The sequence below is a fragment of the Heterodontus francisci genome, chromosome 49, assembly GCF_036365525.1.
Source record: "Heterodontus francisci isolate sHetFra1 chromosome 49, sHetFra1.hap1, whole genome shotgun sequence".
Classification (NCBI taxonomy): Eukaryota; Metazoa; Chordata; class Chondrichthyes; order Heterodontiformes; family Heterodontidae; genus Heterodontus; species Heterodontus francisci.
In genome coordinates this window covers 4,494,921-4,567,009 of record NC_090419.1, presented here as the reverse complement: position 1 = coordinate 4,567,009, position 72,089 = coordinate 4,494,921, and the positions used below count along the sequence as shown (strand labels likewise).

General features: G+C 44.9%; 1 pseudogene; it reads left to right on the top strand.

The window, feature by feature from the left end:
- The first annotated feature begins 19,732 nt into the window (after positions 1–19,732).
- Positions 19,733–54,459, top strand: LOC137358405 (probable G-protein coupled receptor 139; annotated as a pseudogene).
- Positions 54,460–72,089: the final 17,630 nt, after the last annotated feature.

Here is a 72,089-nt window from a genome sequence, read left to right as displayed (position 1 = left end):
TTATACATAGAAAGGGAGCTCCCTCTGTTTTATACAGCTGCCGTGGTGGGATTTGAACCCCTGTCCCCAGGCCATCTGGTTGGGCCTCTTGATTACGTGACCAGTGATATTATCACTACCCAACTGCCTCCCAAATGGATGCGTACAGTGTCTGTCCCGTAATATCACTCACAGTAGGTTCTGGGCTGTAACCCTGAACATGGTCCCGAATCAGAGACTCAAATTTCACATTTTAACTGGGAAAAGGCAGGAACAGAGTGATACGGGATTGCTTTTGTCCCTGGGTTCAGTGTCCACCGCAGACAGATCAGTTACACAACAGAGAAAAGCCAGGAGTGAACAAGGTCAATACAATAATATGGAAAATGTAAATGACGCCTCTCACAATTGAAGCATCCGTCCAGTATGAGGACAGATTTCAGGTTTATTCCCGAGAGAGGTCTTACTCAGAAAATATCATTGATATTGAAATGATTGTGTTTTATCCACCACATTATTTACATCAGAGTCAAAGCTGCTGATGTAATGTGTTTGTTCAGGTGAGTGTAACTAATAGCAATGATCAGGGGTATAACCGTGTCTGTGGAGACTTATCCCCTGCATAAATCAGGACCCATTGGAATGGATCAGCTCAGAGTGCCTACTGGAGCTGTGGATTCCAGGCTAATAGAAATCTCTGCTTCTCACAGAAATGGGATATCCAGTAATCTATCAGATAGAAGACATTTACTATCCTGTACTTGCAGCAATTGGAGTTGCTGGTAAGCCAATATCTCAGCTGTTAATGGTGTAAATCAATGTTAACTGTGCTGCTGTACTCGGTATTATTTCCCTCTGTGTGTGTTACACAGCCGCCTGTTCTTTTCCAGCAATTTACTGATGGAATCTCCTCATTGTCTACTGTTTCATTCTTGTAGGAGTTGTGTTATGTATTTAATGGTATTGTTTTAAGTAACTGTGGCATTATTACTAGATTATTCTATGTATTGAATGTATTGGAATGAGATGTTTCAGTTAGGATCAATAATCAGACCATTAGGACTTTTTAATATTTTCGTGATGTGGATCTAACCAATCCTGGAATATTTTTATGATTTTTTTTCAGTGATTGATAATGAGACATCTCACGGTCTCAGTGTTACAAGGGGACAGAACAATGTCCTCCCTCCCCAATAACATGGCCCAGTTTAACTGTGATTTCAATGTATTTATTGATTATCACTGTTATCAAATATTGTTTCATTCTGTGTGTGTCTGACGCTGCTTCAGAGGTCTGGCTACTGAACTGAGTTTGCTGCTGACACTTTCACTTCTCCTTCTCTGCTTCACTGTGAAACTTCACTGTCACTGGACTACATTGTAAAATAGAAAGTATTGATGTCATATTTTACTGGTTTTCACTTTATCAGTTGGTATCAAGAGTCTTTCCATTTATCAGCTGCAGCGCTGATGTTGGTGTTTTATTAATGAAACAATCCCACATTATAACAGATTACTTTATAATTCCAGGAGAAGGAATTTCAATGATTGAGAGGTTTGTCTGGAAGTAGCTTTCGATCCTGTTTACTCCATGTATTGTCGATGAAGCGAAGAATGTAGGTGAACAGGTGGAGACTTGAGTGTTCTGTAGATACATTAAATTATTCACAGAGGTTTCACCATTGAATAAACTGGCTCTGAGCATAGAATCATTGAACCTTGGGCTGGTGAACAGAACACAGACGCAGAATGTTAGGAATAAATCATATGTGAAAAGCAGCATTAAGTAACAATTTACTGGGTTTGAGTACTCCAGAGAGATAGGGAAGGAGAAAAGGAGCAGCGAGAATGAAACCGAGGGAAAGAGATCAGCAGAAGTAAAGAGAAAGAGAAAGAAGCAGCAGTGTAAATAATTCACTATCATAAAGTGCTGGAATGTCCAGAACAATTAGTGAGAGAAACTGGGAGTTGAAGTTGTCTGTTGTCAGATTGTGTTCATTTTCCTGTTGAACTTGATCCTCTGTGTTCATTTCTGTCAGGTCCTCATTTTGTTTTGTGGAATGTTCCTATTCCTTACTTAGTGGCTGAATAAATAGAATAGAATCAGTTCAACACTGATGGTAAATCATTATTTAAATACTGCACTTTAAAATCTCTGTGACTGCTGAATTCAATAATGAGCGAGGCTAATATCAGAAATATATTTAAATTTATATTTAATTGCCTGTACAAACGAAATTTATTGACTATATTGTATTAACAATGAACTGTTCTCCAACACCAATAACCACAGGGATTATTGTTTGAATATATGAATTGAGTTGTATTACTGGGATGTATAGATTAGATTTCCTCTAACACTCTGCTGCAGTCTCTCTCTGTGAATCTCAGCCTCTCCTCTCACTGTATTGAATCCTCAGTCTCCTCATCCATTGCTTCAGTTTATCCACTTTGCCAAACCATCTGCTCCAGTCTCCCCTCCTGCTTCAACATGTCCTTTTACTTCTCTCCCTCCCAATCTCACTCACTGGCTCCACCTCCAGCTGCCTTGTCCAACCTGATAGGAATACAGGAACATAGGAGCAGGAGGTGGCCATTCAGCCCTTCTCGCCTGCTCCACCATTCTAGATCATGGCTGTTAATCAGACTCAGCGCTGCAGTTTTCAGCCTTTTCTCATGTGGGAACAGTCCCTGTCTGTTCCCTGAACCCAGAGCAACAAACCAGCTACACATCCCGCTCTCCCCAACCCTTCCCAACCAGCAGTCTGGAGACACATTCCCAATTAACCCATTGGATTCCATCTCTGTAACTCTCCTTCTCATTCCCCCACTGGCACTGCATCCTCACTCAGTACTTCCAGTAGATCCAGTGCTGACTTTATTCACTTTCTGCATCAATTTCCCAATTCATTATTAATAATTGTGTTTTCAAACATTTCACTGTGACAAAACACTGCCCAGGTCAATGAATCAGTTTTCACTGCTCGATGCAGCAAGAAAGCTGGAAATTTCAGCCCAGATCCTGTTAAACTGTTGCTTTGTCTCCAGGTCTGATCAGTAATTTCTCTGCTTCCTTTTCTCTCTCTCTTCCAGTTAACTTGGTGGCGATTGTGATCCTGTCCCGAGGAAAGTGCGGTCTCTCCAAATGTATCAGTGTCTACCTGGTGGGAATGGCAGTGTCTGATCTCCTGGTCGTTATCACTGCTCCCATATTGAGCTGGATTGTTTTAATTTATTTCCCATATTCATTCCTGAGAATTACTCCTGTGTGTTCTCTCATTGGCGTTCTGTATTCTGCATCCACAGTTGTTTCTGTCTGGCTCACAGTCACTTTCACCTTTGATCGATTTGTGGCCATTTGTTGTGAGAAGCTGAAAACAAAATATTGCAGCGAGAAAAGGGCGGCTGTGGATGTGGGAACAGTGAGTGTGCTGGGCTGTTTAGAGTCTCTCCCCTGGTACTTTACACTGAAACAACAGTACATTATTGATAATGTTCCCATGGGTTGTGGTTATAAACTGAACTTCTTTAATTCCCCCAAATGGGGGGCATTTGAATTGTTTCATCTCATTTTAACCCCTTGTGTCCCGGTCTTTCTGATTTTGCTACTCAATGTTCTGACTGTCAGACGGATTTTAGTCTCCAGTAAAGTCCGCAGGGGATTCCGGCGCCACAGCAATGCAGAGATTCACAAGGACCCAGAGATGGAGAATCGCAGGAAATCAATTATTTTACTCTTCAGTATATCCGGCAGTTTTATCCTGTTATGGGTGACCCGGGTTGTGTTTATCATTTACAGGAGAATTGCAGATAATTATTATTATTCCTCCTACACTGACCCTCTCTATATCACAGAACAAACATCAAAGATGCTGCAGCTTCTCAGTTCCTGCACCAACACATGTATTTACATTGTGACCCAGACTAAATTCAGTCAGGAGCTGAAGAAGGGGGTGAAATACCCTCTCAATCTCATTGTTAAATTAGTGAAATCATAGAAAGAGCTGAAGGGTTTCAAACACTGGAACTAAATCCCATTCCCCTCCTCCCCCCCCCCCCCCAGACCCCCAGCTCCACCTCCCACCCTCCACCCACCTTTGTGATTATTTGACCGGCGCCATCTTTAGTCCTGGCAGCTGCCTGAGCGTGGGCAGACCCTGACGTTTAACTGGAATAGTGTACGTTTGCGCATGTGCCAGTACAGCGCCACCTGGTGTTTGCTATGTCAACAAACGCCACCAGTGGACAAAGCTGCAAATCGCAGTGATTGTGAGGTGGTGAGAGGGGGGCAGTAACTGCAGTGAGGAAGGGGCACCAGCAGATGGAAGTGGTGAGAGTGGGACAGTAACTGCAGTGAGGCAGGGACACCAGCAGATGGAAGTGGTGAGCGGGGGCAGCAACTGCATTGAGGCAGGGGCACCAGCAGATGGAGATGGTGAGAGGGGGACAATACCTGCAGTGAGATAGGGACACCAGCAGATGGAGATGGTGAGAGGGGACAGGAACTGCAGTGAGACAGGGACACCAGCAGATGGAGATGGTGAGTGGAGACAGTAACTGCAGTGAAACAGGGACACCAGCAGATGGAGGTGGTGAGAGAGGGACAGTCACTGCAGTGAGACAGGGACACCAGCATATCGAGATGGTGAGAGTGGGACAGTAACTGCAGGAAGACAGGGACACCAGCAGATGGAGATGGTGAGAGGGGAGACAGTAACTGCAGTGAGACGGGGACACCAGCATATCGAGATGGTGAGAGAGGGACATTAACTGCAGTGAGACGGGGACACCAGCAGATGGAGATGCTGAGCCATTACTGATGGGAGATTCTCTTGCTGAATTTGAAAGTTTCCACAAGTCTGAAGAATTTACTTTATTGTAAACTTGAGACGCTGAATAAAATAATTTAATGCAACTGTTGTAAAATGGCTATTTTTCTACTATGTGAACACTTGTAATTAGAATTAGAATTAGAATTAGAATATTACAGCGCAGTACAGGCCCTTCGGCCCTCGATGTTGCGCCGATCATCTGACCTACACTATTCCATTTACATCCATATGTCTATCTAATGACCACTTAAATGCCCTTAAAGTTGGCGAGTCTACTACTGTTGCAGGCAGGGCGTTCCACGCCCCTACTACTCTCTGCGTAAAGAAACTACCTCTGACATCTGTCCTATATCTTTCACATGAAACTCGTTCCTGTTTGGAAAGTTATATTGAGTGATTAAAGGTAATGTATAAATAAAACAACAGGATCAAATAAAACTCAGTCATTTATAAATAAAAACTCTCAATATAAGTTGTGTTGAGTTCTTGATCACCTACGTTATGACATCTCACTCTCTCACACACTTCTCTTTCTATGCTGGTATCTTCTCTACTATAACTAAGAGTAGTTGAAATTTTACTCCAATTGTTTTCTGATAATTAATATTTAATCTGATTTCAGAAACCTGTCAGACATTAAATTCCAGACCAGAACAACTCCCTGCCTATTTGTTTCACCCCTCTGCTAGTGTAAACAGTCTCTCCTCATGTCTCCAAAACGAAGGAAAGATTTTATATGCAATTAATTTCTGCAGGACAGCAGCTGCAGAGGAGCTGGAACCTCCTGAATTTGGACAAGCGATGAACAAAAATCTCTCTGAATCCCCCAGGAGAACACAGGATAGAAACAGTCTGGAAGCAAATGGAAGCAAGTGACACTTTATTGCAGCAGTAAAAACTCTTTGTCAGAATGTAGAGGTCTTTATTGCTGAACTTTATATAAACTGGAGGTGAAAATTGGAAGATCTTTAACACCATTTGTGATAAATGGCCATTTCCCAGCTTTGTAAACCCTTGTAACATTAAACTGGCAAATGCTAAGAAGGTTTCTTTCGATTGATTACAGGCTAATACATAAATACAGCAGCATCAAATACAGTGCAAAGAATCATTGACTAATATAACTGTAAATATGGGTAAGAATTGTTGTGTGAAATGTCACTGGTTATAAAAGTTCTCTTGGTTGCATCATTAACCTGGCTCTAGTTTCAGTCTTTGTCACACAGTGGAATTGAAAATCTGAATAAAAACTGCTTATTTATACTGCAGTTAAACCGGCCTCTCCAGCAAAAACTCTTTGTCACAATTTCAAGGTAACTGCAATGAGTCATTTTCTGAACTTTCTGTAAACTGGAGATGAATAGTGAAAGACATTTAATACAATGAGTGTTAAATGGTCATTATCCAAACCGACCCCTCCAGGTTTTCAATTACAGCAGCTTTTCTGCTCTGTTAATGAGGATTTTGTGGGAGGGAGAGAGAGAGACAGACAGACAGGTTTCTGTCTGGAATGGTCCATTTGGGATATGGCTGGAATATCCTCTTCCCCCATTCCCTGTTTACACAGAGACTCACCATGGACTGTCCCATACCTGGGAGGAAGTGTCCAGATGGAGGAAGCTGAGAGCTGGTTGGATTAGCTGAATTTGGGGTGGACTGTCTGTTTTGAGTGACAGGTTCTGGGATATATTAGGACAACATCAGCCTCTATTCATTCTTTCCTTGCGACTGGTTTGTGAAAGTGAGTTTCTGTGTCTCAGTTTCTGTGTCTCTGTGCCCAGGTGAATTGGAACTGATTACAGTTTGTGTGAGAGAGAGAGTCCAGTCTGAATCCCCCACTCTCTCTGTCCCAGTCCTGACGCTTATCTCCAAATCCCACTCCAGTGTCCCTGTCCAGGATCTTTTCCCCATGGATGAGCTGATGGAGGGAAGGTGTTAGAGTCCAACGATGGAACGCAGACAGTGTGGGATGGTGAGTATCACATCTTTACTGTCGCACTCTGCCTTTCTCCCTCCTTCTGACTCAGTCTCTCTCACTCAGTCTCTCTCACTGAATCTCTCTCACTGAATCTCTCACTGAATCTCTCTCTCACTGAATCTCTCTCTCACTGAATCTCTCTCTCACTGAATCTCTCTCACTGAATCTCTCACTGAATCTCTCTCTCACTCAATCTCTCTCTCACTCAATCTCTCTCTCACTCAATCTCTCTCTCACTGAATCTCTCTCTCAATCAATCTCTCTCTCACTGAATCTCTCTCTCACTGAATCTCTCTCTCACTCAATCTCTCTCTCACTCAATCTCTCTCTCACTGAATCTCTCTCACTCTCTCTCTCTCTCACTGAATCTCTCTCTCACTCAATCTCTCTCTCTCACTCAATCTCTCTCTCACTCAATCTCTCTCTCACTCAGTCTCTCTCACTCAGTCTCTCTCGTGCTGAATCTCTCTCTCACTCAAACTCTCTCTCAATCAATCTCTCTCTCTCACTGAATCTCTCTCTCACTCAATCTCTCTCTCACTCAATCTCTCTCTCACTGAATCTCTCTCTCACTCAATCACTCTCTCACTGAATCTCTCCCTCACTTTATCCCTCTCTCACTGAATCTCTCTCACTGAATCTCTCTCTCACTGAATCTCTCTCTCACTCAATCTCTCTCTCACTCAGTCTCTCTCACTCCATCTCTCTCGTGCTGAATCTCTCTCTCACTCAATCTTTCTCTCAATCAATCTCTCTCTCACTGAATCTCTCTCTCACTGAATCTCTCTCTCACTGAATCTCTTTCTCACTCAATCTATCTCTCACTCAATCTCTCTCTCACTGAATCTCTCTCTCACTGAATCTCTCTCACTCAATCTCTCTCTCACTCAATCTCTCTCTCACTCCATCTCTCTCTCACTCAATCTCTCTCTCTCTCAATCTCTCACTGAATCTCTCTCTCACTCAATCTCTCACTCAATCTCTCTCTCACTCAGTCTCTCTCACTCCATCTCTCTCGCGCTGAATCTCTCCCTCACTGAATCTCTCTCTCAATCAAACTCTCTCAATCAATCACTCTCTCACTCAATCTCTCTCTCACTGAATCTCTCTCTCACTGAATCTCTCTCACTGAATCTCTCTCTCACTCAATCTCTCCATTTCGGAATCTGGTCCATTTGGGATACGGCTGGAATATCCCTCTCTCCCCCACTCCCTGCTTACACAGAGACTCACCTTGGACTGTCCCATACCTGGGAGGCAGTGTCCAGATAGAGGAAGCTGAGAGCTGATTGCGTGAGCTGTATTTTGGGTGGACTGTCTGTTTTGAGTGACAGGTTCTGGGATATATTAGGACAACATCAGCCTCCATTCTTTCTTTCCATGTGGCAGGTTTGTGAAGGTGAGTTTCTGTGTCCAGGTGAATTGCAAGCTGATTACAGTGTGTGTGTGTGTGAGAGAGAGTCCAGTCTGAATCCCCCACTCTCTGTCCCAGTCCTGACCCTTTCTCCAATTCCCACCCCAATCTCCCTCTCCAGGATCTTTTGCCCATGGACGAGCTGATGGAGGGAACGTGTTAGAGTCCAACGATGGAGGCAGACCGTGTGGGATGGTGAGTATCACATCTTTATTGTCTCTCTCTGCCTTTCTCCCTCCTGCTGACTCAATCTCAATCTCTCTGTGTGTTTTTCTCTCTCTCTCTGTCTGTTTTTTTCTCTCTTTTTCTCTTTTTTTTCTCCCTCTTTTTCTCTGTTTTTTTCTCACTGTTTTTTCTCTCTCTTTTTCTCTTTTTTTCTTTTCCTCTGATTTTTTCTCTCTCCCTTTATCTCTGTTTTTTCTCTCTCCCTTTTTCTCTGTTTTTCTTTCTCTCTCTTTGTGTATTTTTTTCTCTCTCTCTCTCTGTTTTTCTCTCTCTCTCTTTTTCTTTGTTTATTTCTCTCTATTTTTCTTTGTTTTTTCTCTCTCTTCTTCTTTTTTTCTCTCTCTCTCTCTCTCTCTGTTTTTCTCTCTCTCTTTTTCTGTTATTTTCTTTTTCTCTGTTTTTCTCTCTCTTTTTCTCTGTTTTTCTCTCACTCTCTCTTTGTGTGTTTTTCTCTCTCTCTCTTTGTGTGTTTTTCTCTCTCTCTCTTTGTGTGTTTTTCTCTCTTTCTCTCTCTTTGTGTTTTTCTCTCTCTTTTTGTGTGTTTTTCTCTCTTTTTCTCTTTTTTTCTTCTCTCTCTCTTTTTCTCTTTTTTCTTCTCTCTTTGTTTTTTCTCTCTATCTCTGTTTTTTCTCTCTCTCTCTGTTTTCTCTCTCTCTCTCTCTCTGTTTTTTCTCTCTCTCTCTGTTTTCTCTCTCTCTCTCTCACTGCTTTTTCCTCTCTCTCTCTCTGCTCTTTCCTCTCTCTCTCTGTTTTTCCTCTCTCTCTCTCTGTTTTTTCCTCTCTCTCTCTCTGTTTTTTCCTCTCTCTCTCTCTCTGTTTTTTCCTCTCTCTCTTTTTCTGTTTTTTTCTTTTTCTCTGTTTTTCTCTCTCTTCCTTTTTCTCTGTTTCTCTCTCTCTTTTTCTCTGTTTTTCTCTCTCTCCCTCTTTTTCTCAGTTTCCCCCCCCTCTAAATTCCACCCCCCCCCCCCCCCGGGAACAGACTCCCCCCTCTAAATACCCCCCGATAACAAACTCCCCCCACCCCCCACTCTAAGTACCCCCCCCCCGGGAACAGACCCCCATCTAAAAATACCCCGGGAACAGACCTCCCCCCACCCCCCCACCCTCTAAATACCCCCCGGGAACAGACCTCCCCCCTCTAAATGTCCCCCGGGAACAGACCTTCCCCCTCTAAAAATACCCCAGGAACAGACCTCCCCCTCTAAATACCCCCCAGGAACAGATTCCCCCTCTAAATACCCCCCGGGAACAGACCTCCCCCTCTAAATACCCCCCAGGAACAGACCTCCCCCTCTAAATACCCCCCCGGGAACAGACCTCCCCCTCTAAATACCCCCTGGGAACAGTCTCCCATCTAAATACCCCACCCCATTCAGCCCTTTGATCCTGTCCCACCCCATGTTAGATCATGACTGATCTGTCCCTTCCCCCATTGGGCCACAAGGAGACAGGCAGAGACAGTCGGGGAGCAGATACACACAGAGGCAAAGAAACACTGGGCTGGACTCGGACTTGGTGCCAATGGTGCAAACCAGGGTGGAGGGGAGGAGGGTGGTTGTGAATCAGCTGTCCGTTCAGCATCTCGCCCCTGTTTTTATCTCAATGAGAGCAAAACTGGGCAGAGATGGAAAGCAGGATCCCGGTTCACAATCGCCCTGTAAAAACACCAAGGCAGCGAATTCAAATCCACCCCCAGACAGAGGCACATAGACACAGAAAACAGATTAGGACAGAACAGAGAGAGAGAGAGAAATAAATGGAAAGGGAGATGGAGAATGAGATGCAGGGAGTCCAAAATCAGTCAGAGAGAAACTGAGAACAGAGGGTCAGAAATACTGAGAAGGGCAGAGAGAGAGAGAGATACAAAGAGATGTAGATATTGAGAAAGATCCCAGACAAAGAGAGATGCAGAGACAGAAAGAAGTGGAGGGGCAGAGATACAAAGTAAGATGCGTTTACAGAATAGAGAGGGGTGTCCCAGGACAGCGGGGGAGAAAATGCAGTGATAATCTTGCAGGAAATGAGGAGCAGAGATGGAAAGATTCAGGGATTTGGAAGTGAGTGAGTGAGTGAGAGAAGAAATTGACTGAGAGAGAGACAGATAAAGACGCAGAGAGTCGCAGAAAGAGAGTGACAATGGAAACCTGTGTGACTCTAGAGAGAGGCAGAGATAGAAAGGATGTTGAGAGATACAGAGATAGGGATTTAAAGATGTGAAGAAAGAGAACTAGGAACAAGGAGGAAGGTGCAGGGAAGAAGTTGCAGCAAGAGATGGAGAGAGGGAAATCTACAGGATTACATTGACTGTTCTGGAGCAGCGCTTCCCAAACTATTCCCTTCGGAGCACCCTCCAGCCCCCTCCCTTGTGGTAAAAATCCACAGACCCCCGAAAAGTTTCAATCTCAGTCTCTCCCTCTTGCAGCAGTCACAGCGCATGCAGCCTCCAGCCTCTGCACACAACAACAGTCAGTTGCACCTCGTTGTTGCACGCAGCACCTCCAATTAGCCAGCAGCCAACCACAGTGCTGTACCTGTCCTGGGAGTTGAGTTTAGCTCAGTTTAGAGATACAGCACTGAAACAGGCCCTTCGGCCCACCGAGTCTGTGCCGACCATCAACCACCCATTTATACTAATCCTACACTAATTCCATATTCCTACCACATCCCTACCTGTCCCTATATTTCCCGACCACCTACCCATACTAGGGGCAATTTATAATGGCCAATTAACCTATCAACCTGCAAATCTTTGGCATGTGGGAGGAAACCGGATCACCTAGACGAAACCCATGCAGACACAAGGAGAACTTGCAAACTCCACACAGGCAGTACCCAGAATTGAACCCGGCTCACTGGAGCTGTGAGGCTGCAGTGCTAACCACTGCGCCACTGTGCCGCCCTGTTTGATGGGACATTGTCGAGTGAGCTTTGCTCAGTATCTAACCCCGTGCTTTAGCTTTCCTGGGTGTGTTTCATGGGGACAGTGTGGAGGGTGGTTTACTCTGTACCAATCACGTGCTGTAACTGCCCTGGGAACAGATTTAACTAAGATGGTTGCAATTCCCCATGCGTAGAATTTCTGGGCATTAAACTCTGTGACAGTGGTTTGTCTTGGCCAGTTCTGTTATTATAAAACACTTTCTGTTTCCGTCTGTCGCTTTGGTCTTTTTCCTTGGGTATTTTCTTCATTTTTCAGTGCTTATTTGCTTCCATATAATGAAGGGAGCAGTCACTACCATTTGTCATCATGACCTCCCTTAACTGGCCCAATGCACTGACTCCATCCCACTCTCCGGCCAGTGTCTGAGACTGAACCAGCCTGTTCAAAACCTAGGCTTCCTATTGGGCTCTGAGCTCATCTTCCAACGCCATCACCCAGACTGCCTCCCTCGGAGTCTTTGTCCATCTCTGTCTCTGCCTCAGCTCCTCTGCTGCTAATTCTCTCATTCATTCCATTGTTAGCTCCACACTCGACTAATACAACCTACTTATCTATTGCCTCCCAGCTTGTCCCCTCCATAATCTTCAGCTAATCTAAAACTCTGCTGCTCACATCCTACATCACAGTAAGTCCTGTTCACCCTTCAGCCCTGTTCCTCCTGAGCTTTTTTGGCTTCTGGTCTGGTAATTCCTCAATTTTAAAATTCTTATCCTCGTGTTCAGGCCCAACTCATTAAACATTTTCCAGTGACGAAACTGCGTCCTCAAAATGGCAATTGTTAAGTTGTTTATGTTTATTATTTTACCCTAAGTACTTTTAACCCCAGCGTGGCATTTTGTTTCCATACAAATGGCACAAAGGGAACAGAAGACATAGGGGAGGAGGTAGAAATCAGCTTGGACTCTGATGCAAAACACCATCACCAATACATAAAACATAGAACATTACAGTGCAGTACAGGCCCTTCAGCCCTCGATGTTGCGCCGACCTGTGAAACCATCTGACCTACACTATTCCATTTTCATCCATATATCTATCCAATTACCACTTAAATGCCCTTAAAGTTGGCGAGTCCACTACTGTTGCAGGCAGGGCATTCCACGCCCCTACTACTCTCTGTGGAAAGAAACTATCTCTGACATCTGTCCTATATCTATCACCCCTCAACTTAAAGCTATGTCCCCTCGTGTTTGCCATCACCATCCGAGGAAAAGGGCTCTCACTATCCACACTGTCCAACCCTCTGACTATCTTTTCTGTCTCTATTAAGTCACCTCTTCTCCTCCTTCTCTCTAACGAAAACAACCTCAAGTCCCTCAGCCTATACCAGGCAACATCCTAGTAAGACTCCTCTGCACCTTTTCGAAAGCATCCACATCCTTCCTATAATGCGGTGACCAGAACTACACGCAATACTCCAGGTGCGGCTGCACCAGAGTTCTGTACAGCTGCAGCATGACCTCGTGGCTCCTAAACTCGATCCCCCTACTAATAAAAGCTAACACACCATATGCCTTCTTAACAGCTCTATTAACCTGGGTGGCAACTTTCAGGGATTTATGTACCTGGACACCAAGATCTCTCTGCTCATCTACACTACCAAGAATCTTCCCATTAGCCCAGTATTCTGCAATCCTGTTACTCCTTCCGAAGTGAATCACCTCACACTTTTCCGCATTAAACTCCATTTGCCATCGATCAGCCCAGCTCTGCAGCCTATCTATGTCCCTTTGTAACCTACAACATCCTTCGGCACTATCCACAACTCCACCGACCTTCGTGTCATCTGCAAATTTACTAACCCACCCTTCTACACCCTCATCCAGGTCATTTATAAAAATGACAAACAGCAGTGGCCCCAAAATAGATCCTTGCGGTACACCACTAGAAACTATACTCCAGGATGAACATTTACCATCAACCACCACCCTCTGTCTTCTTTCAGCTAGCCAATTTCTGATCCAAAGCACTAATTCACCTTCAATCACATACTTCTGTATTTTCTGCAATAGCCTACCGTGGGGAACTTTATCAAACGCCTTACTGAAGTCCATATAGACCACATCCACGGCTTTTCCCTCATCCACCTGTTTGGTCACCTTCTCAAAAAACTCAATAAGGTTTGTGAGGCACGACCTACCCTTCACAAAACCGTGCTGACTATCTCCACTGAACTTATTCTTTTCAAGATGATTATAAATCCTGTCTCTTATAACCTTTTCCAACATTTTACCCACAACCGAAGTAAGGCTCACAGGTCTATAATTACCAGGGCTGTCTCTACTCCCCTTCTTGAACAAGGGGACAACATTTGCTATCCTCCAGTCTTCCGGCACTATCCCTGTCGACAATGACGACATAAAAATCAAGGACAAAGGCTCTGCAATCTCCTCCCTGGCTTCCCAGAGAATCCTAGGATAAATCCCATCTGGCCCAGGGGACGTATCTATTTTCACACTTTCCAAAATTGCTCACACCTCCTCCTTGTGTACCTCAATCCCATCGAGCCTAGTAGTCTGTATCTCAGTATTCTCCTCGACAACATTTTCTTTCTCCACTGTAAATACTGACGAAAAATATTCATTTAATGCTTGCCCTATCTCCTCCGATTCCACACACAACTTCCCACTACTATCCTTGATTGGCCCTAACCTATCTCTAGTCATTCTTTTATTCCTGATATACCGATAGAAAGCCTTAGGGTTTTCTTTGATCCTATCCGCCAATGACTTCTCGTGTCCTCTCCTTGCTCTTCTTATCTCTCCCTTTAGATCCTTCCTGGCTAGCTTGTAACTCTCAAGCGCCCTAACTGAGCCTTCACGTCTCATCCTAACATAAGCCTTCTTCTTCCTCTTGACAAGCTCTTCAACTTCTTTAGTAAACCACGGCTCCCTCGCTCGACAACTTCCTCCCTGCCTTAAGTACATACTTTACAAGGACACGCAGTAGCTGCTCCTTGAATAAGCTCCACATTTCGATTGTGCCCATCCCCTGCAGTTTCCTTCCCCATCCTACGCATCCTAAATCTTGCCTAATCGCATCATAATTTCCTTTCCCCCAGCTATAATTCTTGCCCTGCTGTATATGCCTGTCCCTGCCCATCGCTAAGGTAAACCTAACCGAATTGTGATCACTATCACCAAAGTGCTCACCAACTTCTAAATCTAACACCTGGCCGGGTTCATTACCCAGTACCAAATCCAATGTGGCATCGCCCCTGGTTGGCCTGTCTACATACTGTGTCAGAAAACCCTCCTGCACACACTGGACAAAAACAGACCCATCTACAGTACTCGAACTATAGTATTTCCAGTCAATATTTGGAAAGTTAAAGTCCCCCATAACCACTACCCTGTTACTCTCGCTCCTGTCAAGAATCATCTTTGTTATCCTTTCCTCTACATCTCTGGAACTATTTGGAGGTCTATAGAAAACTCCCAACAGGGTGACCTCTCCTCTGCTGTTTCTAATCTCGGCCCAGACTACCTCAGTAGACGAGTCCTCAAACGTCCTTTCTGCCGCTGTAATACTTTCCTTGATTAACAATGCCACACCCCCCCCTTCTTTTACCATCTTCTCTGTTCTTAGTGAAACATTTAAATCCCGGAACCCGCAACATCCATTCCTGTCCCTGCTCTACCCATGTCTCTAAAATGGCCACAACATCGAGATCCCAGGTACCAACCCATGCTGCAAGCTCACCCACCTTATTCCGGATGCTCCTGGCGTTGAAGTAGACATATTTTAAACCAAGCTCTTGCTTGCATCTAGATGTGGAAATATATCACCGTTCCTTCATGGTCACTGGGCCAAAAGTCAGAAATACTATCTGTATAGTATTGTGGGAGCATCTTCACTAAACGACTGCAGTGGTTCACGTTGAAGGCCCAACATTTCATCATGGAAACCAGGGATAGAAAAGTTATGCCAGTCTTGTCAGTGTCACCCATATCCTGAGAACAAATATATATGGAACAGAATGTAAATAAAATCATTGAGTTTGTATTTGACTGATTGAAACCAGGCTTGGACTGTGATAAGAGCAGGACATCTTCTTCTTTGGCCTCCTTGTCTCGAAAGACAATGTGTAAGCGCCTGGAGGCAGTCAGTAGTTTGTGGAACAGCGCCTGGAGTGGCTATACAGGCCAAACGTAGAGTGACAGGCTCTTCTACAGGTGTTGCAGATAAAATTGGTTGACGGGGCTGTTGAGCAGTTGGCTCTCTCCTTGCGCTTCTGTCTTTTTTCCTGCCAACAGCTAAGTCTGTTCGACTCGCCGCACTTTAGTCCCGCCTTTCTGACGATCACTGGCAACTGACTCCCACGACTTGTTATCAATGTCGCAGGACTTCATGTCACGTTTGCAGGCGTCTTTAAAGCGGAGGCATGGACGGTTGGTGGGTCGATAACAGTGACGAGCTCGCTGTACAATGTGTCCTTGGGGCTCCTGCCATCTTCCATCCAGCTCACATGGCCAAAACATCTCAAACGTCGTTGGCTCAGTCGGGTGTATATGCTGGGGTTGTTGGCCCCCTCAAGGACTTCTGCGTTGGCGATACGGTCATGCCACCTGATGCCAAGGATTCTCCGAGGCAGCGAAGATGGAATGAATTGAGACGTCGCTCTTGGGTGACATACGTTGTCCAGACCTCGCTGTCATAGGGCAAGGTACTGAGGACACAGGCTTGATACAAACAGACTTTTGTATTCCATGTCAAAGTGCGCCATTTTCTCTCTTGGCTAGTCTGGATGCAGCAGTGGACGCCTTTTCCATGTGCATGTTGATTTCTGCATCAAGAGACAGGTTACTGGTGATAGCTGAGCCTATGTAGGTGAACTCTTGAACCACTTCCAGAGCGTGGTAGCCGATATTGATGGATGGAGCATTTCTGACGTCCTGTGCCATGATGTTTGTTTTCTTCAGGCTGATGATTGGGGCAAATTCGTTGCAGGCAGCCGCAATTCTATCGATGAGTCTGCCAAACTCCGACAACGTACTCTGATAAACATTCCGTCAACTTAGTTGGCCTCAATGGCCCTTTGTGTTTGATGTTCTGCTGTTACCTTTATTCGAGTGCAAGTAACAATGAGCCACTGGCTCAAAAACTGCCGGACACCAATTGTAAACATGAAATAATGAATCAATGGCTTGTTTTGCTACCGAATCGGAGAATCACGCAGCATGGAAACAATTCATTTAGTCTATCGTGCCTTTTCCATTTTTTAAAGAGCTTTATCTTTTGTCCTTATTGCCTATTCTTTTCCCATACGTCTGCAAATCATCTCTCGACCTCCGCCAGTATTCATCCAGTTCCCTTTTGAAACTTACTTGTGAATTGATTTATTCATGTCTTCAGACGGTGCATTCCAGATTGTAATAACTCACTGTATATATAAAAAGTTATCTTTTTATTCCCTCTTGTTCTTTTGCCAAGTATTTGAAATCCTGTTTCCGACCCTGGTTCCAGTGGAAATAGTTTATCCTTACTCTGTTAAAATTCCACATCATTTTGAACGCGGATATTAAATGTCCCCTTGACAGTATTTGCTCTAAGGAGTGCAATCCCAGCTTCTTCAATCTTCCACATAGCTGAAATCACCCAGCCATACCATTATTCCAGTAAATTTCCCCTGTACCCTCTCCAAGGCTTTGACATCCTTTCTAACATGTAATGTCCAGAATAACTCACAACTGTTCAGCTGAGACCTAATCAATACTTCATCAAGTTGTCGCGTAGTTTTCTTGAGTTTTCATTCACTGCCTCTATGTATAAAACCAAATATCCTATATGCATTTTAACAAGCTTAGCAACGTGTCTTCTCACATTCAAAGACTTGTGTACATGTGCCTGCACCTCTGTTAACATTGTATCATTTAATTCTGTTGCCTCTCCTCATTCTTCCTGCCAAGTGTATCCTTCACACTTCTTCGCAGATGGGATCAACAAAAACCCTAAAGCTTTCTATAGGTATATCAGGAATAAAAGAATGACTAGAGTTAGATTAGGGCCAATCAAGAATAGTAGTGGGAAGTTGCATGTGGAATCAGAGGAGATGGGGAAACGTTAAATGAATATTTTCCGTCAGTATTTACAGTGGAGAAAGAAAATGTTGTCGAGGAGAATACTGAGATACAGACTACTAGGCTCGATGGGATTGAGGTTCACAAGGAGGAGGTGTTAGCAATTTTGGAAAGTGTGAAAATAGATAAGTCCCCTGAGCCAGATGGGATTTATCCTAGGATTCTCTGGGAAGCCAGGGAGGAGATTGCAGAGCCTTTGTCCTTGATCTTTATGTCGTCATTGTCGACAGGAATAGTGCCGGAAGACTGGAGGATAGCAAATGTTGTCCCCTTGTTCAAGAAGGGGAGTAGAGACAGCCCTGGTAATTATAGACCTATGAGCCTTACTTCGGTTGTGGGTAAAATGTTGGAAAAGGTTATAAGAGACAGGATTTATAATCATCTTGAAAAGAATAAGTTCATTAGCGATAGTCAGCACGGTTTTGTGAAGGGTAGGTCGTGCCTCACAAACCTTATTGAGTTTTTTGAGAAGGTGACCAAACAGGTGGATGAGGGTAAAGCCGTGGATGTGGTGTATATGGATTTCAGTAAGGCGTTTGATAAGGTTCCCCACGGTAGGCTATTGCAGAAAATACGGAAGTATGGGATTGAAGGTGAATTAGTGCTTTGGATCAGAAATTGGCTAGCTGAAAGAAGACAGAGGGTGGTGGTTGATGGCATATGTTCATCCTGGAGTTTAGTTACTAGTGGTGTACCGCAAGGATCTGTTTTGGGGCCACTGCTCTTTGTCATTTTTATAAAAGATCTGGATGTGGGTGTAGAAGGGTGGGTTAGTAAATTTGTGGATGACACGAAGGTCGGTGGAGTTGTGGATAGTGCCGAAGGATGTTGTAGGTTACAGAGGTACATAGATAGGCTGCAGAGCTGGGCTGAGAGATGGCAAATGGTGTTTAATGCGGAAAAGTGTGAGGTGATTCACTTTGGAAGGAGTAACAGGAATGCAGAGTACTGGACTAATGGGAAGATTCTTGGTAGTGTAGATGAGCAGAGGGATCTTGGTGTCCTTAAATCCCTGAAAGTTGCCACCCAGGTTAATAGGGCTGTTAAGAAGGCATATGGTGTGTTAGCTTTTATTAGTAGGGGGATCGAGTTTCGGAGCCACGAGGTCATGCTGCAGCTGTACAAAACTCTGGTGCAGCCGCATCTGGAGTATTGCGTGCAGTTCTGGTCACCGCATTATAGGAAGGATGTAGAAGCTTTGGAAAGGGTGCAGAGGAGATTTACTAGGATGTTGCGTGGTATGGAGGGAAGGTCTTACGAGGAAAGGCTGAGGGACTTGAGGTTGTTTTCGTTAGAGAGAAGGAGGAGGAGAGTTGACTTAATAGAGACATATAAGATTATCAGAGGGTTAGATAGGGTGGATCGTGAGAGTCTTTTTCCTCGGATGGTGATGGCAAACACGAGGGGACATAGCTTTAAGTTGAGGGGTGATAGATATAGGACAGATGTCAGAGGTAGTTTCTTTACTCAGAGAGTAGTAGGGGCGTGGAACGCACTGCCTGCAACAGTCAAAGACTCTCCAACTTTAAGGGCATTTAATTGGTCATTGGATAGACATATGGATGAAAATGGAATAGTGTAGGTCAGATGGTTTCACAGGTCGGCGCAACATCGAGGGCCGAAGTGCCTGTACTGCGCTGTAATGTTCTATGTTCTATGTTCTATGATCAGGGATGATTTAGAATTAAGATATCCAGGCAGCTTGTCATTTACAAACTCATGTTTTGCTTTTTTTCCCCCAAGCCACAAAAAATTTGTCCCAGATTATAGAATCGAAACATCTCTCGAACGTTTCACCGACGTTAGAATGAATGACCTGTAAATTACAGGGTTACCCATTTGTCCTATTTCAGACAGGGTGTGACATTTGTAACCACCAGTACACTGTCACCATTGCCATATCAAAGTAGGATTGAACAATTCTGGCCAGTGCTTCTGATTTTTCAACATATCTTTCCACCAGCAACCCACAGACATCCCATCCTGATCGAGTAAAGCATATTCTTTATTGTCCTTCAAAAAGTGTTGGATCGAAATGGGTTAACTGAGCCTGTTTTCTTTCAGTGCTTGGAATTGGTGTTAGTCTCCATGGACTGTAGTTGTGAGGGTTTCCTCTGGAGGGTTTTCTTCTTCTATTAATAGTGCACGTCCTTCAAAATGCTAAGCTATTAACACCTAGTGTCAGCGGGAGTATCAGCCCCGGCACTAACAGGGATCTGCGGCTCCAGAGAGAAGGAGATGATCGATCAGAAACTGAGAACAATGGATTGGAATGTTACAACAATGGATCAGAATCTGAGAGCAATAGATTGGAATGTTACAAAAACGGGTCAGAATTTGAGAACAATTGATTGGGAGGTTGTAACAATGGGGAAGGGTTTATCTTCTTCGTTTCAGGCACTTATTGCAGATTACGATTGGATAACAGTAGCATGGCGAATTTATTGCGGTCTTTATGTGATTCAATACTTTTACTATCCAATACTTGCTATTCTTGGTGTTCCTGGTAAGTCTGGCTGTTCAGCGATTAATTCTGTAAACCGTGCATTCTAACAGCATTATTGTACTGCCATTTATTCTGCCCTCTTTGCTGTTGCTATTGTTGTTTGTGCTGGTTAGTCTCTGTACCCAGCTATTAACTCTACAAACTGATTTGATTTACTTTCGCTTATTTTTGCTGCTGCTGGTGTCTGTGTTATGTATGCTGTCACATGTGCAGACCAAGATTCAATGCAGTACTGCTTTTGATGTTTAAACATCGGCAAAATGGAAGCCATGATTTTCGTTCCCCATCACAACAAAGAACAAAGAACAAAGAAAATTACAGCAGAGGAACAGGCCCTTCGGCCCTCCAAGCCAGCGCCGATCCAGATCCTCTACATAACCCTGTCGCCTATTTTCAAAGGGTCTGTATCTCTTTGTTTCCTGCCCATTCATGCATCTGTCTAGATACATCTTAAAAGATGCTATCATGCCCGCGTCTACCACCTCCGCTGGCAATGCGTTCCAGACACCCACCACCCTCTGTGTAAAGAACTTTCCACGCATATCCCCCCTAAACATTTCCCCTCTCACTTTGAACTCGTGACCCCTTGTAATTGAATCCCCCACTCTGGGAAAAAGCTTCTTGCTATCCACCCTGTCTTTTCCTCTCATGATTTTGTACACCTCAATCAGGTCCTCCCTCAACCTCCATCTTTCTAATGACAATAATCAGAATCTACTCAACCTCTCTTCATAGCTAGCGCCCTCCATTCCAGGAAACATCCTGGTGAACCTCCTCTGCACCCTCTCCAAAGCATCTACATCCTTTTGGTAATGTGGCGACCAGAACTGCGCGCCGTATTCCAAATGTGGCCGAACCAAAGTATTATACAACTGTAACATGACCTGCCAACTCTTGTACTCAATGCCCCGTCCGATTAAGGAAAATATGCCGTATGCCTTCTTGACCACTCTATTGACCTGCATTGCCACCTTCAGGGAACAATGGATCTGAACACCCAAATCTCTCAGTACATCAATTTTCCCAGGACTTTTCCATTTATTGTATAGTTCACTCTTGAATTGGATCTTCCAATTTGCATCACCTCGCACGTGCCCTGATTGAACTCCATCTGCCATTTCTCTGCCCAACTCGCCAATCTATCCATATTCTGCTGTATTCTCTGACAGTCCCCTTCACTATCTGCTACTCCACCAATCTTAGTGTCGTCTGCAAACTTGCTAATCAGCCCACCTATACTTTCCTCCAATTCATTTATGTATATCACAAACATCAGTGGTCCCAGCACGGATCCCTGTGGAACACCACTGGTCACACGTCTCCATTTTGAGAAACTCCCTTCCACTGCTACTCTCTGTCTCCTGTTGCCCAGCCAGTTCTTTATCCATCTAGCTAGTACATCTTGGACCCCATGCGTCTTCACTTTCTCCATCAACCTACCATGGGGATCCTTATCAAACGCCTTACTGAAGTCCATGTATATGACATCCACAGCCCTTCCCTCATCAATCAACTTTGTCACTTCCTCAAAGAATTCTATTAAGTTGGTAAGACATGACCTTCCCTGCACAAAACCATGTTGCCTATCACTGATAAGCCCATTTTCTTCCAAATGGGAATAGATCCTATCCCTCAGTATCTTCTCCAGCAGCTTCCCTACCACTGACGTCAGGCTCACCGGTCTATAATTAGTTGGATTATCCCTGCTACCCTTCTTAAACAAGGGGACAACATTAGCAATTCTCCAGTCCTCCAGGACCTCACCCGTGTTTAAGGAAGTTGCAAAGATATCTGTTAAGACCCCAGCTATTTCCTCTCTCGCTTCCCACAGTAACCTGGGATAGGTCCCATCTGGACCTGGGGACTTGTCCACCTTAATGCCTTTTAGAATATCCAACACTTCCTCCCTCCTTATGCCGACATGACCTAGAGTAATCAAACATCTATCCCTAACCTCAACATCCGTCATGTCCCTCTCCTCGGTGAATACCGATGCAAAGTACTTGTTTAGAATCTCACCCATTTTCTCTGACTCCACGCATAATTTTCCTCCTTTTTCCTTGAGTGGGCCAATCCTTTCTCTGGTTACCCTCTTGCTCCTTATATATGAATAAAAGGCTTTGGGAGTTTCCTTAAGCCTGTTTGCTAAAGATATTTCATGACCCCTTTTAGACCTCTTAATTCCTCGATTCAGATTGGTCCTACATTCCCCATATTCTTCCAAAGCTTCGTCTTTCTTCAGCCGCCTAGACCTTATGTATGCTTCCTTTTTCCTCTTAGCTAATTTCAGAATTTCACCTGTCATCCATGGTTCCCTAATCTTGCCATGTCTGTCCCTCATTTTCACAGGAACATTTCTCTCCTGCACGCTAATCAACCTCTCTTTAAAAGCCTCCCAATATCAAATGTGGATTTATCTTCAAACAGCTGCTCCCAATCTACATTCCCCAGCTCCTGCCGAATTTTGGTATAGTTGGCCTTCCCCCAATTTAGCACTCTTCCTTTAGGACAAGTCACGTCTTTGTCCATGAGTATTCTAAAACTTATGGAATTGTGATCACTATTCCCAAATAGTCCCCTACTGAAACTTTAAACAAGACTCCCCCGAGATTAACAGTGAAATCTTGCAGAACTCCAGTCACTGGTGGGCTCTGGTGGTTGATACATGAGATGGTTGTGGTTGTTGGAGGTCAATCATCTGAGCTCCCGGACATCACTGCAGGAGTTCCTCAGGGTAGTGTCCTAGGCCCAAACATCTTCAGCTGCTTCATCAATGATCTTCCTTCAATCATGAGGTCAAAAGGTGGGATGTTCACTGAGGATTGAACAATGTTCTGCACCATTTGCAACTCCTTAGATACTGAAGCAGTCCATGCAGAAATGCAGCAAATCTTGGACAATATGCAGGCTTGGGCTGATAAGTGGCAAGTAACATTCGCGCCACACAATTGCCAGGCATTGACCATCTCCAACAAGAGAGAATCCAACCAACTCCCCTTGACATTCAATGGCATTTTGATTGCTTAAGTCCCCACTATCAGCATCCCGGGAGTTACCATTGACCAGAAACTGAACTGGAGTAGCCATATAAATGCCATGGCGACAAGGGCAGGTCAGAGGCTAGGAATCCTGAGCGAGTAACTCACCTCCTGACTCCCCAAAGCCTGTCCACCATCTACAAGGCACAAGTCAGGAGTGTGATGGAATACTCTCCGCTTGCCTGGATGGGTGCAGCTCCAACAACACTCAAGAAGCTCTACACCATCCAGGACAAAGCAGACCGCTTGATTGGCACCCCATCCACAAACATTCACCCCCTCCACCACAGGCACACAGTGGCAGCAGTGTGCACCATCCACAAGATGCACTGCAGCAATGCACCAAGGCTCCTTAGTCAGCACTTTCCAAACCCGCCACCTCAACCAACTGGAAGGACAAGGGCAGCAAATGCATGGGAACACCATCACCTGCAAGTTCCCCTCCAAGTCACACACAATCCTGACTTGGAACTATATCGCCGTTCATTCACTGTCGCTGGGTCAAAATCCTGGAACTCCCCTCCTAACAGCACTGTGGGTATACCTAACCCACATGGACTGGTTTTTTTCTGGTTTTTTTTCAGGTTTGCACTTGCTGATGTTCAATATTCAGTGTATTCACACCTAATCTGTACTAATGCTTTGTCTTTCAACACACCATTAACATATTGTTTGCCTTTGCTCCATGACCTTTTGGTCAGCTATGATGCCTGGTGCAATGTGCACCTTCTCTTTTGTTATCTCTTGCCCCACCCCCACCTCACTTGCTTACAATCTGTGACTTTTCTAATATTTGTCAGTTCCGAAGAAGGGTCACTGACCCGAAACGTTAACTCTGCTTCTCTTTCCACAGATGCTGCCAGACCTGCTGAGTGACTCCAGCATTTCTTGTTTTTGTTCCACATGGACTGCAGCAGTTCATGAAGGCAGCTCACCACCACCGTCTCAACGGCAATTAGAAATGGGCAATAAATGCTGACCTAGCCAGCAACATCCCCATCACAGGAGTCAATAATAAAAAAACACAAACATACATACAGACACACTCTGAGACACAAACAGATACACACAAACACAGAAGTACACACACTCAAGACACAGAAACTGAGGCACAGATGCACCAAGATATACAAACAAACACAGTCACAGTCTCAGAGACACACACACTGTGAGATACAAACAAACAGATACACATAGGCACATAGAAAGACACAGAGACATGGACACACACTCAGTGACACATACTCACAGAGACTGAGACACATAAACACACAAGCACAGAGGCACTCAGAGACACCGAAACTGATAATCAATCACACTGATACACAAAGACACAGAAACACACAAACTCATATATACATACACACTGCGATAAAACACACAGAAACACACCATGAGAGACAAGCAGGCAGGTATATATAACATATAAGTAAACAAACATGCACAGACACACACACACACATACACACACAAACAGACATAAACAAGCAGGTATACACTGACACATAGTGGAACACACACACACACACAAACACACACACTGAAACGCAAGGAGATACACAAAGACACGTAAAAATAAGCAGACATACTTGGAGACACACACACTGAGACACAATCAAACAGAAAAACACATACACAAGCACGTTCAGGTCGAGGGTTTGGAAGGTGCTGTCTGAGGAGCCTTGGTGCGTTGCTGCAGTGCATCTTGCAGATGGTACACACTGCTGCCACTGTGCGTCGGTGGTGGAGGGAGGGAATGTTTGTGGATGGGGTGCCAATCAAGCAGGCTGCTTTGCCCTGGATGGTGTCCAGCTTCTTGGGTGTTGTTGGAGCTGCACCCATCCAGGCAAGTGGAGAGTATTCCATCACACACCTAACTTGTTCTTTGTAGATGGTGGACAGGCTTTGGGAAGTCACGTGGTGAGTTACTCGCTCAGGATTCCTAGCCTCTCACCTGCTCTTGTAGCCACGTTATTTATATGTCTGCCCCAGTTCAGTTTCTGGTCAATGGCCGCCCCTAGGATGTTGATAGTCGGGGGTTCAGCGATGGTAATGTGATTGAATGTCAAGGGGAGATGGTTAGATTCTCTCTTGTTGGAGATGGTTATTGCCTGGCACTTGTGTGGCGCGAATGTTACTTGCCACTTATCAGCACAAGCCTGGATATTGTCCAGGTCTTGCTGCATATCTACACAGAGTTCTTCAGTGTCTGAAGAGTCATGAATGGTGCTGAACATTGTGCAATCATCAGCGAACATCCCCACTTCTGACCTTATGATTGAAGTAAGGTCATTGATGAAGCAGCTGAAGATGTTTGGGCCTAGGACACTACCCTGAGGAACTCCTGCAGTGATGTCCTGGAGCTCAGATGATTGACCTCCAACAACCACAACCATCTTCCTTTGCGTCGGGTATGACTCCAGCCGACGGAGGGTTTTCCCCCTGATTCCCACTGACCTCAGTTTTGCTAGAGCTCCTTGATGCCATACTCGGTCAAATGCTGCCTTGATTTCAAGGGCAGTCACTCGAAGCTCACCTCTTGAGTTCAGCTCTTTTGTTCATTTTTGAATCAAGGCTGTGATGAGGTCAGGAGTTGAGTTGCCCTGGCATAACCCTAACTGAGCTTCTGAGCAGGCTATTGCTAAGCAAGTGCCGCGTGATCGCAGTGTTGATGACACCTTCCATCACTTTACTGATGATTGAGATGGGGCGGTAACTGGTCGGGTGGGACTTATCCTGCTTTTTGTGTACAGGACATACCTGGGCAATTTTCCACATTGCAGGGTAGATGCCACTGTTATACCTGCACTGAAACAGCTTAGCTTGGGGCGTGGCAAGTTCTGGACCACAGGTCTTCAGTACTATTGCCGGAATATTGTCAGGGCCCATAGCCTTTTCAGTATCCAGTGCCTTCAGTCGTTTCTTGATATCACGAGGAAAGAATCGAATTGGCTGAAGTCTGGCATCTGTGATGGAGAGGACTTTAGGAGGAGGCTGAGATGGATCAGCAATTCGGCACTTCTGGCAGAAGATTGTTGCAAATGCTTCAGCCTTGTCTTTTGCACGAAAGTGCTTCGCTCCCACTTCATTGAGGATGGGGATATTTGTGGAGCCACCGCCTGCAGTTAATTGTTTAATTGTCCACCACAATTCACGGCTGGATGTGGCAGGACTGCAGAGCTTAGATACATACTCAGAGTTACTGCTTACAGACACAGGAACTGAGACACAAACAAACAGATACACTCAGACATACAAACACAAACGTACATACACACACACCCAGAGACAGAGACTGATACACAAACGAACAGATACACTCAGACATAGAAACACAAACGTACATACACACATATACCCAGCAACAGAGACACAAACAAACAGATACACACAGACACATAAACACAAACTCATACACACGCAGAGACACACACCCCGACACCCAAATAAGCAGATATATAAAGATGCATAAGGAACAAAGAACAAAGAACAGTACAGCACAGGAACAGGCCATTCGGCCCTCCAAGTCTACGCCGATTTTGATGCCTGCCTAAACTAACACCTTCTGCACTTCAGGGCCCATATCCCTCTATTCCCTTCCTATTCATGTATTTGTCAAGATGTCTCTTCAAGGTCGCTAACGTATCTGCTTCCACCACCTCCCCTGGCAGCAAGTTCCAGGCACTCACCACCCTCTGTGTAAAACACTTGCCTCGTACATCCCCTCTAAACTTTGCCCCTCTCACCTTAAACCTATGTCCCCTGGTAACTGACTCTTCCACCCTGGTAAAAAGCTTCTGACTATCCACTCTGTCCATGCCGCTCATAACTTTGTAAACCTCTATCATGTCGCCACTCCACCTCCGTCATTCCAGTGAAACCAATCCGAGTTTTTCCACCCTCTCCTCATAGCTAATGCCCTCCAGACCAGGCAACATCCTGGTAAACCTCCTCTGTCCCCTATCCAAAGCCTCCACGTCCTTCTGGTAGTGTGGCGACCAGAATTGCACGCAATATTCTAAGTGTGGCCTAACTAAGGTTCTGTACAGCTGCAGCATGACTTACCTATTTTTATACTCTATGCCCCGACCGATGAAGGCAAGCATGCCGTATGCCTTCTTGACTACCTTATCCACCTGCGTTGCCACTTTCAGTGACCTGTGGACCTGTACGCCCAGATCTCTCTGCCTGTCAATACTCCTAAGGGTTCTGCCATTTACTGTAAAGCTCCCATCTGCATTAGACCTTCCAAAATGCATTACCTCACATTTGTCCAGATTAAACTCCATCTGCCATTTCTCTGCCCAAGTCTCCAACCGATCTATATCCTGCTGTATCCTCTGAAAATCCTTATCATTATCCGCAACTCCACCAACCTTTGTGTCGTCCACAAGCTTACTAATCAGACCAGCTACATTTTCCTCCAAATCATTTATATATACTACAAACAGCACTCAGTTACACACTCAGAAAGAGCTACAAAAGAGCGTGAAAACACATGTGTTAGTTCATATGTGTTCTAAAACATGTGCACAGAAACAAACACAGTAACGCACATTGACACACAGAAAGCCCACACACACACACAGATGTACATACACACATATACTTCTCTAAATGTTGTGGTGAAGCAGAGATATGTACGAGTCCAAGTGCAGGAATCACTAAAACTTAGTAGGCAGATGCAAAAAGTAATGAAGAATATTATTAGGATGTTGGCCTTTATCTGGAGGGCTGGATTACAAAGGGAAGTGAGTGGTGCTTCAGCTGTACAAAGCTCTGGTTAGACTCCATCTGGAGTATTGCTATCGGGTTTGGGTCATCCATCTCAGAAAGGATGTATTGACCTTGAAGTGAGTGCAGCCCAGAACGATACCAGAATAATACTGGAGATAAAAGGGTTAAATTCTAAGGACAGGAAGCATAGACCAGATAAACATTCACTTCCGTAGAATACATTAAGAGGTGATATAATTATCACAGAATATTACTGCACTGAGGGAGGCCATTCAGCCTTTCAAGGTTCTGCCAGCTGTTTCGAAGAGCAATTATGTTTGTTGGACTGTTCCAATCTTCCCCATCTCCCAGCAATATTTCCTCCTTCACAGATTTATACAATTCCCTTTTGAAATCTACATTTAAATCTTTTTCCACCACCAGACCATCAAGTAGTACTTTGGAGATGCTAACAATTCATTCACTAAAACTTTTGTTCTCATGTTCCCACTGGGTATTCTGACAGTCACCTTAAACCTGTGTCATCTGCTCATTGATCCTCCAGTCATTGGAAACAGTTTCTTTTTAGTGAATCTGTCTGAATCTATTACTTCTGTCACAACTCTGTCATTACCTATGAATTGCTCTTGTTCATTCTTCAGTGACTCTGCTCCCATTCTGATTTGCATGTTGTTATTTATCTCTCTGTAAAATACTTCACTATTTCTTTTCATATTACTTGACAATTTAAATTTGCAGCTCCTCTTTGACTTCATTTATTTTGGTTTCCTTCCTCATTTCTTTGATTTTACTTTCTCGCATCCTCACATTTATTGTCAATGGACTTTCATTTTAGTTTCAATTTGTGCTTCTTCATTTATTCATCCATGGTGTCTCATTATTGGGCAGTCTGTTCTTTTTTAGCAGAATAAATATCTTCTGAAGTCCATTCATCACTTTTTGAAATATTTCCCACTGCTGTTCTATTTGCTTGTTCATCAATATTCTGTTCCAATTTACTTTTCTACATTGCAGACTTACCATTCAAAATAAGCTTTTCTAATTTATTATTTTTGGCTTTTCTTCTTTAATTCTTTCTCAATCATTGCCTTAAAATTTGTTATGTTGTGATTGATATTGCCTCGATTTTCATCAAAGTTTTGATTTCACATCAGCTCTGGTTTATTTTCAATGACTGGATCCATCACCACTGCCTTGATGGATCTCCTATCTACTGGGTACGAATTCCATCCTAAACACATTGTAAATATTCCTTTCCCTTTGCCCCATTCCCTACCTCTTCTTTCCAGATTATTAGTTGTGGTTGAAATCTCCCATGATTAATACACGATGAATTTGATTCACTTCATATTTTCCTCTAATTCCCATCCACTATTAGCTGGCCTGTAGAATGGCCATTTTCATATGATTTAACTTGGCTACGATCCACATTCCTCTGAGACATTTGTATCCAATATGGAAAATACACTCAGCAGATCAGCAGCTATTGCTTGCCAATTATTCAAATGTTCAAGATGAATTTGAAAGTTGTCCAAACAGCTTCTGTGACAGAGATAGACTGTCAAAAATAAGGAAAAACAAGTCCCGGAAGACTTACAAAGTCTTACTTACAAAGCACATCTTCTTTGGCCTCCTTATCTCATGAGACAATGGATACGTGCCTGGAGGTGGTCAGTGGTTTGTGAAGCAGCGCCTGGAGTGGCTATAAAGGCCAATTCTAGAGTGACAGGCTCTTCCACAGGTGCTGCAGAAAACTTTGTTTGCCGGGGCTGTTGCACAGTTGGCTCTCCCCTTGCGCTTCTGTCTTTTTCCCTGGCAACTGCTAAGTTGCTTCGACTCACCACAGTTTAGCCCCACCTTTATGGCTGCTCGCCATAAACAAGTCCCAGAAGACTTACAAAGTAAAGCACATCACAGGCATAAGAACATAAGAAATAAGAAGAGGAGTAGATCATTCGGCCCTTTGGTTCTGCTCTGTCATTCGATATGATAATGTTTGATCTATTATCATAACTCCACCTTCCTACACTATCCCCATCTGCCTTATTATCCAAGAAATTATCAATGTCATTCCTGAATATATTCAACAGCTGAGCATTCACTATCCTCTTGGTAGAGAATTCCAAAGATTCATTCCCCTTTAAGTGAAGACATTTCCCCTCATCTTAGTCCTAAATGGCCAACCCTTATTCCTAGTCTGTGTTCTCTAGTTCTAGATTTCCCAACCAGCATGTAGACATAAGCCAGCAGATATTCCAAGTGAAATGAAATGTCAGAAAATGTGTTCAGGAATGTGGCTGGGTGAGATGGGGGCACAGATTTGCAGCAGAGGTCAAAACTAAAAGTAATCTTGCTTCCAGATTAACAGAAAAATCTTATAGAACTCGAAGTCACTGATGAAGCTTGACATATCCAGAGTAGCTCAATTGAAAACTGGGAGTGTGGAAGTTCAGTTCAGCTCATACATTGTGTTCAGTGGTATTGCTGGGCTGTGTGAAAGTGATTGTGTTGGGACATAAATTACACAGCAAATCTCTTGACTCAGATAGAAGGCACAGGGAGAGAGAGAGAGGCAGAGAAACAGCAGCAAAGAGGAAACATACAGAGGGAAATAAGTGAGACAGACTGAGAGAGAGACGTGGAGTGAGAGGTTTACAGTGCGTCGGGGAAAAGAGAGAATGAGGCAGAGAGTGTGAGTATAATTATGTCATGTTCAGTTACCTAGTTAAAAACTGAGGCTCAGTGATTTTCCATTATTTCTGCTAGTTTACTGCCATTACCTAACTTTACCTTATGCATCCCTTAGTGAGCCTGTCCCGATCCTGATTTTACTTTTGTTATTTGTGTCTGTAGAAAACTTTACTAATTTCTTTTTATTATTCCCTGAAAATTTCATTTCCTCGGTCCTCTTTGCCTTCTTTTTTCACTTTGTTCCTAACTTCTTCCAATTCCTTTTTGTTGCCTTATTCTGTCTTGTAAATGGAATTAACGTTTACCTTTTACTTTCATTTCAATTTTGTCCTTATCAAATTATCCGCCTATGGTGTTTTATCATTGACTGGTTAGTTCTTGTTATTTAGCAGAATATATTTATCCTGAAATCTATTGATCATTTTTTGAAATATTTCACACTGCTCTTCTATCTCTTCGCATGTCAATATTTTTTCAGCATTCCTTTACTAGTTCCATTCTCATTCCCTAAAAATCAGCTTTTTCCCCAATCTATTAACATTGGCTTTCCCTTACTTACATATTTTTCAAACATTATCTTCAATCTTCTAATCTGATCACTATTTCCAAGATTTTCACCGAAGACTACCTTTCCTAACAGCGAGGCATCATTTCTAACGTTAGATCCTATATAGGTCCTTTCTTCCTGGGCTTCCTCCGTACTGGGGAGGAAAGGAGATCTGATTGGCCATTAAATATTCCATTCCCTTTTCCCCTTCATCCATGTCGTCTTTCCAGTTTATGTGGAGGTAGTTAAAATTCCCCTGATTTTTATGCTATGCATTTATGGAATTTCAAAGATTTGTTTGCATGTTTTCCCTCAACTTCTCTTCCACCATTAGGTGGTCTATAGGAGAATCTTATTGGAATAATTTGAACCTGGCTGTGATCCCTGTTCTCCAGAGGCATCTGTGTCCTGGATGGATATAAGCTCAGCACAGCTGTGACAATTCCTTGTCAATTATTCAAATGTTTCAGATGAATTTAGAAATTGACCAAATGTCTTCAGTTCCAGAGACAGACTAACAAAACAAATGAAAAACAGAAGCAGAATGAAGGCATAGAGAATGTACAGATAAAGAAGAGAGTAGATATGTCATTGGAAGATGAAATGTAATAAAATGAGTTGAAGAATGGGGCTGCGTGAGATGTGGAGTCAGAGATGAGATTAGAAACACAAACAGGATTCGCCCGAGATTATCAGTGAAATCTTGCAGGATTCCAGTCAGTGTTAGGGTCTGGTGGTGGTTGTGTAAGATGGTTGTGGTTGTTGGAGGTCAAACATCTGAGCTCCAGGACATCACTGCAGGAGTTCTCAGGGTAGTGTCCTAGGCCCAAACATCTTCAGCTGCTTCATCAATGACCTTCCTTCAATCATGAGGTCAAAAGGTGGGATGTTCACTGAGGATTGAACAATGTTCAGCACCATTCACAACTCCTCAGATACTGAAGCAGTCCGTGCAGAAATGCAGCAAGACTTGGACAATATGCAGGCTTGTGCTGTTACGTGGCAAGTAACATTCGCGCCAGACAAGTGCCAGGCAATGACCATCTCCAAAAAGAGAGAATCTAACCATCTTCCCTTAACATTCAATGGCATTCCTATCGCTGAATCCCCCACTATCAACATCCTATGGGCTGCCATTGACCAGAAACTGAACTGGAGTAGCCATATAAATAACGTGGCTACAAGAGCAGGTTAGAGGCTAGGAATCCTGCGATGAGTAACTCACCTCCTGACTCCCCAAAGCCTCTCCACCATCTACAAGGCACAGGTCAGGGGTGTGATGGAATACTCTCCACTTGCCTGGATGGGTGCAGCTCCAACAACACTCAAGTTTGACACCATCCAGGCTAAAGCAGCCAGCTTGATTAGCACCACATCGAGGAACATTCCCTCCCTCCATCACCGATGCATGGTGGCAGCAGTGTGTACCATCTACTAGATGCACTGTATCAATGCACCAAGGCTCCTGAGACAGCACCTTCCAAACCCTCAACCTCTAACAACTGGAAGGATTGGAGGACAGCGAATGTGGTACTATTATTCAAGATGGGTAGCAGGGATAAACCAGGTAATTACAGGCTGGTTTTTCTAACATCAGTAGTAGAGAAACTATTGGAAAAAGTTCTGAGGGACAGGATTTATCTCCACTTGGAGAGGCAGGAATTAATCAGGGATAGTCAGCATGGCTTTGTCAAGGAGAGATCGTGTCTAACTAACATGATTGATTTTTTTTGTCGATGTGAATAGGTGTGTACATGAGGGTAAAGCAGTTGATGTAGTATACATGGACTTCAGTAAGGCTTTTGATAAGGTCCCACATGGGAGATTGGTTAAGAAGGTAAGAGCCAATGGGATCCAATGCAATTTGGCAAATTGGATCCAAAATTGGCTTAGTGGCAGGAGGCATAAGGTGATGGTTGAGGGTTGTTTTTGCAGGTGGAAGCCTCTCACCAGTGGTGTAACACAGGGTTCGGTCCTGGGACTCTTGCTGTTTGTCGTGTACATTAATGATTTAGACATGAATACAGGAGGTATGATCAGTAAATTCACAGATGGCATGAAAATCGGTGCTGTTGTAAATAGTGAGGAGGAAAACCTTAGATTGCAGGACGATAAACATGGGCTGATAAGATGGGTGGAGTTGTGTCAAATGGAATTTAATCCTGAGAAGTGTGAGGTGATGCATTTTGGGAGGACTAACAAGGCAAGGGAATATGCAATGGATGGTAGGACCCTAGGATGTACAAAAGGTCAGAGGGACCTTGGTGTACATGCCCATAGATCACTGAAGGCAGCAGCACAGCTAGATAAGGTGGTTAGGAAGGCATCTGAGATACTTGCCTTTATTAGCCAAGGCATAGAATATAAGAGCAGGGAGTTTATGATGGAGCTGGAAAAAACGCTATGATACAGGATGAGTAGAGCGCCCCATGTCTGTGTATCACATACTCAGGGGATGAGTAGACCGCCCCCTGTCTCTGTATCACAGACTCAGGGAATGAGCAGACTGCCCCTTGTCTCTGCATCACAAACTCAGGGGATGAGTAGACCGCCCCCTGTCTTTGTATCACAGACTCAGGGTATGTGTTGACTGACCCTGTCTCTGTATCACAGACTCAGAGGATGAGCTAACCGCCGTTGTCTCTGTATCTTATACTCAGGGGATGAGTAGACCGCACCCTGTCTCTGTATAACAGATTCAGGGGATGAGTAGACCGCTCCTGTCTCTGTATCACAGACTCAGGGGATGAGTAAACTGGCCCTGTCTCTGTATCACCGACTCAAGGGATGAGTAAACCGCCCTTGTCTCTGTATTTCATACACAGAGGATGAGTAGACCGCACGCTGCCTCTGTGTCTCATACTCAGGGGATGAGCAGACCACACCCTGTCTCTGTATCGCACACTCAGGGGATGATTAGACAACCCCCGGTCTGTGTATCACAGACTCAGGGGATAAATAAACCGCCCTTGTCTCTGTATCTCATACTCAGGGGATGAGTATATCGCCCCCTGTCTCTGTATCCCCGAATCAGGGGATGAGTATACCGCCCCAGGTCTGTGTATCACAGACTCAGGGGAAGAGTAGACCGCCCCCTCTCTCAGTATCACCGACTCAGGGGATGAGTAGACCGCCCCATGTCTCTGTATCAGTGACTCAGGGTATGAGAAGACCGCACCCTGCCTCTGTATCACAGACTCAGGGTATGTGTTAACTGACCCTGTCTCTGTATCACAGACTCAGAGGATGAGCTAACCGCCGTTGTCTCTGTATCTTATACTCAGGGGATGAGTAGACCGCACCCTGTCTCTGTATAACAGATTCAGGGGATGAGTAGACCGCTCCTGTCTCTGTATCACAGACTCAGGGGATGAGTAAACTGGCCCTGTCTCTGTATCACCGACTCAAGGGATGAGTAAACCGCCCTTGTCTCTGTATTTCATACACAGAGGATGAGTAGACCGCACGCTGTCTCTGTGTCTCATACTCAGGGGATGAGCAGACCACACCCTGTCTCTGTATCGCACACTCAGGGGATGATTAGACAACCCCCGGTCTGTGTATCACAGACTCAGGGGATAAATAAACCGCCCTTGTCTCTGTATCTCATACTCAGGGGATGAGTATATCGCCCCCTGTCTCTGTATCCCCGAATCAGGGGATGAGTATACCGCCCCAGGTCTGTGTATCACAGACTCAGGGGAAGAGTAGACCGCCCCCTCTCTCAGTATCACCGACTCAGGGGATGAGTAGACCGCCCCATGTCTCTGTATCAGTGACTCAGGGTATGAGAAGACCGCACCCTGCCTCTGTATCACCGACTCAGGGGATGAGTAGACCGCGCCATGTCTCTGTATCACCGACTCAGGGGATGAGTAGACCGCCCTCTGGCTCTGTCTTGCAGACTCAGGTGATGAGTAGACCACTCCCTGTGTCCGTATCGTACACTCTGGGGATGAGTAGACCGCCCCCTGTCTCTGTATCACATACTCGGGGGATGAGTAGACCACCAGCGGATGAGTCATATACTTATCGAGATACAGAGCATGGCCATTCGGCCCATCGAGTCCATTCCTGCTCTTCGCAGATAAACCCAGACAGTCTCATTCCGACTCTCAACCCATGGAGCCCCGAAACTTTCTTCCCTCGAAGAGCCCATGCAATTTCTTTGCAAGTCATTGATCACCTCTGCTTCCAACATCCACGTGGGCAGCAACTTCTAAGTCATTATCACTCGCTACGTAAGCATTTCTTCTTCACATTCCCATTGCACCTCTTGCCCAATATTTTCAATCAGTCTCCCCTTGTCCTTGTACCATCATTTAATGGGAACAGTTTTTATTTGTCTACATTATGCATGCCTGTCATAATCTTGCACATCTCCATCAAATCTTCCTCAATATTATTTGCTGCAGGGAGACAAACCCCAGGTTTTTAATGTAAATCTTGTAACTAAAATCCCCACCCTCGAATCATTCGGCTAAACGTCTTCTGCACCCTCTCCAGGACCCGCATATCTATTCTAAAATGTGGTGACTAGATTGGACGCAATATTTTCGTTGTGGCCCAACCAGTGCAAAAACCTTCATAAAAGGGTAGGTAGGGACAGTAGGTCCCTTTAAGGATCAGTGTGGTAATCTATGTGTGGAGCCACGGGAAATGGTTGTGGTCTGAAATGAACATGTCTGCCTGTATTTAACGTGGAGAAGGTCATGGAAGCTAGTGAGTTCAAGGGAGGGAACACCGATATCTGGCAGCATATCAGCATTACAAAGGAGGAGGAGGTGTTGAAGGTTTTGAAGTACATTAATGTGGGGAATTCCCCAGGGCCTGACCAGGTGTATGCTAGGATGCTCTGGGAAGCAAGAGAGGAGATTGCTGTGGCCCTTGCAGAGATTTTTGTATCATTGTTAGGCACGGGTGAGGTACCAGAAGACTGGAGGATAGCTAATGTTCTACCTTTATTTAAGAAGGGCAACAGAGATATGCCAGGGAACTATAGGCCAGTGAGCCTTACATCAGTGGTGGGAAAGTTATTGCAAGGGAATCTGAGAGACAGGATTTATATGCATTTGGAAAGGCATTGTCAGATTATGTATAGTCAGCGTGGCTCTGTGCGTGGGAACTCATGTCTCACGAATTTGATTGAGTTTTCGAGGAGGTGACCAAGAGGATTGACGAGGACAGGGCGATGGACCTTGTCTACATGAACTTTAGCAAGGCTATTGAAAAGGTCCCGCATGGTAGGCTGGTCCAGAAGGTTCGAACACATGAGATCCAGGGTGTGCAAGCAAATTGGATACAAAATTGGCTTGGTGATAGGAGGCAGAGGGTGGTAGTGGAGGGTTGCTTTTCAGATTGGAGGCCGGTGACCAGTGGTGTGCTGCAAGGATCAGTGCTTGGCCCTTTGTTGTTTGTCATATATATTAATGACTTTGATGTGAATATAGAGTCAATGATTAGTAAGTTTGCAGATGACATCAAAATTGGTGGTATAGTGGACGGAGAAGAAGGTTGTCTAACGTTACAACAGGATATAGATTAACTGGGAAAGTGGGCAAGGGATTAGCAAATGGAATTTAACACAGACAAGTGTGAAGTAATGCATTTTGGGAAGCTAACCCAGGGCAGGACATATACAGAGAATGACAGGTCCTGTGGAGTGTTGTTGAGCAGAGAGACTTTGGGGTGCAAGTACATAGTTCCCTGAAAGTGGCAACACGTTAGACAGGGTGGCGAAGAAGGCGTATGGCATGCTTGCCTTCATCGGCTGAGGCACTGAGTACAAGAGTTGCGACGTCATGTTACAGTTGTACATAACGTTGGTTCGGCCGCATTTGGAGTACTGTGTGCAGTTCTGGTCGCTGAACTACAGGAAATGTGTGATTAAACCAGAGAGGGTGCAGAAAAGATTCACAAGGATGTTGCCTGGTTTGGAGGGCTTGAGTTATAAAGAGAGATTGGACAGGCTGGGTCTGTTTTCCCTGGAGTGAAGGAGGCTGAGAGGGGGCATGATCGAGGTATATAAAATTATGAGAGGCATTGATAGGCCAGAGTCTGTTTCCCATGGTAGGGGTGACTAAAACTAGATGGCATAGATGTAAGGTGAGATGGAGGAGGTTTAAAGGGGATCAAAGGGGTAAATTTTTCACACAAATAATAGTGGGTACCTGAATGAGCTTCCAGAGGAGGTGGTGGAGGCAGGAACAGTAGCAACATTTCAGAGGCTTCTGAACAGGTACTTGAATGAGCAATGCATAGAGGGATATGGAATTAATGCAGGCAGGTAGGATTAGTATGGATAAGCATTCAGGTTGCCATTTATATGGTGGGCCGAAGGGACTGTTTCTATCCTGTATGACTCCATAACTTTCTTGCTTTTGAAAACTATTTCCCTATTTATGAAGCCCTATATGCCCCATGCTTTACTAACCACTCTCTTTTTTAACGCCTTCAAAGTTCGATGCACGTGCATCCCCAGGTCCCTCTGTTCCTGCACATTCTTTAGAACTGTGCTTTGAAGTCTCTGTTAACTTCCTATCGTTTAAAACGGAATGCATCACCTCACACTTATCTGAATTAAAATCCACTGGTCGCTTGCCTGCCCATTTTGCCAACTTATCTATGTTCTGCGGCAGGTGGTGCATATCTTTCTCATTGTCACTGTCCAAGTTTGGTATCATCAGCAAATATTGAAATGCTACTGAGTAGGCCAAGATCCAAGTCATTATATCCCGCAGAAGGAAAACAAAATACACAGTGGACCGAACACTGACCCTTGGCGAACATCACTGTCTACCAACGTGCATTCATTAAAGCCACCATTTACCGCCCTTAAGCCAATTTCAATCCAATTGGATAACTAACCCTCCGATTCCACGAGCCTGAATTATGTTAACCAGACTTTTACGTGGTATCTCAACAAATCATCAAATGCTTTCTTCGTGTCCATATGAACAACGTCCATCGCATTCCCTTCATCAACCTTCTCTGTTACTGCATGATCTGCCCTTTAAAAATCCATGAAGGTTATTGTTAATTAACTCAAGCCTCAAGAAGTGCTTATTGATTGTTTCCCTGACTTGTTTCTAAAGCCTTACACTTCACGAATGTTAAACCAACTGCTCTCTAGTTTTTAGGAGTATCCTTACACCCTTTCATAATTTGCCCCTCTCCAGTCATCCGGCAGCTCCCCCATATCTAGGGAATATTGGATGTTTGTGGAAAGCCCTTCCATTATCTCCACCTCACCTTCCTTTAACAACCTGGGTTTCAAGCAATCAGGAAAGTTTACTAATCTACCCTAAGCACAACCAGCCGAACTAGTACCTTCCCCTCTCATTTATTACCCTATCAATTGCCTCTATTCTCTCTGCTTCGACCGATACTTTGCCAGACTCCTCTTCCTTAATAAAGACAAATACAAAGTACTGATTCTGTATTACATCATATATACCAGAAATGTTGGACATACTCAGCAGGTCTGGTGGCATCTGTGGAGAGAGAAGCAGTGTTAATATTTCAGATCCGTGACCCTTCATCAGTTCTGAGTTTTTGCAGCATTTCTTGCTTTTTTTTCAGATTTCCAGGATCTCCATTATTTTGCTTTTATTACTCATTGTGTATTCCAGCCTTGCCACATGCCTCCAAATATAATTCTTACCCTTCGTGTCGCTAATACGTTCTACATCACTTCCCACTACCTGCTTCATATTTGTATGCAGTACAAGATTGGTGGAATCCCTATTGGAATACTTTGGGTTACCTTTTGTTTTGAATGGGAGTGAATGTACAAGGTGGTGCCGATCAAGTGGGTGGCTTTGTCTTGAATGGTTTCGCGATTCCTGATTGCTGTTGGAGCTGTACTCAGGCAGGTAAGTGGAAAGTATTCCATCACACTCCTGACTTGTTTGGTGCGAAGAATACATGCCCATTATCAGCACAAGCCAGAATGCTGCCCATGTCTTGGGGCATGCGGTCATGGACTGCTACAGTGTCTGAGGATTTGCACATGGTACTGAACACTGTAATCGTTTCTGTTAATTCATGTATGGCATGTGGGCCAGCATTTATTTACCATCCCTAATTTCCTTGAGAAGTTGGTGGCAAGATGCCTTCTTGAACCACTGCAGGCAATGTCGTGTAAGTGGACCCACAGCGCTGTAAGAAAGGGAGTTCCAGCATTTTGACCCAGCGACAGTGAAAGAACAGTGATATAATTCCAATTCAGAATGGTGTGTGGTTTGGAGAGGAAATTGCAGGTGCTGGTGGTGTTCTCATGTATCTGCTGCCCTTGCCCTTTTAGGTGGTAGAGATCGCGGGTTTAGAACGTGCTGTCGAAGGAGCCTTGGCGAGCTGCTGCAGTGCATCCCGTAGAAGATACACACTGCTGCCACTGTGCGTCAGTGGTGAAGGTAGTGAAGGTTCATGGTGGTGGATGGGGTGACAATCCTGCGGCTTGCTTTGTCCTGGATGTTGTCGAGTTTCTTGAGTGTCGTCGGAGCTGCACCGGTCCAGGCAAGTGGAGTATATGCCGTCACATTCCTGAAGTGTGCTTGTAGTTGGTGGACAGGCTTTGGGGTGTCAGGATGTTAGTTACTCGCAGTAGAATTCCTAGCACTGGACCTGCTCTTGGAGCCATAGCATTTAATTGGCTGTTCGAATTCAGATTCTGGTCAATAGTGATGCCCAGGATGCTGATCAAAGAGTCATAGAGCTATACAGCAGAGAAGCAAGCCCTTCAGCACATCGCTTCTGTGCCCACCATCAAGCATTGATCCATCCAAATCCCATTTTCCAGCACTTGGCCCTTAGCCTTGTATGCTATGGCATTTCAAATGTTCATCTAAATACTTCCTAAATGCTGTGAAGGTTCTTGCCTCAACCATCCCTTCAGGCAATGTGTTCCAGATTCTAACCATCCTCTGGGTGAAAAAAAACCTCAAATCCTCTCTAAGCCTCTTGCACCTGACCATAAACATATGATCCATGGTTATTGACTCCTCTCATGGAAAATGGTTCGTCCTATCAATGCCCCTCCTAATTTTGTAAACCTCAATCCGGTCCCCTCTCACCCTTCTCTGTTTTAACGAAAGCAACACTCGCCTATCCAGTCTCTCTTCACAGCTGAAATTCTCCAGTCCAGGCAACATCCTGGGGAATCTCCGCTGTACCCTCTCCAGTGCAATCACATCCTTACTATAGCGTGGAGAGCGGGACTGTACACACTACTCTAGCGAGGCCTAACTAGCATTTTATACAGCTCCATCATAATCTCCCTGCTCTTATATTCTATGCCTCCACCAATAAAGGCAAGTTTCCCATATGCCTTCCTAACCACCTTATCTACTTGTGCTGCCGACTTCAGTGATCTATGGAAAAGTACAACAAGGACCCTCTGACCCTCTGTACTTCCTAGAGTCCTCCCATCCATTGTATATTCCCTTGCCTTGTTATTCCTCCCAAAATGCATCACCTCATACTTCTCAGGATTAAATTCCACTTGCCACAGCTCTGCCCATCTTACCAGCCCATCTATATCATCCTGTGATCTAAAGCTTTCTTCCTCACTATTTATGACACCACCAAATGTTGTGTCATCTGCGAACTTACTGATCATACCTCCATTATTCACGTATAAATCATGAATGTACACTACAAGCAGCAAGGGTGCCAGCACCGATCCCTGTGGTACTCCACTGGTCACAGGCTTCCAAACACAAAATACACTCTCGACAATCACACTCTGCCTCCTAGCACAGAGACAATTTTGGATCCAAATTGCCAAATTGCCCTGGAACCCGTGGGCTCTTACCTCCTTAACCAATCTCTCATGTGGGACCTTATCAAAAGTCTTATTGAAGTCCATCTCGACTAAATCAACTGCTTTACCCTCATATACACAACTAGTTACATCCTCGAAAAATTCAATCAAGTTAATTAGACACAATCTCCCTCTGACAGAGCCATGCTGACTATCCCTGATGAATTCCTGCCTCTCCGATGGACATTAATCGTTCCCCTCAGAATTTTTTCCAATGGTTTCCCTACCACTGATGTTAGACTCACTGGCCTGCAATTACCTTGTTTATCCCTGCAACCCTTTTTGAATACTGGTACCACATTCGCTGTCTTCCATTCACTCTGGTACCTCTGCTGTGGGCAGAGAGGATTTGAAAATTGTTGTTAGAGCCCTTGCTATCCCCTCCCTTGCCTCACATGACAGCCTGGGATACATCTGATCTGGGCCTGTGGATTTATCCACTTTTAAGCCCGCTAAGACAGCTCTCTTTCAATGATAATTTGTTCAACTGTATCACCATCCCCTTCCCTTGTCTCTACAACTACAACGCCCTTCTCCATCGTGAACTCAAATGAAAAGCAATCATTTAATACCTCAGCTATGCCCTCCGGCTCCACACACATTTCCATTTTGGTCCCTAATAGGCCTTACTGTTTCCCTGGTTACCTTCTTGCCCTTAATAGACTTATAACACGCCTTGGGATTTTCCTGTATTTTGGCCGCCAGAGATTTTTCAAGTCACCTCGTTGCTTTCCTAATTACTTTTTTAAGTACCCCCTTACACTTTCTAAAATCCTCTAGTGCCTCCGCTGTTTTCAGTGCTCTGAATCTGCCATAAACCTCTTTTTTCCCCTTATCCAATCCTCTATATCCCTTGACATCCTGGGTTCCATGGACTCATTGGTCCTACCCTTCACCTTTACCAGAACATGTTTGCCCTGAACTCTCACTATTTCCTTTTTGAATGAATCCCTCTGGCCTGATGTAGACTTCACTACAAGTAGCTGCTCCCAGTCCACCTTGACCAGATCCTGTTTTATCACATTGAAATCGACCTTCCTCAATTCAATACGTTTATTTCCGGTCCCTCTTTGTTCTATTCCACAACTATTTAAATCTTGCAGAAATATGGGTACTATCACCGAAATGTTCCCCCACTGGCACTACTACCAATTGTCCAGTTCATTCCCTAGGATTAGGTCCAGTACTGCCCCTTCTCATGTAGGACTACAGCTGTCCTGTATGCACTGTAGGAATTCTGCCCCTTTATTTTTTTTGCACTAAGACTATCGCAGTTGATATTGGTAAGTTGAAATCCCCAACTATTATTGCCCGATTGTTTTTTACACCTCTCTGAGATTTGCCATCACATCTGCTCCCCGATCTCTCCCTGACTATTTGGATGCCTGTTGTATACTACCAGCCAACTGATTAACCCCTTTTTGGTTTTATGTTCTAGACATATGGCCTTTTTTGAGGAATCTTCATCCCTCCTTACTGTCGTAATTGACTCCTTGATCAACAGTGCAATGCCACCTCCTCTTTTACTCCCTCCCCTGCCATACCTGAAGATTCTATACCCTGGAATATTGAGCTGCCAGTCCTGCCCTTCGCTCAACCATGTCTCTGTGACAGCAATAATATATTTACATGTGTTTATCAATGCCATCAATTCATCTGCCTTACTAGTAAGACCACTTGCGTTAAAATAGATACAATCCAGCCTTGTATTATTTGCTTGTGCCTTAAAAGGTCTATATTTTCTCTGCCTTCCAGATTGACTTAGTGTATCTCCTAATTTTGACTGTGCATCACCCCGTACAGTAGCTACACGCTGCATCCCATTTCCCTGTCAAATTAGTTTCACCCCTCCACCCCACACCCCCGCCCCCCACGCGACCGCGCCCCTGAACAGCACGAGCAAACTTCCCAGCAAGGATGTCGGTCCTGTTCCAGTTCAGTGCAATCCGTCCAACTTGTACAGATCCCACCTTCGCCAAAAACAGACCCAGTGGTCCAGGAACCCAAAGCCCTCCCTCCTGCACCATCTCTTCAGCCACGCATTCATCTGCTCTATCCCTGCATTCCTCTACTCACTAGCACGTGACACTGGGAATAATCCAGAGATTACAAACTTTGAGGTCCTGCTTTTTAATCTGCTTCCTCGCTCCATAAATTCCTGTTGTAGGACCTCATCCCTCTTTCTACCTATGATTTTGGTGCCAATGTGAACCATGACTTCTGACTGTTCACCCTCCCCTTCAGAATGGCCTGCAGCTGCTCCGTGACATCCTGGACCTAGTACCAGGGAAGTCACTTACCATCCTGGACTCACGTTTGCGGCCACAGAAACGCCTATCTGTAACCATTACGATATAATCCCCTATCACTATAGCTCTCCCACGATTGTTCCTCCCCTCCTGTGCAGCTGAGCCACCCGTGGTGCCACAGACCTGGCTCTTGGCACATTCCCCTGAGAAGCTATATTCCACACTTGTATCCAAAGTGGAAAATCTGTTAGATCGGGAAATGGGCCCAGGGGTTTCATGCACTACCTGCCTTGTACTTCTACTCTGCCTTGCAGTCACCCATTACTTTTCTGCTTGAGCAGTCTTTCCCTCCGGTGTGGCCACCTCCATGAGGATCTCAGCCTTGCGGATGCTCCAATGTTTCCAGCCGCTGCTCCAGATCTGAAACGCGGATTTTAAGTAGCTGCAGCTGGAGACACTTCCTGTACAAGTGTTACCCTGGACTCTGGAAGAGTCCCTGACTTTCCACATTGCACAGGAGGAGTACTCCATGCTGCCAAGCTGCCCTGCCATGACTTATCCATAATTTGCTCACTTAAATTACCCAACAAATTGATTATATACACGAGGGACCTTGATTCCCTAAATATCAAACTCCTCAATACTGAAGTAGTCCGTGTAGAAATGCAGCAAGACTTGGATAGTATCCAGGCTTGGTCTGATAAGTGGCAAGTAACATTCGCGCCACACAAGTGTCAGGCAATGACCATCTCCAACAGAGAGAATCTAGCCATCTGCCCTTGACATTCAATGGCATTACCATCATTGAATCCCCTACTTTCAACATCCTAGGGGCTACCATTGACCAGAAACTTAACTGGAGTAGCCCATATAAACACCGTGGCTACAGGAACAGGTGAGAGGCTCGGAGTCCTGCGGCGAGTAACTCACCTCCTGACTCCCCTAAGAATGTCCACCATCGACAAGGCACAAGTCAGGAATGTGATGGAATACTCTGCACTTGCCTGGATGGTTGCAGCCCCAACAACACACAAGAAGCTTGACACCATCCAGGACAAAGCAACACGCTTTATTGGCACCCCATCTACAAACATTCACTCCCTCCACCACCGATGCACATTGGCAGATACGTGTACCATCAACAAGATGCACTGCAGCAACGCACCAAGGCTCCTTAGACAGTAACTTCCAAACCCGCAAACTCTGCCAAATAGAAGGACAAGGGCAGCAAATTCATGGGAACACCACCACCTGCAAGTTACCCTCCAAGTCACACACCATCCTGAGGTGGAACGACATCGCCGTTCCTTCACTGTCACTGGGCCAAAACCCTGGAACCCCCTTCCTAACAGCACTGTGGGTGTACCTACCCCACAAGACTGCAGCAGTTCAAGAAGGCACCTCACCAGCAACTTCTCAAGGGCAATTTGGGATGGGCAATAAATGCTGGCCAGGCCAGCGACGCCCACCTCCGATGCATGCATAAAAAAACTATACTAAAAAACTGTAGCTCTTTCACTTAATTTGTTTACTTACGCAGCTATTTCAAGTTATTCCCTAACAGCAGTTACTCACCAACTAACCAACTTGCAGCTTCCCTGTGATGTCACTTTTGACTTTTTTTCAAAACTCAGGTGCGCATGGACTGCTGTCCTCTCCCAGAAGGTAAGTGAATGCCCGCAGCCTCGTGCTGAATTTATCTACTCTCGTTCTCGGCTTTCCCAAACAGGTCCGATTGCTCTCCACCCCTGAAGTTATGTCTCCTTTACTGAAGGTCAGATGATATGTAGACATCTTCTCTTTTGACCTTATGATTGAAGCATGGTGCTTGATGAAGCAAGTGTAGATAGTTGCGTCTCGGACACTACCACAAGGAACTCCTGAAGTGATGTCCTGCAGCTGAGATTGTTGACCTCCAACAATCACAACCATCTTCCTTTGCGTTAGGTATGACTCCAACCAGCAGAGAGTTTTCCGCTCACCTGTAGAGTTCAGCTCTTTTGCCCATGTTTGAACCAAGGCTATAATGAGGTCAGGAGCTGAGTGGCTGATAAGGGTAATGATGTTGAAGTGGTGTACATAGACTCCCAAAAGGCATTTGATAAAGTGTCACACAACAGGTTTGTCAGCAAAGGTAGAGCCCATGAATAAACAGGACAGTTGCTGTATCAATTGGAAATTGGCTGAGCAACAACACAGTGTCGTGGTGAATGTTTTTTTGTTTTCCCTTGGGCTGGAGGAAGTAGCCAGTGGGTTCCCCGGGTGTTGGTATCAGCACCAGTGCTTTTCTTGATCTATATGAATGGCCTGGCCTTGGATGTGTAGGGCATGATTTTGATCGACGACACAAAAGGTGGAAGTATTGTGAATTATGAGGATAGCGATTAGCTTCAGGCGGACGTCGACAGGCTGGGAGAATGGGTGGGAAGAAAGCAGATGAAATTTAATAATGGGAAGTGTGAAGTGATTCATTTTGGTAGGAAGAACGAGGAGGTACAGTATAAAATACTGAATACAATTCTACAGGGGTGCAGGAGCTGAGGGACCTGCGGGTATATGTGCTCATTTTGTTGATAGTTGCAGGGCAGAGAAAGCCTTTAATGAGGCATACACGATCCAAGGATTTATGAAGAGGGTCATATAGTACAAGATCTATGAAGCTGTGACAAACCTGTATAAAATATGGTTCCGTCTCAACTGGAGTATTGCGTCTAATCCTGGCACCACAATTTAGGAAAGATGTGAAAGCTGTAGACAAGGTGCAGAAAATATTTTCAGACACGTTGCAGGATGAGGGACTTCAGTTGCCTGGGCAGATTGGAGAAGCTGAGGTTGTTCTCCGTACAGTCGAGAACATCGAGAGGAAATTTGATAGAAGTGTTTAAAATTATGAAGGGTCTGGAGAGTGTAGCTAGGGATAAGCAGTTCCCATTGGCCGACAGTTCCATAAGCAAAGGACATTGACTTAAGGTGATTGGCAAAGAAGCAAAGGTGCAGCGAATGGTTAGGATTTGGAATGCAAAGCCTTTGACATTGGTGGAGGCGGATTCAACCGTGCGATTTCCAGTGGAATTGGAAAATTATCTGAACAGAAAAAAAACACATAGCTAGGGAAAGTCCAGGGGCTGGAGGGGACTAGCTGAATTGCTCTGCAGTGTCCAGTACAGACACGACAGGCTGCATGGCCTTCTTTTGTACTGTACCAATCCTGACTCTATGATACTATAAACGAACACGTGAACATTCCGACTCTTTACCAGCCTCTAAGGTACATGCAGTGCAAGCTTTCAGCAGATGACTGCGCCTGTCAGACCAAGTGATGGTGCGACATCATCAATGCTGTGCTGTTGCTCTCTCTCTCTCTGTCTATCTGCTGGAGCTGCCGTGCCTGGGAAGCTGACAGTTTTGGATTATCATTGGAAAGTATGAAATCAGAAGGCGAGGGTTGAATTCAGGGATTGTTGCTGGGATGGAAAGCAGGAGATCCATGGTCCCACCACCGGTAGCTTGCACATCATCCCAGACAGCACTGATGAGGGGGAGGTGGAAGTTAAGAAGGGGCATAAGGCAGACACATAGCATCATCCTGAATGCTCTCGGTGATGCCGGATGCTACGGGTTCAGTCATAGCTGGTGTCATGATGTGGAGAACCGTCTCCTCCATCAGTCTTTGGGGATGAAGGTATGCCTGGCCCCCATCAGTTTAGTGCTGCGCCCTGAGATTATAGGCAACATATCCTGCAATAGCGCGGCCATAATCTCAGTGATTGTATTTCACTGTGTTTGGGTGATGTTCCTGCCATACCTGAATAGCTGGTGGTATGTGGAGGCAGCGAGAGATAGTTATGAGACGGCTATCAGTGATGAGGTGGAGTATGTGAATGTTAGGTGTGGGTCCTGATTGTTTGAGATTGCTGATGGGTGAGTAATGGGGGTGTAGTGAACATTGAGCAGTGTGATAAGTTGGTAATGATTGGGGTAGGAGATGCCATATGGAGATGAATTCACTGATATTGACATGGAGAAGGACGATGTAGGTGTCGAGGTCAGGGAGGGGGTTTGTGATATACCTGAGTATATTAACATTGAAAGAGAGGAAGCATTAGCTGGTTTACCGGGCTTTAAAGCGGATAAATCCCCAGGCCCAGATGAATGTATCCCAGGCTGTTATGTGAGGCATGGGAGGAGATAGCAGGGGCTTTGACACAAATGTTCAAATCCTCCCTGGCCACAGGAGAGGTACCAGAGGACTGGAGGACAGCGAATGTGGTAGCAATATTTAAGAAGGATAGCAGGGATAAGCCATTTAATTACAGGCTGGTGAGTTTAACATCAGTGGTAGGAAAAATTTTGGGACAAATTCTGAGGGACAGGATTAATCTCCACTTGGAGAGAAATGGATAAATCAGGGATAGTCAATACGGCTTTGGATTTTTTGAGGCGGTGACGAAATGTGTAGATGAGGGTAAAGCAGCGAATGTAGTCTTTCTGGACTTCAGTAAAACCTTTGAAAAGATCCCGCATGGGAGAATGGTTAAGAAGGTAAGAGCCCGTGGGATTCAGGGCCATTTGACAGATTGGATCCAACATTGGCTTTGTGGTAGGAGGCAGAGGATAACGGTCGAGTGTTGTATTTGCGAGTGGAAGCCTGTGACCAGTGGTGTAACGGAGGGATCGGTGCTGGGACCCCTGCTGTTTGTAGTGTACATTAATGATTTGGATGTGAATATCGGAGGTATGATCAGTAAGTTCGCGGATGACACGAAAATTGGTGGCATTGTAAAAAGTGAGGAGGAAAGCCTTAGATTACAGAACGATATAGATGGGCTGGTAAGGTGGGCGGAGCTGTGGCAAATGGAGTTTCATCCTGAGAAGTGTGAGGTGATGCATTTCTGCAGGGCTAACAAGGCAAGGGAATATACAATGGATGGCAGGACCCTAGGAAGTACAGAGGGTCAGACAGTCCTTCGTGTACTTGTACATAGATCACTGAAGACAGTAGCACAGATAGATAAGGTGGTTAGGAAGACATATTGGGATACTTGCCTTTATTATTCAAGGCATAGAATATGAGAGCAGGGAGGTTATGATGGAGCTGTATAAAACACTTGTTAGGCCACAGTTGGAGAGCTGTGTACAGTTCTGGGCACCACATTATAGGAAGGATGTGATTGCTCTGGAGAGGATGCAGAGGTGATTCACCAGGATGTTGCCTGGGTTGAAGCATTTCAGCCATGAAGAGAGACTGAAAAGGCTTGAGCTGTTTTCCTTAGAGCAGAGAAGGCTGAGGGGAGATATGATTGAGGTGCACAAAATTATGAGGGGCATTGATAGACTAGATCGGAAGAAACTTTCTTTCCCCTTAGCAGAGGGGTCAATAACAAGGGCGCATAGATTTAAGGTAATGTGCAGAATGCTTATAGGGGATTTGAGGAAAAATGTTTTCACCCAGAGGGTGGTTGGAAATGGAGCACGCTGCCTGAAGAGGTGGTAGCGGCAGGAAACCACACAATATTTAAGAAGTATTTAGATGAGCACTTGAGATGCCATAGCATGCAAGACTAATGCCCAAGTGCTGGAAAATGGGATGAGAATAGTTAGGTGCTTGATGACCAGCACAGTCACGATGGACCAAATGGCCTGTTTCTGTGCTGTATAACTCTATTTCCCTATGACCCGTGTGAGCTCATTTAATTTCTTCTGGCACTGCTGCCATGTCCTCGGATCCAGGCATCCTGCATTGACCTCCCTCGTCCCCAGCTCCCATTCCTTTCAGTGGGTTTTTTTCTTGAGGTTCTGCACTCCCTCCCGACGGAAACATGGCCTCTGTCCTCCTCCTGGCCTCCATGATAAAGGCTTCAGCACCACATCCATGTGCCCTAGCATTAGGTGATTAAAATTCAGATTTTCCATGTATGATCTGCTGGGACGTGCCCTACCTTTTAATGTAGGTTTAGCATACATTTCCCACTTTTATTCTCTGTATATCTATTTAAAAAGCCTAGGATCTCATTATTTCCTGCTTTGGTAACCTGTTTGGAGACCTTCAAAGATTTAAGCACAAATAAGCCCCTTGTCTCTGTCCTTGTACTCGCTTTAAAGTTGTATCTGTTAGCTTGTATTATCCCTCCACATATAGCCTTCTAAACTGCATTACCTCACACAAATGCTGTGTCAGTTAACAATTCTGAAGATTGAAGCTGTTGTTTTCAGTTCCAGCACCAAAGTCCATTTACTGTCTACTGATTCCATCCCTCTCCCTTTCAACTGTGTGAGACTAAACCAGACAGTTCACAGCTTTGGTGTCATATTTGAACCTGAGAAGAGATTCCAACCACATATAAGCACCTTCATTAATATAGCATATGTTCACCTCTGTAACATGATTCGACTTCGACCCTTTCTCAGCTCCTCTGCTCAAAACCTTCATTCATGCCTTCTTAACCTCTAGACTTGACTATTCCAATGCCTGTCTGATGATATCCCACATTCTACTCACTGCAAACTTTAAGTCGTTCAAAACTCTGCTGCTGATGTGTCAACTCACAGGAACTCCCAATCACGTATAACTCTTGTGCTCGCATGACCATCATTGTCTTTCGATTAACAAGGCTCTTGATTTTAAAGCTGTCTTTCTTGTTACCAAATTCCTTCATGGTCTCTTCTGCTGAACTGGATTTTATGTGCACCCCTGAGTCATGGTCGGAAGGGAGGGGAGGGGGAGGTGCAAATAGAATCATGTTGAGTGATGGGGCAGATGGCCCATCACCAACCCACCGCAAAACAATGTTGCCTGGGGCAGGATCGGGCGATTGAGGCCCTAACGTGGCCCATTCGCGGTAGTTTAAGCGCTTCTTCCCACCACTGCTGGGATCTAACCAGCAGCAGGGGTACCTATGCGATTTGAGGAGGATGCCTTGTATAATGGGGCGCCCTTTCGGTGGGCTTGGGCTCCCTCCTCTGTGGGCAATCTATGGCCCATGGAGTGCCCTGTCCAGGAAACAATGAAACTCCCAGGAATCCCTCCCCCCTGGGCTTCACGACCAATCTCCAATTGCCCTCACTTGGGGCCGTCCAGATTGCCTCTGACGACATCCCTTCATCATAAAACCAAGAAGTGCTGGGAACACTCATTAGGTCTGGCAGCATCTATGGAATGAGCAGCAAAGTTAATGTTTCAGGTTAGTGACCTTTCATCAGAACTGGCAAAGGTTAGAAGTTTATTTATTTATTTAGAGATACAGCACCGAGTCTGTGCCGACCATTAACCACCCATTGATACTAATCCTACACTAATCCCATATTTCTACCACATCCTCACCTGTCCCTACATTCCCCGACCACCTACCTATACTAGGGGCAATTTATAATGGCCAATTTACCTATCAAGTCTTTTGTTGGTGGAAGGAAACCGGAGCACTCGGCGAAAACCCATGCTGATTTGCAAACTCCACACAGGCAGTACCCAGAATTGAACCCGTGTCGCTGGAGCTGTGAGGCTGCGGTGCTAACCACTGCGCCACTGTCCCGCCCTAATGTAATAGGTTTTAAGCAAATCAAGTGGAGGTGGGGCAAAAGAGAACAAATCAGAAGGTATTGATCGCACAAAGGGTCACAGAGAATAACTAACATGGAAGTCATTGTGCAAAAGCAAATACAAAGAGTGTGTTAATGGCGTGGTGAAAGACAAAGCGTTAGTACAGAGAGGGTGTTAAATGGCAGAATAATGAAAGCTCTAGCCACATGCAAGAATATGAGGGAAACAAAAGTGGGCAGGCACATGGCAATAAAACATTGTAATGATGGAACAAACTAAAATAAAATGAAATTAAAAAAAATCAAAGTAATACTAAAATAGAAAGGGTTCTATGCATGCTCTGAAAGTATTGAACTCAACGTTCAGTCTGGCATGCTGTAGTGTGCATAATCAGTCAATGGGGTGCTGTTCCTTCAGGTTGTGTTGACGTTCACTGGAACACTGCAGCAATCCCAGGGCACAGATGTGAGCATGAGAGCAGGGAGGTGGTGTGTTGAAATGGCAATCAACCGGAAGCTCGGGGTCGTGATTTCGGACTGAGTGGAGGTGCTCCGCAAAGTAGTTGCCCAATCTGTGTTTGCTCTCTCCAATGCAGAGGAGACCACATTGTGAGCAGCGAATACAGTACCCTAACATCTTCTGGGAAACAGGATCAGAGGCGAAGGGACCCAATCGCATTGTGCCTAATGCGACCTTCCTACCCAAAGTGAAGAGAGCCCCCTTTAGGTGGAATTACACGAGCAGTTAGTGGGAGCCCCGCCACTTGTGCAGGCCATCCAGTGAAACGAGGTCGTCTCTTGCAGGCTTGGGGCCTCCTCCACGGGTAATCTGTGCCCCCTCAGCAGCAAAGGCAGCACCTCTGGTAAACATCCTGCACTCAACACGCAGCCTCGTCCATCTGCTGGGAACTACTGGACTGCCACCGGTGACCCTGCAACACCTACATTGGGTCTGGGACTCTAAAGCTGCTCCTGCTCCCAGGCCTCGTGCGATAGCAGCAGTGCCCCCCGCTTCCTTATTGGCCCAGGCGAAGCTGCTATACTTACTTTGGCTATGAGTCTCTAGTTGTGGCCCTGGTACCCGGACAACTGAGGTACTGACAATGGTCCCCAGACGCTGACTGATCATTCATACCCAAACACATTTAATTGGGCTCCAACCTCCTGTAATGGTCCGTGCCCAAGGACTGGTTTATTACCATCAGTGCCCTTCTAGTCCCTCACAGATCCCAGAGGACACCACCCCACACTTACCTGGAATCTAGAGCTCCTGCAATCCTTCCAGGCCTAGTTAGTATCGGCATTGACCCGTGCTCTGTGGCAGGCCCCAGCGAACCTGCCACATTTAACTGGGATGTGGGGCTCCAGCAATGCATCTGGTCCCAGACTTGGTGTAGTACCAACAGTGGCTCCTCCTTCCTGAATGGCCCCGTGATCCCCCAAACTTACCTTGGGTCTAGGACTCCAGTGATGGCCCTGGTTCCAGGAATGAAGTTCTTCCGGGAGAGGCTCCACTCCCAAGCAGGCCCCAGTGACTAGAAAAATCTTATCTGGTGTTCAGGGTATCCAAGAATGGGCCTGAACCCAGTGCTGGTGTAGTACTGGGGGTGGCCTCCACTGCCTCAATGACCCTCATGAAAGGTCACAGACCTGAAACGTTCACTCTGCTTCTCTCTACACAGATGCTTCCTGAGCTGTTGAGTAATTCCAGGGCTTACTATTTTTTTAATCTTTATATTTGGCTTCCAATTGAGGGAGGAGTGAGGAGATAGTCCTTATTTCTCATTATTGTATATATTGATTTCTAAACCCGATAATAACAATCAGTTCCCCACATTTTTTTTTCAAATTAAAACAAAATGCCGTTTGCTTCGGACATTGTAAGGCTTGTAGTTTAAGAGAACATTTTTACTTTATTTTTCGTTGTATGTCAGCATTTGGTGGTTTTAGCTGTATTGTTGCCATGCCAATCTGATATAAAACAGGCTGGCTGATGCCCATGAACCACCCCATCACCAAGATAAACAAAATAAATGGCTTTCCCATTACCCCACCAAAAAAAAACCGTACATTTAATATGTGACCTCCCCTACAGCTGCACAACGTGCAGAGGTCACACATTCCCCTCCCCACAATACACATGTAGAGTTAACTCGCCAACCCCCAACACGCCCCCGCACTATAATAAAAATACTAAATTGCCCCCTCACTACCTCGATGGTGCCAGCTTTCCCTGGACGGGAAACAGAAGGCGTATCAGTGCCAGCCGCCACGCGCAAGGTCACAGACAGTTGGCAAGTTCGCAGTGAAAGGAACATTCATTTATTCATATCCTTTATTGCAATATTTAAAGTTGGGACCCACCGCTGAGTGGGGTTTGGATCGGCCATGGAGCCTCACTGCCACCAAGAAGATTGAGACTAGTAATGCTGGCATTGAACTCATCAATATTCTGCCCAGTGTTTCAGCCCACTGACCCTTGGTCTGAAATGTGAGAGATGAAAGTTTGAACAGATTTAAAGGAGTTGGGGGGCATTATGATCAGCATTGACCTTAACAATTTCACAATCAGACTTTTGACATTTAAACTCTCCTGGCTTCTACCATATCACAGATCTTCCTGTTTGTTCTTTCAGGTCTAATTATTTCACTGCATCACTGAATACAGCAACATATTTGTCATTCTCAATAAGTCCTCAAAGTAACAGGGGTGTGGGGCTCCAGCAATGCATATGGTCCCAGGCGTACCTGGGAGTGGAGCCTCTCCTGGAAGTACTCCATCCCTGGAACCAGGGCCATCACTGGAGTCCTGGACACAAGGTAAGTTTGGGGTGTCAGCGGGCCAGTCAGGGAGGCGGAGCCACTGCTGGTACTACACTGAGTCTGGGACCAGATGTATTGCTAGAGCCCCACACCCCAGTTAAGTTGAGTCCTTGTAACTTTGCTCCAAGCCTGATGTCTGACTTCCCTGTTTATTTCCCTTCCTCACAGCTAACTTGCTGACGATTGGGATCCTGTGTCGAAGAAAGTGTGGCCTCTCCAAATGTGTCACTCGCTACCTGGTGGCCATGGCAGTGGCGGATCTACTGGTCATTATCCTTGACCTGATATTGAGGCACATTCCCATTCGTTATCGGGCACAATTTCTGTTCCTGTTGTCCGTCCCCATATGTAATATCCATGCTGTTCTACTTTACGCAGCCACAGACTGTTCTGTCTGGTTCACTGTCACTTTCACCTTTGATCGATTTGTGGCCATTTGTTGCCAGAAGCTGAAAAGTAAATATTGCACCGAGAAAACGGCGGTTGTGGTTCTGGGAACAGTGACTGTGCTGAGCTGTCTGAAGAACATCTTTTGGTTTTTTATGTTAACAACTCGCTATCAGCTGTTGAACCAATCTACGTTTTGTTACATAACAATGGCAGGTCTGACCAAGTGGTTCTGGGGAGCAACGAGTTCCTCAATCATAGTCTAACGGTGCTTGTTCCCTTTGTGGTGATTCTGTTGCTCAATGCAATGACCGTCAGGCACATTTTAGTGAGCAACAGAGGTCGCAGGAGACTCCGGGTTCAGAGCAATGGGGAGAATCACAGAGACCCAGAGATGGAGAGCCGAAGGAAATCCATCATTTTACTGTTAGTTATCTCAGCCAATTTCATCCTGTTATGGACAACGTTGATGGTGTATTGGCTGTGGAACCGGATGTTTTGGTTGGGGTATCGGTCTGTCCCTGGTCTTGTGCGGGAAGCGGGCTTTATGCTGCAGCTCCTGGGTTGCTGCACAAACACTGCGATTTATTCTGTTACCCAGACTCAGTTTCGGGAGCAGGTGAAGAATGTGCTGAAATATCCATTTACTCGAATTGTTAAATTAATTCAATGATGTGAGGGATTGAATCATTGACCCATCCCAACGCTCTTGGGGGCGGGATCTGTCGCTCTGGTGGCACAGCAGGGTCTGAGCCTGTCGCTATGTTGACGGGGGAGTTGGGCGAGGGCTAAATGGGGTTGAGGTCTGTCACTATGTTGACAGAGCGGGGGCGTTGCCTGTTGCTATTGTTTTGGAGTGGGATCTGGGCCTGTCTGGATGGTGACAGGGCGAGGCCAGACCTGATCACCACGGTCACGTAGAGTGGTGGCGAGGACTGTTCCATATTTTGACGTGAGAGTTGGGGCATACAGACATGCAAACATCCGGACATACGAATTCGGAGAAGGAGTAGGCGACTCCACCCTTCGAGCCTGCTCCTCCATTCAATAGGTTCATGACTGAACTGATTACTCCACATTTCTGCCTAACCCCGATAACCTTCCACACCTGGGGCGGGGCCTAATTTACATGGGGAGGGGCTGACGGGGCGTGGCCTGTTCCTCATGGTGATGGCCAGGAGTGGGGAGTTCAGGCCTGATCCACATGGTGATGGGCAGTGTGGACAAGGCCTGTCGCCTTGAAGCAAGGAGTTGGCTGTTCCAAAGGTGACGCTGCAATGACAGGTTGCAGTGCCTGACGTCCACCGGCCCCGCTCACTGCTTCGCCGATTGGAAGATAGAGGGCTCGAGAGGAAAGCATCACCAGTGGCCCCGCTCTCCGGCGCTCTCTGTGGCAACCAGGGCAACAAGTACCGGAAGAGAAAAATGGTGTGAAGCTTCAGCCTGAATATTTCAAAATAATGTGCGGCCCTGTTGAACCCTGTATGATCCTTAATAATCCTTTTCACACATTAAATGGTTTTAGATCATTTGTAATACATTATAACTCTTCCAAATCATCTATAATTATTTGGAACCCTTTATAGTTCTTAGCAATATTTTATAACCCTGTATAATGTTTTATAATCTTTCATAAACCTTCATAAAACTTCCTAATATTTTGAACATTTATAATAATCTATATGTCTCTATAATTCTTCATAATGCTTAATAATCCTTTCTACTCCTTTATAATGGTTTCCAATTCATTATAATTATTTATGATACTTTATAACCCTCTATAATGCTTTGCAATTCTTTATAAACCTTCATGATCCTTAAAAACCTTCATAACACATTATAACCGGTTATAATACTTCCAAATCCTACAAGGCACGTTATATCTCTTTTCAATCTTTATATCCCTTTATGAGCCTTATAATCAGTTATTATCCTTTATAGTACTTGAAAATGAACAGTAAGACTTGATAATCCTTTTAACTGCTTTATAATACTTTCTAATCTCTTGTGAACTCACAGGACAACGTTCTTGCTTGCAGTGTGTCCTTGCTGAACTGCACTTGTGATGCTGCCTGCAGTGTCAGCATTATGGTAGAGGTCACATGACCAGGAGGCACAGTAGTACAATATTGCATTTCCATCCCAAACAGTCCAGTTTTCATACAGAAATAACAACAGTGAATTGCACAAATTATTATTTACACTGTGAGTTGCCCACTTCACCCATTACGCACACAACCGCTCCAATGCATTAACAGATCCTTATTCCCGTGACACTCTGCACATGCATCGCTCGCAGAGGGCTGAATTGTATATTCCTGCTGCCAAAACCGGCGGCGGGCAAAAACAGGCGGCGCATCGCTGAGCCGCCATGATCCTAATTCCGATGGTTCATTTAAATAGCTGGGACGGGTTGCCCCCACCCCACAGCCCGACAACGTGGAGGGGGCCGGCTGTCCATCCCTGGCAATGGTATCAGCAGCTTGTGTGCAGGAGCTGACGTTATTTTTAATGGGCTTTGAGCCCTGCTGTCGCATTTCAAGTTTTAAAGGTGCAGTTATTAAAACAAAAATGCATTTATTTTGCCCCTCTCTCAGCCCCAATAACCATAAACTTAATTTGTCAGTCACACCTGTTAATACTTCTGGCTTCTGTCGTATGTTTGCTATTGGAAGCGTAGTTTGGCTGCAGCATGATCTTTGTACCGGACTACTTTCCATGCCTTCAATAGGTGTGTTTCTCCACTCAAGTATTGGCTGGTAAACATCTATGCCGGGTTTGCTCGCTTTCCTTATGATTCCTTTGGCGATTTTCATGGTTGCCTCAGCCTCTTCATTTGATGGGGGATAGTGAGGGGATGATATATGGTGTTGAATTTTCCAATCCTTTATGAAGCAGCAGAATTATTCACTCGTGAACTGAGAGCCATTGTCGTTCATCACAATGTCTGGAACGCCAGAGCAACTGAAGTCTGCTTTCAGGCAGTCAACAATCTCACCGACAGTCTTTGAAGTCAGCTGGTTTATCCTCCCAGTAGTCAGAATAGTTGTCAATGGTGACAATATATTCAGTACCTGTGGGAGTAAAGAGGCCTACTCCCATCTACACCCATAGTCCGTCTGGGATGTCATGTGTCATCAGCGGTTCTTTTGCTTGCTTAGCTTGGTACACGTTACATGCACTGCACAGGCTGATGTGTTTCTTGTTTTCATTTCTCATGTTTGACCAGTAGAGCACTTCTATTGCCTTCCTCACACTTGACAAAATTCCTTGCTGGTTTGCATGGATGCGCTTTAGCGGCTCTCCTCTCAACTCCTGAGGAATAATGAATTTATTTCCTTTGTAAAAGATGCCATCTTAGCCTGTCAAGTCATCTCTGTCTGCCCAATAAGCTGTTGTAACCACAGGAGTGTCTTTGATCCTTTCAGGCCATCTTTTCCTCACTACTTCTTTCAAAGCATGGACAGCTGCATCTTGTTGGGTTGTTCATTTGATTTGAGTAAGGAGCTTGTCAACCAGATTCAATGTCTCTGCTCTTACAGAGCATGTAACGCTGAAGCTTCACGTTGGATCTGGAAGATTTCACACTCTGTTGTAGCATCCTCTACTTTCTTCATTGGGAGTGCTGCTCTCGGCAGCATGTCAGTGATGTCCATTTGCTTCTCTTGCTTGTATTTCACGTCCAGATGATATCTCTGTAACCGAATAACATGCTTTGAAGATGCTTTGGAGCAGATAGTAGTGGCTTAAGGAAAACACGTTGAAGTGGCTTGAGGTCAAAATCGACTGTTACTGTATCTCTTCAAAGTAGGTATTGATAAATTTTTCACAAGCAAAGACAATGGCCAAGCAGTGTTTCTCGATCTGAGCACAGCGTCGTTCCTTCTTCGTTTATGCCCTGGATGCAAATGCAACCAATTGTTCTGACAGCGTTAAGTTTGCCCCAAGTCCGATCTCGCTGGCATCAGACTGCAGGGTTAATTCATCACCTACATCATAGTATTTCAACAGTGGCATTCCCATCACTAGTTTCCTGATTTTAGTGAATGTTGCTTCTTGCCCTGTGACCCAATATGTGGGCAAAGATGTTGTGTTTGTCCTCACAGGAGAAGACTCAAGTTCCATACCATAAATCGACCTTAACCGAGGGACAAAAGAGGGTGAGGAAATTAAGGAAATTGATAGCAGCTGAGAAAAAGTATTGGAGAAACCTGGGGGACCAAACTCTGACAAGTCCCCAAGACCGGATGCCCTACACACTACAGTTCTAAAGAGATAGCTGCAGAAATAGTAGATGTCTTGTCTATGGTTTTCCAGAATCCCTTAGACTCAGGACTGGATCCGTCATATTGGAAGTTGGCAAATGTTATAATGCGTGTTAAGAAAAGAGGTACAGAGAAAACAGGGAACCACAGGCCAGTTAGCCAAACATCAGTCATTGGGACGATGCTGGAAACTATTCTTAAACAAATATTAACATTTCATTTGGAAAAACAAAGAATGTTGAGAACAAGTCAGCTTGCTTTTACTAACGGGAGATCCAGTTTGGCAAATTTATTAGAATTTTTTGAGGATGTAAATAGTATGCCACAGGGCCGGGTCCGTGATGGCCTGTCTGAGATGGGACTCCAGGTCGAGCATCCAATCTCGGCTTCCTGCCTATTGGTCGATCCCTTTGCATACTCCTGACAGAAGACACGGATGTGAATATAAAGAACAAAGAACTGTACAGCACAGGAACAGGCCATTCGGCCCTACAAGCATGCGCCGATCTTGATGCCTGCCTGAACTAACACCTTCTGCACGTCAGGGGCCCATATCCCTCTATTCCCTTCCTATTCATGTATTTGTCAAGGTGTCTCTTCAACGTCGCTATCGTATCTGCTTCTACCACCTCCCCGCAGCAAGTTCCAGGCACTCACCACCCTCTGTGTAAAAACATTGCCTCGCACATCCCCTCTAAACATTGCCCCTCGCACCTTATACCTATGTCCCCTAGTAACTGACTCTTCCACCCTCGGAGAAAGCTTCTGACAATCCACTCTGTCCATGCCGCTCATAACTTTGTAAACCTCTATCATGTCGCCCCTCCATCTCCGTCGTTCCGGTGAAAACAATCCGAGTTTTTCCAACCTCTCCTCATGGCTAATGCCCTCCAGACCAGGCAACATCATGGTAAACCTCCTCTTTACACTCTCCATAGCCTCCACGTCCTTCTGGTAGTGTGGCGACCAGAATTTCACGCAATATTCCAAGTGTGGCCTAACTAAGGTTCTGTACAGCTGCAACATGACTTGCCAATTTTTATACTCTATGCCTCGACTGATGAAGGCAAGCATGCCGTATGCCTTCTTGACTACCTTATCCACCTGCGTTGCCACTTTCAGTGACCTGTGGACCTGTACGCCCAGATCTCTCTGCCTGTCAATACTCCTGAGGGTTCTGCCATTTACTGTATACCTCCCACCTGCATTAGACCTTCCAAAATGCATAACCTCACATTTGTCCGGATTAAACTCCTTCTGCCATTTCTCCGCCCAGGTTTCCACCGATCTATATCCTGTTGTATCCTCTGACAATCCTCATCATTATCCGCAACTCCACCAACCTTTGTGTTATCCGCAAACTTACTAATCACAGAAGCTACATTTTCCTGCAAATCATTTATATATACTACAAACAGGAAAGGTCCCAGCACTGATCCCTGCAGAACACCACTAGTCACATCCCTCCATTCAGAAAAGTACCCTAACACTACTAACCTTTGTCTTCTATGACCAATTTCCTCCCTAATTTCCCCCCAACAGTGAACCCCTTATTCAGGGCCAGGGACACCTTCCTCTCGGTCTTGAGGAAAAACACTGCCTTCCCACACATTTTTGAGGGTGGAACAATGGGGATGGTAGCCGACAACCTCGGCCAGTGCCTTTACGCGTGTCATATTTGGGTGGGTGTCAATCTTCACCCTATGCTGTCTTGTTAAAAGCTTAAAAGGCGCTAGATTAACAGGAACGGCTGCAGCAGCTGCTGCAGCATAGGAAGGCCCCGCCACGGAGGGAACTGAGAAGCCTTGGAGTAGAAGAGTTACACCCACCATGTGTTGAGAGTGAGAGAGGAAATGCAATTATCAAATATAGCAATAACTTGATAGGATAAGCAGTCAGAGGCTGAGGTGAAGAGGCTGAGGGAGAGGAAGGCAAGGAGGAAATAGTATTTTGCAGCTGCAAAATTACAGAGCAGTCTTAATGACTGTCCTCTGGTTGGAGGGGGCTGATGTCTTCACCTGGAAGAGCTGAAGTTCCCCAGGCACACACTTTTCCAGATATCATGAAGCAACAATGAAGACTCTTCCCCTGGGCAGCTTCCACTGTCACACACCACAGGGTGGGGAAGGAGCTCCCGATTCGATGCTAACAACTCAGAAGCCCCATATTGAAACAGGCAAGAGCTGGATAATATCCAGGCTTAGGCTGATAAGTGGCAAGTAACATTCGCGCCATACAAGTGCCAGACAATGACCATCTCCAACAAGAGAGAATCCACTTGACATTAAATGGCATTACCATCACTGAATCCCATACTATTAACACCGTAGTGGCTACCATTGACCAGAAACTGAACTGGAGTAGCCTTATAAATATACTGGCTGCAAGAGTAAGTCATAGGCTTGGAATGCTGTGGCGAGTAACTCACCTCCTCACTCCCCAAAGTTAGCCCAACATCTACAATGCACAAGTCGGGATGTGAAAGAATACTCTACTCTTGCCTGGATGGGTGCCACTCCAACAACACTCAAGAAGCTCGACACGATCCAGGATAAAGGAGCCCACTTGATTGGCACCCCAGCCACAAACATTCACTTCCTCCACCACCGTCGCACAGGGGCAGCAGTGTGCACCATCTACAAAATGCACAGCAGCAACGCACCAATCCTCCTTAGTCAGCAACTTCCAATCCTGCGATCTCCACCAACTAGAAGGACAAGGGCAGCAAATGCATGGGAACATCACCACCTGCAAGTTCCCTTTCAAGTCACACACCATCCTGACTGGGACCCATATCGGCCACTCCTTCACTGTCGCAGGGTCAAAATGCTGGCGTTCCTTCTTAACAGCACTGTGGGTGTACCTAACTCACATGGACTGCAGCGTTAAAGAAGGCAGCTCACCACCACCTTGTCAAGGGTACATTGTGTTGGGCAATAAATGCTGGCCTACTAGCGACGCCCACATCCCATAAATGAATACAAAAACAGCCCGACGTTAGTTATTCTTCCTTTTTCTCGTTCCCCCCTCCAACAATTAAATACGAAAGGACTGCAATGCTGAAACAAACTCATGGAAGAGCTTTCAGTTCCTTCATCTTCCTGTTCCTTTTCCTTGTTTACAGAATAAGTGGAAAACATCTTCCTTTCAGTCTCGTTCTCTCTCCCCCTGCAGCAGTTGTACTTGCACAACCTCCAGTCTCCCGCCTCAGCACACTGTCCACAATCAGCAATCAGCCGAAAATCCCTGTGCACCCGGAAGTCAGTGGTCCAAATTGGGCAAGAGCCAACACCAGTGCTTTACCTGTCCTGGGAGCGTTTGATGTGACAGTGCAGACGGAACTTTACTCCATATCTAACCTTTTTTTTCTCTTTTGAGGAAGTGTTGCACTGTGTTTAATCCATGCTGTAGTGGCCCTGGAGAGTTTGATAGGGACAGTGTCGAGGGGGATTTAGTCCGGATCGAAGCAGTGCTTTCCGTCCTGTAAGTGTTGACGGAATCAATTTGGAGGCTGATTTAGTCGTTATCTAACCGTTTTTACTGGGTGTGTTTGATGGTACAATGTAGAGGGAGGTTGACGCTGTATCTAACCCGTGCTGTACCTGCATGGGAACGTTTTATGGGGACTCTGCAGAAGGAGGTTTATGCTGTGTCTATCCCCGTGCTGAAACTGCCCGAGGACTCTTTGATGGGACAGTGTAGAGGGACGTTTACTCTGTATCTAGCCCGTGATTTACTTGTCCTGGGAGTGTTTGATGGGGACAGTGCAGAGGGAGGTTTACTCTGTACCTAACCCGTGCTGTAGCTGCCCTGGGAGCATATTAAACGAAGCTGATTGCTATTCCCCAAGCGTGAATTTCTAGGCATTAAACTCTGAGACAGTGTTTGTGTTGGTCATTTCTGCTTTCATAAAATCCCTTCTGTTTCTGTCTGTCGCTTTGGTCCTTTTTCCATGAGTATTTCCTTCATTTTTCAGTGCTTATTTTTTCCATTTAATGAAGGGAGCAGTCACTACCAGTTGCCATCATGATCTCCCTTAACTGGCCCTTGCACTGACTCCATCCCACTCCCTGGCTGATATCTGGACTGAACCAGCCTGTTTACAACCTAGGCTTCCTATTCGGCTCTGAGCTCAGCTTCCAACGCCATCACCCAGACTTCCTCCCTCCGAATCTTTGTCCATCTCTGCCTCTGCCTCAGCTCCTCTGCTGCTAATGCTTTCATTCATTCCATTGTTAGCTCCACACTCGACTAATACAACCTACTTATCTTTTGCCTCCCAGCTTGTCCCCTCCATAATCTTCAGCTCTTCTAAAACTCTGCTGCTCACGTCTTACATCACAGTAAGTCCTGTTCACCCTTCACCCCTGTTCCTGCTGACCTATATTGGCTTCTGGTCTGGTAATGCCTCATATTCAAAACTCGTATTCTCGTGTTCAGGCCCAACTCATTAAACATTTTCCAGTAGCGAAACTGCATCTTAAAAATGGCAATTGTTAACATGTTTATGTTTATTATTTTTCCCTAAGAAACTTTAACCCCCAGGGTGGCAGTTTGTTTGCATACAAATGTCACAAAGGGGACAGAAGAGACAGGGGAGGAGGTAGAAATCTGCTTGGACTGTAATGCAAAACACTATCATCTCTACATTCCCATTTTCCAAGTTACACACTATCTAGATATGGAAATAGATCACCATTCCTGCATCGTCACTGGGTCAAAAGTCTGAGATCCTTTCTGTATTGTATTGAGGTAGCATCTTCACCACTCGACTGCAGTGGTTCACGATGAAGACCCAACATTTCATCATGGTAACCAGGGATGGACAAGTAATGCCAGTCTTGTCAGTGTCACTCATATCCTGAGAACAAATATACATGAAATAAAATATAAATAAAATCAATAACTTTGTATTTGACTGATTGAAACCAGGCTTGGCCTGTGATCAGAGCAGGACATCATATTCTGATAAACATATTGTCAACTTAATTGGCCTCAACGGCCCTTTGTGTTTGCTATTCTGCTGTTATGAGGGTGCAAGTAACGATGAGCCACTGTCTCAAAAACTGCTGGACACGGGCGGCACAGTGGCGCAGTCGTTAGCACCGCAGCCTCACAGCTTCAGTGACCCAGGTTCAATTCTGGGTACTGCCTGTGTGGAGTTTGCAAGTTCTCCCTGTGTCTGCGTGGGTTTTCTCCGGGTGCTCCGGTTTCCTCCCACAAGCCTAAAGACTTGCATGTTGGTAGGCAAATTGGCCATTATAAATTGCCCCTAGTATAGGTAGGTGGCAGGGAAATATGTAGGGACAGGTGGGGATGTGGTAGGAATATGGGATTAGTGTAGGATTAGTATAAATGGGTGGTTGATGGTCGGCACAGACTCGGTGGGCCGAAGGGCCTGTTTCAGTGCTGTATCTCTAAAACTAAAATTGTACACATCAGATAATTAATCAATGGCTTGTTTCACCACAGAATCGGAGATGTGGTAGGGAGTATGGGATTAATGTAGGATTAGTATAAATGGGTGGTTTGTGGTCGGCACAGACTCGGTGGGCCGAAGGACCTGTTTCAGTCCTGCATCTGTCTATGAATTATGCAGCATGAAGCAATTCGTTTAGTCTAGCGTGCCAGTATCATTTTTAAAAGAGCTCTATATTTTGTCCCTCTTGCCTATTCTTTTCCCATATGTCTGCCAATCACCTCTCCACCTCCGCCAGTATTAATCCAGTTCCCTTTTGAAACTTACCAGTGAATTGATTCCATCAGGTCTCAGACAGTGCATTCTAAATTTTAATAACTCGCTGTATATGAACACGGCTATTAAAGGTCCCCTTTAAAGCATTTGCGCTAAGGAGAACAATTCCAGCTTCTTCAATCTTCCACATAACTGAAATCACCCAGCCATATCATCATTCCAGTAAATTTCCCCTGCACCCTCTCCAAGGCTTTGACATCCTTTCGAATATGTAATGTCCAGAATAAGTCACAACTGTTCAGCTGAAAACTAATCAATGCTTCATCAAGTTGTCGCATAGCTTCCTTGCTTTTTCATTCACTGCCTCTATATATAATGCCAAAGACTCGAGATGCATTTTAACAAGCTTAACAACATGTCGTCCCACATTCAAAGACTTGTGTGCATGTGCCTAATCTGTGCCTGCACCTCCGTAAACAAAGAACAAAAGAACAAAGAAAATTACAGCACAGGAACAGGCCCTGCGGCCCTCCAAGCCTACGCCGATCCAAATCCTCTAACTGAACCTGTCGCCTATTTTCTAAGGGTCTGTATCTCTTTACTTCCTGCCCATTCATGTATCTGTCTCGATACATCTTAAAAGACGCTATCGTGCCCGCGTCTACCACCTCCGCTGGCAATGTGTTCCATGCACCCACCACCCTCTGCATAAAGAACTTTCCACGCATATTCCCCCTAAACTTTTCCCCTTTCACTTTGAACTCGTGTCCCCTTGTAACTGAATCCCCCACTCTGGGAAAAAGCTTCTTGCTATCCAACCTGTCTATACCTCTCATGATTTTGTACACCTCAATCAGGTCCCCCCTCAACCTCCGTCTTTCTAATGAAAATCATCCTAATCTACTCAACCTCTCTTCATAGCCAGCGCCCTCCATACCAGGCAACATCCTGGTGAACCTCCACTGCACCCTCTCCAAAGCATCCACATCCTTTTGGCAATGTGGCGACCAGAACTGCACGCAGTATTCCAAATGTGGCCGAAACAAAGTCCTGTACAACTGGAACATGACCTGCCAACTCTTGTACTCAATACCCCGTCCGATGAACGAAAGCATGCCGTATGCCTTCTTGACCACTCTATTGACCTGCGTTGCCACCTTCAGGGAACAATGGACCTGAACACCCAAATCTCTCTGTGCATCAATTTTCCCCAGGACTTTTCCATTTACTGGATAGTTCACTCTTGAATTGGATCTTCCAAAATGCATCACCTCGCATTTGCCCTGATTGAACTCCATCTGCCATTTCTCTGCCCAACTCTCCAGTCTATCTATATTCTGCTGTATTCTTTGACAGTCCCCTTCACTATCTGCTACTCCACCAATCTTAGTGTCGTCTGCAAACTTGCTAATCAGACCACCTATACTTTCCTCCAAATCATTTATGTATATCACAAACAACAGTGGTCCCAGCACGGATCCCTGTGGAACACCACTGGTCACACGTCTCCATTTTGAGAAACTCCCTTCCACTGCTACTCTCTGTCTCCTGTTGCCCAGCCAGTTCTTCATCCATCTAGCGAGTACACCTTGGACCCCATGCGCCTTCACTTTCTCCATCAGCCTACCATGGGGAACCTTATCAAACGCCTTACTGAAGTCCATGTATACGACATCTACAGCTCTTCCTTCATCAATCAACTTTGTCACTTCCTCAAAGAATTCTATTAAGTTGGTAAGACATGACCTTCCCTGCACAAAACCATGTTGCCTATCACTGATAAGCCCATTTTCTTCCAGATGGAAATAGATCCTATCCCTCAGTATCTTCTCCAGCAGCTTCCCTACCACTGATGTCAGGCTCACCGGTCTATAATTACCTGGATTATCCCTGCTATCCTTCTTAAACAAGGGGACAACATTAGCAATTCACCAGTCCTCCGGGACCTCACCCGTGTTTAAGGATGTTGCAAAGATATCTGTTAAGGCCCCAACTATTTCCTCTCTTGCTTCCCTCAGTAAACTGGGATAGATCCCATCCGGACCTGGGGACTTGTTCACCTTAATGCCTTTTAGAATACCCAACACTTCCTCCCTCCTTATGCCAACTTGACCTAGAGTAATCAAACATCTGTCCCTAACCTCAACATCCGTCATGTCCCTCTCCTCGGTGAATACCGATGCAAAGTACTCATTTAGAATCTCACCCATTTTCTCTGACTCCACGCATAACTTTCCTCCTTGTCCTTGAGTGGGCCAATCCTTTCTCTAGTTACCCTCTTGCTCCTTATATATGAATAAAAGGCTTTGGGATTTTCCTTAACCCTGTTTGCTAAAGATATTTCATGACCCCTTTTAGCCCTCTTAATTCCTCGTTTCAGATTGCGCCTACAATCCCGGTATTCTTTCAAAGCTTCGTCTTTCTTCAGCCACCTAGACCTTATGTATGCTTCCTTTTTCCTCTTAGCTAGTCTCATAATTTCACCTGTCATCCATGGTTCCCGAATCTTGCCATTTCTATCCCTCATTTTCACAGGAACATGTCTCTCCTGCACGCTAATCAACCTCTCTTTAAAAGACTCCCACATATCAAAAGTGGATTTACCTTCAAAGAGCTGCTCCTAATCTACATTCCCCAGCTCCTGCCGAATTTTGGTATATTTGGCTTTCCCCCAATTTAGCACTCTTCCTTTAGGACCACTCTCGTCTTTATCCATGAGTATTCTAAAACTTACGGAATTCTGATCACTGTTCCCTAAGTAGTCCCCTACTGAAACGACAACCACCTGGCCCGGCTCATTCCCCAACACAGGTCCAGTATGCCCCCTTCCCGAGTTGGACTATTTACATACTGCTCTGGAAAACCCTGCGGATGCTTCTTGCAAATTCTGCTCAATCTGGACCTCTAACACGAAGTGAATCCCAGTCAATGTTAGGAACATTAAAATCTCCTATCACCACCACCCTGTTGCTCCTACAGCTTTCCATAATCTGTTCACATATTTGTACCTCTATCTCACGCTCGCTGTTGGGAGGCCTGTAGTACAGCCCCAACATTGTTACCGCACCCTTCCTATTTCTGAGTTCTGCCCATATTGCCTCACAGCTCGAGTCCTCCATAGTGCATTCCTTCAGCACAGCTGTGATATCCTCTTTGAACAGTAATGCAACTCCTCCACCCTTTTTTCCTCCCTCTCTATCCCTCCTGAAGCATTGGTATCCTGGGATATTTAGTTGCCAATCATGCCCTTCCCTTAACCAAGTCTCAGTAATAGCAATAACATCATACTCCCAGGTACTAATCCATTGTATCATTTAATTTATATTGCCTCTCCTCATTCTTCCTCCCAAATCTATCCTTCACACTTATTTGCATTAAAACGCATTGTGTGCTGCTTTATTTCACCAATGTGCCTATGTCCTTCTGACGCTTTCTACTATTCTCATCACTGTTCACATTTCCCAGACAAATGTCATCTGCAAATATTGAAATTATGTCATTTATGTATAAGTCTGTGTCATTAACATGTGACAAAAATGAGCAGTGTCTTAATACCAATCCGTGGGGAAAACCACTGTATACTCCCATTCAGTCTCAACAACAACTGTTCACAACATCTCGCTGCTTTCTGTTTCTTAGTCAATGTCATGTCCACACTATCACTGCCTCTTTAATCCATGGAGCACAGTTTTCCTAACAAGTCCATTAAATGGCAGTTGATCATGCAATTTGGATATCCATATAAATATCGTCAACCGCACTGCCCTCCTCAACCATCTTCATCATTTGATTAAGTTGCTCAAGGATGATTTAGAATTCACATATCCAGGCATCTTGTTATTACAAACTCATGTCTTGCTTTTTTTTCCCCAAGCCACAAATAATTTGTCCCAGATTATAGAATCGAAACGGCTCCCCAACGTTTCACCGATTTTAGAATGAATGACCTGTCATTGCAGGGTTACCCAGTTCTCCTTTTTCAAACAGGGTGTAACATTTGTAACCCCAGTCCTCTGTCACCATTCCCATATATAAGAGGATTCAACAATTCTGGCCGCTACCTCTGATTTATTCACATATCTTTCCACCAGCAACCCACATACATCCCATCCTGATTGGGTAAAGCTTATCCTTTATTGTCGTTCAAAAAGTGTTTTATTGAAAGGGGTTAACTGAACCTGTTTTTTTTAGTGCTTGGAATTGACGTTAGTCTTCATTGACCGTAGCTGTGAGGGTTTTCTTTGGAGGGTTTCCCTCTTCCATTAATAGTGCACTCCTTTTAATGTGTTAAGCTATTAATATAGTGTCAGCGGGAGCTTCAGCCACGGCACTAACAGGGATCAGCGGCGCCAGAGAGGAGATCATCGATCAGAAACTGAGAACAATGGATTGGAATGTTGCAAAAGTGTGTCAGAATTTCAGAACAATTGATTGGGATGTTATAACATTGGGAAGGGGTTTACGCGTTGTTTGAGGAGCTTACCGCAGATTATGATTGGATAAAAGTAGCATAGTGAATTCATTGTGCCTTTTATAAGATTCAATACATTTACTATCCCATCCTCGTTACTTTTGGTGTCCCTGGTAAGTCTGTTCAGCTATTAATTCTGTAAGCTGTGCATTTTAACAGCATTGTTGTATTTCTACATTTGTCATTTATTCTGCCCTCTTTGCTGTTGCTGTTTATCCAGATAAGACTCTATATCAGCTATTAACTATAGAAATGCTCTGTCCTTTTAATTTACTGTTGCTTCTTTGCTGCTGGTGGTGTCTGTGGTCTGTCTCTTTGTACAGCTATCACATGTGTAAACCACAATTCAATGTATTACTGCTCTTATTTTTTTAAATATCGATCAAATGGAAGCCATGATTTCATTCCCCATCACAAACTCTTTTCTGTACCCACCAACTCGCTCACCCCCACCAATATCTGAGACTGAACCACACTGTTCACTACCTCACTGTTCTTATTGACCCTGAGTTGATGTCCAATATCATATCCTGCCCAGCACCAATCCTGTCTACTATCGCCTCGAAAATATCATTCTGTGCCTTAGTCTATCTGCTGCTTAATACACCATTCATGTGTCTATCAAATCCAGCCTTGACTCTCCCAATGCCACCCTGACAAGACCCACAGTTAAAAATCATCAGATAACACAGCCCATCAAAAGAATTGCTGCCCATATCCTAATTCACAACACATTCCGTTCAGCCATCACCTTCGTGCTCAGTGACATTCATTGTTCCCTGGTCTGGTCGCACCACAATTGCAATATTTGTATTCTTGTGTTCATATCCTTCTATAAGTCATTCCTCTAATTCGTCCCATTTCCCTGTCCGTTGTCCATGTCCCTGCAAATTACTTCCCTTACAGCATTTAACTAACTGACTGTTAAATGTGATATTTTCCCCTCTGTGTCACTCCCTGGCGGGAATTCTGGGCTCCGTAGTGCGACTGGTGCCCAGGCTATGAAGCCTCAAAATGTTAAACTGGCGGGGGTGCATTGCTGGCCACTTGCAGCATCTCCACATTGTGTTTCATGGTGGGCAGGGTGTTCCAACAGCTTTCACACAGGTCTTTGAAACTTGGTCTTTGTATGCCCACTGAATGCCTGTGTTAGTCACTCGCAGCAGTACATGAATTCAGCAGCCCCGTTACGACTGCTCAGGAAAAAGCCCCAAATCAAAATAGAGGATTCGGATCGTGGTGGGAGCAACACACTGTCAATTCAGTCCCGTCGCTCCACAGGTCACATCACATTTCTTTAAGTTTTCCAAATAGGGGGAAAAACACATTGAACAATCTGGTATACCCGAAGCAAATGGATCACACCAGGTATCTTTAGTTATCAACAAACTAACTATTTGCATAAAAAACCCTAAAATCCTAAACGCTACGAAGATAAACCAATATCTAAAGACCTTATAACTTCTTGTTCAAATATCCATCTCCTGCATTTGCATATATTTGCATATATTCAAAATTCACAGTGGTGCGGCTTTTAAAAGAATGTATATTTTAAAAGTAGTTTTTTTTAGTCATGAATAAAACAAATAAACATGTCTTCATAAATTATGATCCTGTCGAATGGTCTTCCAATACAACACAGTCAAAGTTTCCTTGCAGTCTTCCAAGATCCATGGGAAAAATGTTCTGCAAAGATAAGGGTTCAACAGTTCGGCTGTTGTAGCATTAAACTCTTCATGTTTTCCAGCGATGAACACAGCAGATATCAATAATTTGTTTGAAAGAAATAGATGTTTTCTTATATTTTATGGAATGTATTAAGTTTGAAATTTTTTGGAATTGTGGTAGAGAAATAACACAGCTCCAAAATTATACAGTGTTATGCCGGGACATTGAGTAAATATAAGGAGGAGACAGGCAGATTTTTAATGGAACCACCTCCAGCTCCCACAACTATCCCTATCTATGCAACCTCCTGCAGCCCCTGGGATCATCCACATCCGTGCAACCTCCTGCCGCTCCAACAACCTCGATATCTCTGGAACCTCCTCCATATCCTGCAACTCTCCCTATCTATATAGCACACTCCACACAACTATCCATATTTCTGCAACCTCCTCTCTCTCCTGCAATCCTCCTAATCTATTTGACCACCTGCAGCTTCTACAACCCTCCATAGCTCTGTACCCACCTCCAGCGCCTAAACATATCTCTAACCAAGTAACCCCCTGCAGCCTCTTCAACCATCCATATCTCTGTAACCTCCTCAAGCTCCTATAACTCTCCATATCTATGTAACCCACTGCAACCCCTGCAGCACTCCATAACTCACAACCCTCTCCAGCTCCTTCAACCCCCCACTAATCCTTCTGATCTCCTGCAACTCCTACAACCCTCCAGAAAACTGTAACATCCTTCAGACCCTATAACACTCCCTATCTCTGTAACGTCCTCCAGCCCATACAACACTCTATATCTCTCTAACCTCCTAAAGCCCCTATAATCCCCCAGACATATGGAAGCTCCCGAAGCCCCTACAACCTTACCTATCTATATAACCATCCTGCAGCCCCACAAAATTCATATCTCTGCCAACACCTATGGCTCCAACAGCCCTTTCTATCGATGTAATTCCCCGCAGTCCCTACAACTCTCACTGTCTATGCAACCTCCTGCAGCCCCTACAAACCTCAATATCATCCAACCTCCTCCATTTTCTACAGTGCTCCTAATCTGTGGTGCATCCTGCAGTTTATACTATCCTCCATATCTCTGTCACCTCCTCCAGCCCGTGCAACACTCCATATGTATGTAACTACCTCCAGCTCCTTCAACCCTCCCTATCGAGATAAACCCCCTGCAGCCCCTACAGTCATCCATATCACTGTAACCTCCTCCTGCCTCTATAACCCTTTATATATTGTTACGACAGATGGTTCCAGTCAAAGTCCCCCCTGTCAAAATATATGATTCTGATTGTGTTGGGAGCGACGCACTGTAAATTTAATCCCGTCCCCCACAGATCACATAACATATAATTTTAATGTTTCCAAATTAAATAAAGATCCTGCCAAATTGTACAATCTATTCACCCCCTAATGAAGCTAACCAAACCAGGTGTCTTTAAATCAACAAATTAATAGTTTAATCAAAAAAACTGTATTCCTAAACACGACTAAGACACAAAAAGCATTTAAAATAGAAAAGATAGAATCCTTGCAAATTTGAAGTCCATTGTTGCTTGAAGTCTGCACAGCCGTTGAATGGGGACAAAATAGGTTTTTCAACAGTAGAACAGTTCGTCGTCTAGTTCCAGTAGTGAGTGATGTTTTCCTTCTCCAGTGATGACCGCAGCTGATCAACAACTCACAACCACTTTCAATAGAATCAATCTGGCTTTAGAGTGTTTGGGTGATAAAGATTGTCATGGTCTTACTTCCTTTAAATTATCAGAGAGATCTGTTTAGGCCTGATTTTTTTTTTTAATTTTGAGAGATAGCAATAAATAAAGACTAAGTTCTCTTCCTCCAGGTTAAATGGGCTAAAAGCTCTTCTTTCAGGTGCTAACACATCGATGTCTGTTTGTTTCCTCTGTTAGAACAGTCCATTTTTACCATGAGACATTTCAAAATTAAGTTGTAACAAATGCTCAGTCCGAATGTCTGTATCCAAGGCAACGAGAATGCACCTTTTGGTAACTCCTCAGGCCTGCTTGTTCTTAAAGCAGTATTGATCCTTTCCTGTCTTAAGGGCACATCACATATTTCCAGGAGAGAAAAAAAAGGATATCTAACCTCCTGCAGCTCCTACTACCTTCCCTATCTATGTAACCTCCTTCAGCCTCGTCAACCTCCAAATCTCTGCAACCTCCT